General features: G+C 43.9%; 1 protein-coding gene across 1 annotated transcript; it reads left to right on the forward strand.

Annotated features, from left to right (window-relative positions):
* Positions 1-18,517: 18,517 nt before the first annotated feature.
* On the forward strand, positions 18,518-40,561 carry THAP12 (THAP domain containing 12). Its single transcript, XM_034759145.1, has 5 exons — positions 18,518-18,780; positions 33,085-33,205; positions 34,483-34,590; positions 35,910-35,946; positions 37,672-40,561. Exons 1-5 carry the CDS (start codon positions 18,692-18,694, stop codon positions 39,618-39,620), a joined length of 2,304 nt encoding a protein of 767 aa, XP_034615036.1. The 5' UTR covers positions 18,518-18,691; the 3' UTR covers positions 39,621-40,561.
* Positions 40,562-72,089: the final 31,528 nt, after the last annotated feature.

A 72,089-nucleotide genomic window follows, 5' to 3' on the forward strand; every position in this document is an offset into this window, starting at 1 on the left:
ACAGTATAATGCTGTTGCACAAAAAAAAGCAAACATTCTGGGATGTATTAGCAGAAGTGTTATAAGTAAGACTCAAGAAGTATTTCTTCTGCTCTACTCTGCGCTGATTAGGCCTCAACTGGAGTATTGTCACCAGTTCTGAGCACGACATTTCAGGAATGATGTGGACAAATTGGAGAAAATCCAGAGAAGAGCAAGAAAAATGATCAAAGGTTTAGAAAACATGACCTATGAGGGAAGATTGAGAAAAGTGGGTTTGTTTAGTGTGGAGAAGAGAAGACTGAGGGGGCATATGATAATAGTTTTCAAGTACATAAAAGGTTGTTACGAGAAGGAGGGAGAAAAATTGTTCTCTTTAACCTCCGAGTATAGGACAAGAAGCAACAGGCTTAAATTGCAGCAAAGGTGATTTAGGTTGGACATTAGGGAAAACTTCTTGTCAGGGTAGTTAAGCACTGGAATAAATTAGCTAGGGACTTTATGGAATCTCCTTCATTGGAGATTTTTAAGAACAGGCTAGACAAACACCTGTCAGGGATGGTCTAGATCAGGGGTAGGCAACCTATGGCACGCGTGCTGAAGGCAGTACACAAGCTGATTTTCAGTGGCACTCACACTGCCCGGGTCCTGGCCACCGGTCCGGGGGGGCTCTGCATTTTAATTTATTTTAAATGAAGCTTTTAAACATTTTAAAAACCTTATTTACTTGACATACAACAATAGTTTAGTTATATATTATAGATTTATAGAAAGAGACCTTCTAAAAACTTTAAAATGTATGACTGGCACGCAAAACCTTAAATTAGAGTGAATAAATGAAGACTTGGCACATTGCTTCTGAAAGGTTGCTGACCCCTGGTCTAGATAATACTTAGTCCTGCCTTGAGTGCAGGAAACTGTACTAGAAAACCTCTCAAGGCCCTTCCAGTCCTATGATAATATGATTATTAAATACCAGATCCTCACCTGCAATTTCATATTGTTCTCTCCAAGTTATGAACCTCTTGGAGTCTAAAAATCAATCATTTTGGACAACAAAATGCTGTAGGTCTAACAGAAGACTGCCTTTCTGTTTCTTGTTAATGACCACTTCTCAAGAGCCAAAGTGAAGGCAAGTAGAGCCACCTGTTCACATTACCTGAAAGAAGAATTTGGCTTTAAATGTTGCACAAATTCAGTTAGATTCAGCAAAACTAGTGCAGGGAGGTATAAATTGCACTTCCCTTTGCCAACACTACCCTTCCCTGGCAAACTTTGGGCCAGATGTTGCCAATCATCATTTGTGATGTCAGTGAGACAATTTGGCAAGATGAGGCCCAAAACTTCCTATGAAGAATATGGTGGAGGACAACCTTTTGTGGTTCATTCAATGACAGCAAGGATTTTCCATAATGCATTTGTGTAAAAAAATGTATTTGGCACTTTCTCCCCAAAAATTGTTTTATAAAAAAGAAAGATACTGAAATATGTTCTTTCTGAAGCTGCAGCTGCTGTCTTCCTGCTGATGTTGTAAAATGATGTCCAAGAATGTAATGCAGCTGCAAAAAGGGATAAAATCATGGGGTATATTAACAGGAGTGTTGTATGTAAGACACAGGAGGAAATTCTCCCACTCTACTCAGCGCTAGTGAGGCCTCCACTGATGCAATGTCCAATTCTGGGCACCATACTTTATGAAAGATGTGGACAAACTGAAGAGAGTCCAGATGACAGCAACAAAAAACGATAAAGCGTCTAGAAAACCAGACCTCTGATGAAAGGCTATAAAAACTGGGAATGTTTAATCTTAAGAAAAGGAGACTGAAGGGAGGACCTGTGAAGTCTTCAAATACGTTAAGCGCCGGTATAAAGAGGATGGTGATCAATTGTCCTCTATGTCCACGGAAGGTAGGACAAGAAGTAATGGGTTTAATCTGCAGCATGAAAGATCTAGATTAGATATTAGGAAAAAGTTTCCAACTATAAGAGTAGTTAAACTCTGGACTAATCTTCCAAGGGAGGTTGGAGAATCCCCATCACTGCAGGTGTTTAAGAACAGGTTGGATAAACACCTGTCAGGGATGCTCTAGGTTTATTTGGTTCTACCTCAGCGCAGAGGGCAAGACTTGATGACCTCTTGAGGTCCCTTCCAGCGCTACATTTCTATGATTCTATCTATGCAACTAGTTTGGAAGTTTAACTCTCCTCTCCCACGTTTATATATGCCGTATCCTTTTGCTTTCATGGTGTCACCAGAATCACGGTCAACCAACAGAGGTCAGGGTCTGTTGATTTTTGTCTGCCACCACACATTTTAGCACATCTTAAAAGGGATACTGTTCTGGAAGTGCACTCCTTTGCAGTTTAACTTGCTCCCCTTTTTCTCCTTGCACACTGATGAGAATTTCTCCCTTTTATGTGTCGGGAGATAAATAATGATTAGCAATAAAGCTACTAAAAGCTTTCTTATGATTTCCAATTTCCTCTTGCAAATACGCGTTGCATTTTAATAGCAGGAAACCTGCATAATTTATTGTACTTAAACAGTATAATTTTAAAAAAACCAACCAGGCTAGATTTCACTCAAAGATATGAAGGACAGCCAGATCATTTCCCATAAAATGCATTTAAAGTATTATCTTGCAACCATTAGTAAGTGGTAGAGAGATCTTGAAAGTGAAATAATGCTGACCTTAGACATGTTAGAAAACTCAAGAATGGTAACATAATTAAGAATTCCGCACACACAATTTCATTAATAAAAGGTTTTTAAAAAGGATAAAGAGATAGTGTCATATGTACAGTGACATGACCGAAACAGTCCCTACAAAACATAAATGGAATGTGGACACATCTGTAAAAGCCTTTTTGAACAACATATTTTGAGTAAGTCTTATAATGTTAATTGTTAAAATAGAAGAGCAATCATACTAAAAGTACTTAGAGGGTTTATAAAGTTTTTTTTTCTCATTTATTATACAGCATACATATACTATAAATGCCTCATTACTAGAAACAAATATCTTTAATGGGCTATATACATTCTGCACTCTCCCTCTTTTCAAGAAATTCACATCTGAAAGCCATCATACTAATAAATAGTAGAATTTGGCCCAAGCCTGTTACAAAAGATATTTTCATATTTTTTCCAAGTTGTGGTGAAAAGAAATGTTTCTGATCATCTTGACAGATTTTGAAAACAATCAGGACTTTAAAAATTGATCTACCTTTCCATTTAATAGAAAGAGATGCATTAAAAATAACTACAACTTGATGAGCATCCCAATCCTGAAAATATGCATATGTTTAACTTTATGCACATGAATAGTTTGTTTGATTTCAATGGGACTCCTCATACCTAAAGTTAAGCTTGTGCATAAAAAGTGTTGGCACGATCAGAGCCTTAGTGTTCACTTAAGGTCTGTTCCTGCACCACTAAAATCAATGGGAGCTTTGACTTGACTTGAATGGTTGCAGGACCAGAGCCTTAGCCTACGTCTACACTGCATGTGTCTTTCAGTGGGGCATGTACGTGTGTAGTGCCCCGGCACGGGTTTAAGTAGCAGTCTACATGGTGAGGCGCAGCTTACTACAGACATGCCTAATGGGTGTGGGTATATACACAAGCATATACCCTACTCGGCTTTCTACTCACCCAAGCCATGTTTTCCCGTCTGTAATGCTATTTTTAATTGTGGCGTGTCCTGGTGTCTCCCAGCTGATGGAGCCTTTCCCTGCTGCAGCAAAAGGTTCCATCAGCTGGGAGACAGAAAGACACTCCATGGCTCTGACAGCTGGGAAAGGCTCCACCAGCTCCCTGCCGCTGCAGTCCTCCCTGCCATAGATAAGGACTGAGGCAATGGGGAAAGGCTCAGAGTCCCCCCTTTCCAGAGCCTTTCACTGACACTTGCAGCTACACACAGTAACAGTCCATGCTGTCTGGACACAGCTTGCTTTTCACTGCGACATACCCTCTGAGCTGCCACAAGTGGCATGTAGCGTAGATGTAGCCTTAAAAGTAAATGCTATTGTTAGTTACTTTAGTTCTCATCCACAAAAGTATTTGGTGCCTAAGGCCCAGACTTAGGTGCCAGGTCTTGGGTTTAGATGCCTAAGATCATAGTTTTAGCCTCCACTGTGATCCCCAAAACTCCCGCTGAACGCTGTAGGTGCCTAAACTCACTCAGCGTCTAAGTTTTCAGGGTAAAAGTTTCTGCCTCTGGGCATTTGCTCTGCAGCATCACTCTAGGTGTCCAAACCCCTATCTCCCACCTGAGCCCCAGAATGATCCATGAACCAAAGGAAGATAGGCAGCAAATACCTATCTCATGTGCAGGGCCCAAACAGTTAGGCATGCTCAGAGCCCACTACTGGATCAGGTTCCATTCAAAATCCAGCCTGAGGAGGAGGAGAAAGATGTTAGTGCGCACCTTATAACGTTGAGCCCAGTGATTAGCGTATTCACCTAGGATAAAAATTACCATATTGGATCAGACCAATAGTCCATCTAACCCAGTAGCCTGTCTTCCAACAGCAGCCAGTGCCAGATGCTTCAGACGAACGAACAGAACAGGGAAATTTTGACTGATCAATCCTGTAATCCACTCCCAGTTTCTTGCAGTTGAAGGTTTCGGGACACCAAGAGCATAGGTTGTGTCCCTGACCATCTTGGCTAATAGCCATTGATGGACCTATCCTCCATGAACTTATCTCAATCTTTTATCTATACTTTAGGCCTTCACAGTGTCCCCAAGCAACAAGTTCCACAGGTTGACTGTGCGTTCTGTGTGAAGAAGTACTTCCTTACGATTGTTTTAAACCTGCTGCCCATTAATTTCATCGGGTGACCCTAGTTCTTGTGTTTTGTTTGTTTGTGAAAGGGTAAATAACACATCCCTATTCACTTTTTCTATATCATTAATGATTTTATAAATCTCTATTACACCCCACATAAGTTGTCACTTTTCTAAGTAGCACAGTCCATCTTTTTAATCTTTCCTCATATGGAAGCTATTCCATACTCCTAATCATTTTTGTTGCCTTTCTCTGTACCTTTGCTGATTCTAATCTATCTTTTTTTTAAACGGGGCAACCAAAACTGCATGCTGTAAAGGTCCAGGGACTAGAACCCAGGTGTGCAGAGCCTGGAACAGCTAACAGTCTCATAGTGCCACTAGAAGGCAATACAAAGCTTCCCCCAGGAAGCTCTGTAGAGAGTAGGCACCACAGGAAGTCTCACCCAAGAAAACCAGAGTGACAATGCCTTGCGGCCTTCTGATTGGCCAGGCGCCCTATTTAATCTTGGAAAGTTGCCCCAAGAACTTGTTTGGACAACCACACACATTTCAGGCCTTTGGTGGCTCCAGACCATACTATGCCTCATGATCTCCAGTCTCTGATCCCAACCTAACTCTTGCCTCCTAAATCCAGGGTGATACTATCCCTGACTCTGACTCTAATTCTTGCTTATTGAATCCAGCTCTAAAGAGTCCTCTGATTCCCAGGTCTGGGGTCTTAGGCTGGGGAGCTGGGGGTATTTTGGCTTCGCTATTGTGGGTTCATGAGTGGCTGGCCAGAGCATTCATGAACACAGCTGGGTGTGATCCCTGCCTGTGGATGTTGATGTGAATGCAAGCTTGCAGGGCTTTGCAGCTTGTCACAGTGCAAGAGGGACCCCAGACTGGTGAAAAAGGGCTCAACTGTACCTCAGTTCTTGGCGGGACCCATCACCACCATCTTCATGCACAAGGCTTGTCGCCTGTCAAAGAAAACTATTAGGTTGGTTTGACACAACTTGTTCTTGACGTATCCATGCTGACTGTTATTTATCACCTTATTATCTTGTTTGCAAATTGATTGCTTAATTATTTGCTCCATTATCTTTCCAGCTACTGAAGTTAAGATGATTGGTCTGTAATTCCCCAGGTTGTCCTTATTCCCCTTTTCAGTCATTAGAAGAGGGCAAATATAATACCAGTCTTCTGGAATCTCTTCCATGACTTTTTGAAGATAATCACTAATGGCTCAGATACTTCCTCAGTCAGCAACTTGAGTATTCTAGGATGTATTTCATCAGGCCCTGGTGACTTGAAGACATTTAACTCGTCTAAGTAATTTTTAACTTGTTCTTTCCCTGTTTTAGCCTCTGATCCTAACTCATTTTCACTGGCATTCACTACATTAGACATCCAATTGCTATTAACCTTTTGGTGAAAACTGAAACAAAAACATCATTTAGCACTTTTGCCATTTCCACATTTTCTGTTGTTTTCCTCCCCTCATTGAGTAATGGGCCTACCCTGCCCATGATCTTCCTCTTGCTTCTAATGTATTTGTAGAATGTTTTCTTATTACTCTTTGTCTAGTTTAATCTCGTTTTGTGCCTTGGCCTAACTTTTTTCCTACGTACTTGTTATTTGTTTATTTTCATCCTTTGTAATTTGTTTTTTTCACTTTTTGTAGGTTTGTGTGTGTGTGTGTGTGTGTGTGTGTGTTTGACAGTTTTGTGCAGAGCAAGGCAGTTGCCTAATTCCTGCAAAAAGGAGTTTAGATGCATAAGCTGTTGAGGGTATGTCTACCCTATGAAATTAGGTCGAATTTATAGAAGTCGTTTTTTCAGAAATTGTTTTTATACAGTCGATTGTGTGTGTCCCCACAAAAAATGCTCTAAGTGCATTGAGTCGGCAGACTGCATCCATAGTACCGAGGCTAGCATCGACTTCCGTAGCGTTGCACTGTGGGTAGCTATCCCACAGTTCCCGCAGTCTCTGCCGCCCATTGGAATTCCAGGTTGAGATCCCAATGCCTGATGGGGCAAAAACAGTGTCGCGGGTGATTCTGGGTACATGTTGTCAGCCTCCACACACACACCCCCCGCCGCCCTCCGTGAAAGCAACGATAGACAATCTTTTCACACCTTTTTTCCTGGGTTACCTGTGCAGACACCAAACCATGGCAAGCATGGAGCCCGCTCAGCTCACCGTCGCCCTATGTCTCCTGGGTGCTGATATGGGACTGCATTGCTACACAGCAGCAGCTCATTGCCTTTTGGCAGCAGAGGGTGTGTTATGACTGGTAGCTCCCGGGTGCTTTTATCCGACCTCAGTGAGTTCAGTCAGGGGTGCCTGGGCAGACATGGGAGTGACTCAGCCAGTCATTGCCATCTTCTGCCGAGCACCCAGGAGATGATGATGGTTAGCAGTCGTAATGCACTGTTTGCTGCCAGCCTAAAGATGTAAAAGATAGATGGAGTGGATCAAAACAAGAAATAGACCCGATTTGTTTTGTATTCATTTGCTTCCTCCCTCCGTGAAATCAACGGCCTGCTAAACCGAGGGTTTTCAGTTCAATCCTTGAGGGGGCCATTCTGTGTGACAGTTGTTTGTGTTTCTCCTTGATGCAAAGCCACCCCCTTTGTGGATTTTAATTCCCTGTAAGCCATGTCGTCAGTCGCCCCTCCCTCCGTCAGAGCAGACAATCGTTTCGTGCCTTTTTTCAGCCCAGACGCCATAGCACTGGGATCATGGAGCCCACTCAGATCACTGCGGCAATTATGAGCACTGTAAACACCACGCACATTATCCTGGAGTACATGCAGAACCAGAACCTGCCAAAGCAAAACCAGGCAAGGAGGCGACGGCAGCGCGGTGACGAGAGTGATGAGGACATAGACATGGACATAGACTTCTCACAAAGTATGGGCCCCAGCAGTGTGCGCATCATGGTGTTAATGGGGCAGGTTCATGCTGTGGAACTCCGATTCTGGGCCCGGGAAACAAGCACAGACTAGTGGGACCGCATAGCGTTGCAGGTGTGGAATGATTCCCAGAGGCTGCGAAACTTTCACATGCATAAGGGCACTTTCATGGAACTTTGTGACTTGCTTTCCCCTGCCCTGAAGCACCAGAATACCAAGATGAGAGCAGCCCTCACAGTTGAGAAGCGAGTGGCAATAGCTCCGTGGAAGCTTGCAACGCCAGACAGCTACCGGTCAGTCGGGCATCAATTTGGAGTGGGCAAATCTACTGTGGGGGCCGCTGTGATCCAAATAGCCAATGCAATCAAAGAGCTGCTGATGTCAAGGGTAGTGACTCTGGGAAATGTGCAGGTCATAGTGGATGGCTTCGCTGGGATTCTCTAATCGTGGTGGGGCGATAGACGGAACCCATATCCCTATCTTGACACCGGAGCACCAAGCCAGCGAGTACATAAACTGAAAGGGGTACTTTTCAATGCTGTTGCAAGCACTGGTGGATCACAAGGGACATTTCACCAACATCAACATGGGATGGCCGGGAAAGGTACATGACGCTCGTGTCTTCAGGAACTCTGGTCTGTTTCAAAAGCTGCAGGAAGGGACTTTCTTCCTAAACCAGAAAATAACTGTTGGGGATGTTGAAATGCTTATAGTTATCCTTGGGGACCCAGCCTACCCCTTAATGCCCTGGCTCATGAAGCCGTACACAGGCAGCCTGGACAGTAGTCAGGAGCTGTTCAGCTATAGGCTGAGCAAGTGCAGAATGGTGGTAGAATGTGCATTTGGATATTTAAAAGCGCGCTGGCGCAGTTTACTGACTCGGATAGACCTCAGCGAAACCAATATTCCCATTACTACTGCTTGCTGTGCGCTCCACAATATCTGTGAAAGTAAGGAGGAGACATTTATGGTGGGGTGGGAGGTTGAGACAAATCGCCAGGCCGCTGATTATTAGCAGCCAGACACCAGGGCAGTTAGAAGAGTACAGGAGGACGGGGTGCGCATCAGAGAAGCTTTGAAAATCAGTTTCATGACTGGCCAGGCTACAGTGTGAAAGTTCTGTTTGTTTCTCCTTGATGAACCCCCCCCCTCCTTGGTTCACTCTACTTCCCTGTAAGCTAGCCACCCTCCCCGCCCCCCTTTGATCACCGCTTGCAGAGGCAATAAAGTCATTGTTGCTTCACATTCATGCATTCTTTATTAATTCATCTCACAAATAGGGGGATAACTGCCAAGGTAGCCCGGGAGGGGAGGGGGAGGAGGGAAGGACAAGGCCACACTGCACTTTAAAACTTATTGAAGGCCAGCCTTCTGTTGCTTGGGCAATCCTCTGGGGTGGAGTGGCTGGGTGGCCGGAGGCCCCCCCACCGTGTTCTTGGGCGTCTGGGTGAGGAGGCTATGGAACTTGGGGAGGAGGGCTGTTGGTTACACAGGGGCTGTAGCGGTGGTCTGTGCTCCTGCTGCCTTTCCTGCAGCTCAACCATACACTGGAGCATATGAGTTTGATCTTCCAGCAGCCTGAGCATCGATTCTTGTCTTCTGTCAGCAAGCTGATGCTACCTATCATCTTCAGCCCGCCACCTCTCCTCGCGTTCATATTGCTTTCCTGCACTCTGACACTGTCTGCCTCCATGCATTCTGCTGTGCTCTGTCAGTGTGGGAGGACAGCAGGAGCTCAGAGAACATTTCATTCTGAGTGTGTTTTTTTCGCCTTCTGATCTTCACTAGCCTCTGCAAAGGAGAAACATTTGTAGCTGGTGGAGGAAAAGGGAGAGTGGTAGTTAAAAAGACACATTTTAGAGAAAAATGGGTACACTCTTTCACGTTAAACCTTGCTGTTCACATTACACAGCACATGTGCTTTCGTTACAAGGTTGCATTTTTCCTCCTGTATTGGGGGCCTGCTGGTTTGGTGTGAGAGATCATTCACGCTTCACTCCCCTCCTCCCCCCCCATCCCCCACTGCGTGGCTAACAGCGGGGAACATTTCTGTTCAGCCACAGCCAAACAGCCGAGCAGGATCGGGCACCTCTGAATGTCCCCTTAAGAAAAGCACCCTATTTCAACCAGGTGACCATGAATGATATCACTCTCCTGAGGATAACACAGCAAGATAAAGAACGGATGTTGTTTGAATGCCAGCAAACACCAGGACCATATGCTGCCATGCTTTGTTATGCAATGATTCCCGACTATGTGCTACTCGCCTGGCGTGGTAAAGTGTCCTACCATGGCGGACGGAATAAGGCCGCCCTCCCCAGAAACCTTTTGCAAAGACTTTGGGAGTACATCCAGGAGAGCTTTATGGAGATGTTCTTGCAGGATTTCTGTTCCATCCCCATACACATTAACAGACTTTTCCAGTAGTAGTATTGGCTGCGAATGCCAGGGCAAATTAATCATTAAACATTCTTGCTTTTAAACCATGTGTAATATTTACAAAGGTACACTCGCCAGAGGTCCCTTCTCCGCCTTCAGGGTCCGGGAGCACACCTTGGGTGGGTCCGGGAGTTACTGGCTCCAGGTCCAAGGTGAAAAACATATCTTGGCTGTTGGGGAAAACGGTTTCTCCGCTTCCTTGCTGTGAGCTATCATCTTCCTCGTCCTCAAAACCTGCTTTTGTGGTGCGTGATTCTCCATTGATGGAGTCAAAGCACAGAGTTGGGGTAGTGGTGGCTGCACCCCCTAGCATGGCATGCAGCTCATCATCGAAGCGGCATGTTTAGGGCTTTGATCCAGAGCGGCCGTTTGCCTGTCTGTTTTTTTGGTAGGCTTGCCTTAGCTCCTTAATTTTCACACGGCACTGCTTTGCATCCCTGTTATGGCCTCTGTACTTCATGCCCTTTGATACTTTTTCTAATGTTTTGGCATTTCGTTTACTGGAATGGAGTTCAGCTAGCACGGATTCGTCTCCCCATATGGCGAGCAGATCCCATACTTTCCGTTCGGTCCATGCTGGAGCTCTTTTGCAATCCTGGGACTCCATCATGGTCACCTCTGCTGATGAGATCTGCACCCACCTGCACCTTGCCACGCTGGCCAAACAGGAAGTGAGATTCAAAAGTTCGCAGACCTTTTCCTGTCTACTTGGCCAGTGCATCTGAGTTGAGAGCGCTGTCCAGAGTGGTCACAATGGAGCACTCTGGGATAGCTCCTGGACGCCAATACCGTCGAATTGCGTCCACACTACCCCAAATTCGACCCAGCAAGGCCGATTTCAGCGCTAATCCCCTCGTCGGTGGTGGAGTAAAGAAATCGATTTAAAGAGCCCTGTAAATCGAAAAAAAGGGCTTTCGTCGTTGTGACAATGCGGTTCTGGCGGAACCCAACTGAGAGTGCCAACTCAGGACAAATTGCTCAAATAGGGCAGTTACAGCACAAGGCTGGGGTTTTTTCCACCTTTAAGCCAAACCAAACCAGCCAGACTAGGAGGACTTCGGTCTCACCCCCCTGGCTAACCGCAAGTCTCACAAGCAATCTCCTTAGACACTCCAGTTTCCCAGTATTACCACCAGTGCCACTCGTTATGGGGACAAATGGTTATGAAAACCAATACCCCAGTAAAAAAAAAAGGTTCTCCTGATCCCAAAGGACCAAGCCCCAGACCCAGGTCAATATACAAATCAGATCTTACCCACAAATCACGCTGTTGCCAATCCTTTAGAATCTAAAATCTAAAGGTTTATTCATAAAAGGAAAAAGATAGAGATGAGAGTTAGAATTGGTTAAATGGAATCAATTACATACAGTAATGGCAAAGTTCTTGGTTCAGGCTTGCAGCAGCGATGGAATAAACTGCAGGTTCAAGTCAAGTCTCTGGAATACATCCCCCGCTGGGATGGGTCCTCAGTCCTTTGTTCAAAGCTTCAGCTTGTAGCAAAGTTCCTCCAGAGGTATGAAGCAGGATTGAAGACAAGATGGAGATGAGGCACCAGCCTTATATAGTCTTTTCCAGGTGTAAGAACACCTTTGTTCTTACCGTGGAAAATTACAGCAAAATGGAGTCTGGAGTCACATGGGCCAGTCCCTGCATACTTTGCTGAGTTACAAGGCGTATCTGCCTTCTCTCAATGGGTCCATTGTATAGCTGATGGTCCTTAATGGGCCATCAATCAGGCTAGGCAGAGCTAACACCATGTTGTCTGGGATGTCACCCAGCAGCATAGCATAAGTTTGATATACAGATAGTATAGAGCCAATATTCATAACTTCAACTACAAAATTGATACACACATAGACAGCATAATTATAACCAGTAAACCATAACCTTGTCTTAGACACCCCATTTGACCCCTTTTATACAAGATCTGGGTGCCACTACAGGACTTTGGTTGCAACAATGATCTATATGGTCCCAGAGTATATCAATAACGTCACAGTCGTGTGGACGGGTCCAGGCTTTAATCAAGGTAAAGCTGCTAAAGTCGACCTAAAATCGTAGTGTAGACCAGGCCTGACTCAGGAGACAGGCTCCCATTCATGGATCACTTAGCAGAGATAGACACTTCCCTGCATCCCCGAATTAGGTGCCTTGCTTCAGGAGAGGGGTAGGGCTTAGCACACTGTCCTCTCATTGGCAGTCCCATTGGTTAGTTTAGGCGGCTCCCCACCTAACATGCCGGCTTTTGTGAATTGCATTGTAGTGTGCTGGTCTTTCCCTCTTCACTGTACAGAGAACCTAGGCACCTAACTCAGGCTTTGTGGGTTGCAGTTTTGTTCCTTTCTAAGTGCCTAAAAGTTAGGTGCAGTGGCACTGATCATTGCAATGCTTACATCCCATTGGATAACGGCCTTTGAAAGTTCCATATAAACATCTGTTTTCACATATCCACACCTACTGAAAAGTACTTACATCAAACAAGGACAATGTCATTCAGAATTGCCCCATAGGGAAATACACATATTCTTAATTTTCAACAAAAATATATCTACCCAGTTGGAGTTATTGGCCGGGGTGGGGGTGGGGGGAGGTTTAAAGGCTTTTTTTGAATCTATCTAGTAGTTAAAAGTGATAGAACTTCACAAGATTAAAGATTTGGGATGGTTACTCCTCACTGAAACCTAATGTGCAGTAAGAAGCAAAGGTGGCTTTTGCCCCCACAAGTTTGGGCTTCTTCTGCCAGTGATCACTTGACTGTAAGAATGCCAGTCATGCACTGGCAAGGAAGACTGGCACAAGAAGCATTATAGCAGCTTTGCATCACCTGGAAATTGTCCCATGGGTGGAGAATACAGAACGGCCTGATTCACAAGTTTTCTGGCTAATTTGTGCCATCAGTGCAGTACAAACTAGCTAGAGCAGAGCCAAGGCTATGAAGTTATGGCCTCTAGCATTTGAGCCAATTTGTAAAACTAATATTAAATTATAAATAAATCATTGCTAACAAAAAAAAAGTGTTACATATACCCAGTAAAGATTTTCAATAAAATGTGGTTTATAATACAGCATTGGGACTATGAAATAAAATAAATGCATATCAATGTTATGAGGTAGGTGCGAGTTTGAGTTACATAGATGCATGTCTTTTTTTATGATTGTACGAGGGTGGAAGTACATAATGAGCTAGGTAGACAGATTAAAAGATTTAAATATTTTCACTTAAAACAGTATAATTTAATACAAACATTTAGATATCCACAAGTTATGATTTTCACAGTAACCTTAATCCACATTGCACATATGGGGAAAAATCCTGCAGATGCTAGTTGGTCAAAACTTTCATTGACTACACTACACACTGGGTCTGAGGGCTTGTCTTCACTACGGGGGTAAGTCGACCTAAGTTATGCTACTCCAGCTACACGAATAACGTAGCTGGAGTCGACATAGCTTAGGTCAACTTACCCCGGAGTCATCACTGCGCTGTGCCGTTGGGAGATGCTCTCCGGTCGACTGATCTTACTCTTTTCATACCGGGGTCGATGGGAGAGCGCTCTGCCATCGATTTAGCGGGTCTTCAGTAGACCCAATATATCGACCCCTGCTGCATTGAGTGCAGCAGCGACGATCTCCCCATAGTGAAGACCAGCCCTGATTCTCCACTGTCCTGAACTTTATGTAGTCATTTATACATGTGCAATGTGAGTGCAAACTGGATGTAAAATGCTATCATTTTTTTTAGGTATTATTTTATACCCAACATGCATTCACTCTGGGCAAGTGTAAATAAATGCACCAGTTGCAAGGCAGTGGAGAATCAAATCCAGTGGTCGCTTGGTCATGCATAAAATATGTCTGATGTTTTTTCCCCCTTAATTTCTTGACAACATGATGGTTGATTTATAATAGATGATAGCTAGCTAGATGATCCAGAAAACATTCCCCATCAAACTACAGCAATTTTAAAGAGTGAGTACAGTTTTGTGCATAAACAACTCTTCAGCACCCCATTAATTCACTTGTAGGCTCTAGCCTATTAAAATGGAATTTCTTTGCATTCATTATATTAAGATTTATTATAAAATTAATGGAGATGTCCTATCTCCTAGAACTGGAAGTCTTCTGGATAGACGCTAGCATCATATACTATCATTATGCTAAAAGGTGCTATTGGATGCTATCAAATGAGTCTAAGTGTAGACCACGCCTCAAACATTAGATTGACCTAGTTGTGTTGCTCAGGGCTATGAAAAATTTTGCAGAGTGCCATAGTTAGGTTGATCTAACCAAGACTGTAGATGGTAGATTGACCTACATTGATGGAAAAACCTCTTCCATGGATGTAGGAAGCATTAGCTGCAGCACCATGGCTGTGTTGCTGTCCTGGCTGTAGTGTAGACACAGCCTGAACCAAAGACTATCAAAGAGTTGTTAAAAATCAATGTGTGTACCAGGCACTCTTGAAGGGTGTATTTTTACAGTGAGACAATGTGTGTAGCTATTCTCATAGTAAAATTCTAGTGGAGACACGTTACCACAATGAAACTAAGCAAGGTCAAATCCAAATGTGGGATATAGTGTTGACCTCTGCTAGCTACACTGCAGTAAAAATTGCCTGTGCCTTGGCTCCACTAGGATTTTACAGGCAAATAGGTAGTAGGTGTCAGTTATCTCTATAAAAATCTACATTTTTTGGCTGTGAAGACAGCTCCAGACTCTATGGAAGAAGTAACTCCACTAGAGACAGTTATAAATAATGAAGGGACTGCCAAGGCACAGGGCAAGTCAGAGTGGAGCTGTATGGGCTGAGGGCTTTCCCTGACTGCAAACAGAGGGTCTGGGATACTGGTTTTGCAGCCTGTGTGCGCGCTACAGGCAAAAAGCCAGGAGAAGCAGTTGTGAGCAGGATCCTGAGAAAGAGCAGAGAGATAGCTTCTTGGACATTTAGCTTGCTGGTGTGGCAGAAATGAAGATTTCTGAGCAAGAAAACTGCCTGCTATTATTTATGTCTACCACGTTCATGGAAGTGAGACTTTGATGTAATCTTATTTACAAAAATGAACACAAAGACCATAACCTGGCTCATATTGTTGATTTTTTCCCCCTCCTAACAGAAACAGCCCTTCAACGCCCCAGGTATTAGCTGCTTGGTCCAAAGGACAACACTATATTACACATTTTTAGTGTAAAAAAATATAATTTATAACTGAAGCTCATTCTTATATCTATCCTACAACAGTATATACAAGCAAGGCTAGATTTTACATAATACAGTTTTACCTTTCCAAAATACCAGAAAACTAGTTTTGTGGGGATTTTTACTATGAGTCTGACTCTGTGAGCTCAACTCCTTCAACTCCCACTGCAGTCAATGCTTGCAAGATCAGATCATATGTAATTAAGCATCTTATGCTATCTGCAAACTGTACCTCTTAAGTCAAAATTTACTTCCGTTTTCCTAATTTAGCTCTCTAACTTTCCCCTTTTCTCTCTCTCTCTCTCTCACACACACACACGTCCCAAATCCCTTTTTTCCTGTCTTTGTTATTACATTGACTTACCCTCACTATTGGAACTAAACACATATCACACTAGAAAATCCACAACGGAAAGAGGTAGAGGAGGTAATACAATTAAGTTTTGGCCCTGATCTCAGATATCCATAGCAGCATCTTGTAAAAGTGTCTGTTACATGAACACAGTAGTTAATTTTGCAAGTTACCTGGCAATGCATGACCCTTTGTCTCTGAGGCTAAGATCAAATTCTTAGGCAGCAGTAACAACAAAATAATGTAAATCCTTCAGATAGCAATTTCTCTCAGTATAGGAAAGAACACAGCTGCATATCCTGAGTGCAGGGATTGGCCAGAAAGCAAGGCTGAAACAACTGTGATGAACTAAATAATTCCCATGGTCAGCACACTGTAAGAGGCACATTCTCTAAGGCAGGGGTTTTCAACCTTTTTCCTTCTGAGCCCCTCCCCCCCCCCACATGCTGTAAAAACTCCAAGGCCCACCTGTGCCACAACAACTGTTTTGCTGCAAATAAAAGCCAGGGCTGGCGTTAGGGGGTAGCAAGCAGGGCAATTGCCTGGGGCCCAACACCACAGGGGCCCCTGTGAAGCCCTGCTTCGGCCCCCTGAAACCCGCTTGCAGCCCCTGGTTGAGAACCACGGCTCTAAGGAATATGATTTAGAGGGCAGTAGGCCCAGATCCTCAAAGGTATTTAGGCTCTTAACTTCCATCAGATCCCTTAGGCTCCTAAATATCTTTAAGGATCTGGGCCTAGAAGTCAAAGCTTCTTCGTAAGGAATGTTACTATGAAGAAACAACTTTTTGATCCACTCACACTTTGGCTTTTTGGTTGTTTATTAGAAACCAGTATAAAAGAAGCTTAATTAATTCTTTATTTTTAGAGGAAAAACACACTTTAAAATGTTTCAAACAATGAAGCTTTTTTCATACTTCTTGGAAGACTCTTCCACAGACCAACCGATTTCCAAGTCCGGACCTTTGTCTGATGTTCAGTCTAAATAGCTCTTCTTATCTTCAGTTCATTACACCTGCAGCACCCTGAACAATCCGTGTCCTTCATTGGTATTTACACCTGTCAAATGCTATGGTCACCATGCAGAGATGAATATAAGCTCCCAGTTCAATGAGCAATGGGGCACCAACCACCTGCAGCAGCACTTTCCCTCTTGGCACCACAACCCTGATCCCAGCATCGTGCTGAAAGGAGGCCTGGGGAGGAAGGGCTGCAGAGTGAGCCCTCACTGCGCTTACCCCACAGTGGCGGCGCCTGTCCTGCTGGGCTGGGCCTGGCGCTCCCCACTCCAGGCATGGGGACTCTGATGGAAGATCGGTTGGGCCAAACCTGAGTGGTGTTGCAACTGCAGGAACCAGGTTGCAATGCCCAGAGCAGGGAGCCAAGCCCAGCCCAACTGGACAAGAACCACTGCTGCAGGGTTTGCTCTCCAGCATCCCCTTCGGCCCGGGGCCCCCCTCCACACTGGATTTGGGGCTGTGGTGTAGATGGTACCACTGCGGGTGATCAGTGCACCCAGAGCTGGGCCCAGACCCATGGGGTGGGAGTCGCCACTGCAGGATTTCTGTGGGCGCCATTGCATGTTAGCATCCTAACAGAGCTAAAGCCGCCTGTCTACTGACTTCAGATCATTATTTAGCTGAGCTATACATATCATCTCATCCGTCCCCATAATCAAATCTTCCCCCTTGTCTTTTTTGTTACTTTTCTCTAAATTCTCTCCATTTTGTTTCTGACAAGAAGCCCAGATCTGAAATCTGTATTACACATGTAGTCTCAAGAAGAACAGAGGGATTTACCTCTTTGCTGTGTGATGTGATGCCTCTATTTATTAAGTCCAAAATTACACAGCTGTTTGTGCACACTGTATTGCATTGCCTACTCAGACATTAGGCACTGTTAGGGCTACTTGATCTCTTGGGAGTTGATGCATGCAACTACCCACCAAGGCTCAACACTCAGTAATTTGCAGTTCAGGTTATTAAAGATCATTACTGTCTCCTTGAACAGTCTGGAATCCTATTAGCTGAGGACTGTCCCTCTCTCTCACCTCATCACCTTGGTCACTCTTGCAAATAGCCCTACAGTAGAAGTCTCCAGGAACAGCAGCGGTTTTTTCACTACTTTGGAATTCATTCCCTTTAATGAGCTAACAAAATGAGAAGTGAAACTTAAGGCATAGCATAGGAATAATTTTTCTTTTGACTTTTTTTTTTTTTTTTTTTAATTTTAAACAGGAAAAAAAGGCAAAGCCCATTACATTTGATGGTGGCAAATTTATAACACCGGGAGTTACTTTCAAGGGAGAACTCCAAATTTAAACTCAGCGGGTTACTTGTCCAAATCAAGTTCCTAAAACACACAGGTGATACTTGTAACAGTGGGTGGTAGGGCCAAGGGAGAGCGGCGCTTAGACTCCCCAGTGACCCATGGAGAACACAGGTAGCTAAGGCATCAGCTGTGGCAGAGGATACGTAGTTATAGCTCCTCTGCCTCCAGCATGGGCCTCAGCCCCACTCTAGGGCTAGCTGCATTCTCCAGGCTCAGCCCATCTCCTGCCCATATAAACCTGGCCCTCTGGACTAGGCAGCTGCTGCCCGGCTGAGAGGCTGCGCTCCTCTAGCAGCCTGCCTCGGCCACGTCCTAGCATCTTGCTACCCTCCCATCAGTGACTTCTGCGCATGCGCGTCCCTTTCTTCTCGCTGCACCAGGCGCATGCGCACTGCCAGCTGGGTGGCGGGAACCCAGGCGCGCTTTTCCAACGCTTGTTCTCTTTAAAAACAACCCCCCCTCCCCCCAAAAAAAACACGCATGCGCACCCTGCATCTCCTCCGGGTCGCCCGGCCGGCTTGCGGCGCATGCGCGCTACCGCGCTGTCTGGCGTGGTGCACGGTGGGAAGGAGGCGGCTCTGTCCCGGCGGAGGGTGGCGGTGAATCCTCCCGGCCGCTCACAGCAGTGTAGAGCCGCTTCCCCCCCCGCCCGGAGGGAGCGCGGATTTAAAGGGGCAGAGACCCCGGCACGGGGACCATGCCGAACTTCTGCGCGGCTCCCAACTGCACCCGCAAGAGCACCCAGTCCGACCTGGCCTTCTTCCGCTTCCCGCGGGACCCGGTCAGGTGAGAGCCACGGGCAGCCCCGCTCCGGCCCGGCCGCGGCCCCCGCGTGCGGGTCCGGCCCGGCCGGGAGGAGACCCCGGGAGCGCCCGGCCTGAGCGGCCTCCCTCCCGCTCTGGGGCCGCTCCTCACCTGGGGCCGGGCCGGGCCTCCCCGCCGGGGGCTGAGTGGGGCGGGCCGGGCTGGCGCCTTCCCCGCCCGCAGAGGCGACCCGCTCGCCTGAGGACTCAGGCGGCCTCGCGCGCTGCTCCCGCGGGGCGGGGCTCCCGGCCACCCTCGGCCGGCCTGTGGCTGGGGGCGGCCGGGCGGCTGCGCAGACACGGCCCAGGGCCGTGGGGGCGGGGCGGGGGGTGTCGCTGGGTGAGTGACGGGCGCGGGGGGAGAGCGCGGGTCGGCAAGAGCCTGGGCTGGGGGGTGGGGGGGCAGAGCCAGGGATCTGGGAGGAGGGAGGGGGCATGAGAGTGAGACAGGAGGGGGAAGGTGACAGTCATGAGCTCCCAGGTGAAACAGGTAGACACCGGCTCATTGGTGAAACCCAGATACAGGCTCCACAAAAAGCATTTAACTCCCTAGTAGTGTATGTTGGTACCAGTGAGCTGTGCATGTCAAAGGCCGATGTTCATTTTCTCTAGTCTAACAAGTAATGGTGGCCAATATTTTCACGGATTTGGGTTGTCTCTCGTCTTGGTTGTTTGCTTGGGCCTTATTTTCAGAGCAGTTGCAACTCTAGATGATTTCAGTGGGAATGATGGATGCTCAGCACTTCTGAAAATCGGTCCCAGACTGTCCCAAGCTGAGCACTTCATAACTCAAGTACTTGATGGCAATGGCTGCTTTTGAAAATGTGGTTGTAAGAGAGGTTGTCAAGCTTGCCCAGTTGAATATGATGCCGTCTACTTAAACTCGGGTGGTCAAAGTGAGTTCCACTCGCTGTATACGGTCTGCAGAATTCTGTAATGCAGTCTGTGGCAAATCTATCCTTTACTATACTGGAAGAGTTGGCTCCTTGAATCAACAGTCCTCTGCCTACTGAGGGCGCACCATCTCTACAGTCTGCCTCTTGAATCAAGATGGAATAGTGCTTGCTGAGACCCATCATCTCTGTGGACTACACTTTCCTACAAAATTACGAAGTTGGCTGCAATTTCTGCAAAATGGAAGAGATTTGGTGCTGTCTGTTGAGTTGCACTGTTAATTTGCCAGGAGCCATTGTTGCAAGGTCTGGATGATGACAGGTTGAAAAAGCACATGTGCAATACAGATAGATAGATATGTATCTTCCCCAAATTCACTAAATCATACACACATTTTTTGACTGCTGGCTGTTGAGTGGCAGTTTAATATAGATGCTCTCTGTGTTGGCAGTATAGATGTTTTTGAAAAACATACAGTTTACCGTGGATAGTATGCCTGTTAGAAAGTAGTATATATTAATGTGTTCGAATATATTTCAAATTAACAACACTACCATTTGCAAAAACAACGAGGAGTCCTTGTGGCACCTTAGAGACTAACAAATTTATTTGGGCATAATCTTTCGTGGGCTAGAACCCACTTCATCAGATGCATGGAGTGGAAAAGGCAGTAGCAGGTGTGTATATATACATAGTACAAGAAAAGATTACCATGTATATGTACCTGCTACTGCATTTTCCACTCCATGCATCTGATGAAGTGGATTCTAGCCCACGAAAGCTTATGCCCAAATAAATTTGTTAGTCTCTAAGGTGCCACAAGGACTCCTCGTTGTTTTTGCTGATACAGACCAACGCGGCTACCACTCTGAAACTACCCTTTGCAGTTTTTCATTCCACGTGAAAGTTATCAGTTGTTTGAAGACCCTTAGAAAAATACAGGTCTTTTGCATCTTACGCACATTTAACATGCGCGATTTCAGCTTTACGCAGTCAGCAAAAACAAAAAAAGAGAAAAATAACAATTTTAATACTGTACCTGTAGGGCGGGCAATTCCGCTGGCCATTACACTCAATGTAATTTTGACTATACGCGATTTTCGCTTTACGCGCTGACTGCGGAACATAACCCCTGCGTAAGATGCGACAGACCTGTAAACAATATTGTATCTCAACTGTCATGTATCCCAATATCTGCTCCTGAAAGCAGACACTTGTATAAAAATTAAATGCATTAGTTTGCTTTTAAGTTGAATGCGTTGTTATGTATATCTTGGTTGCTGCACTTACAGCCTTTTTGTACTCAGGTGTAGTGTAATCATTATACATATGAACGTAACTGCATGTATTTTTGCACATTCTGTCTTTAGTGCCATAAACTCACTACTAACTACATTTTATTGCAAATCTGTTTATTCCAAAATAGCTGATCTTCATGATTTATGCCTGTTCATCTTGAGTTGTTGTACTGTGCCTAGCCTAGCCTGGGCATGAACAGTTTTTGGTAAATTTTCCATGTCTTCAGTCTCTTAATCTTTATTAGCATAAGTATTTAATATACCTGAAGAAAGAAGAATGAGGACAGCTGTCCTCCCATTGTGCACAATTATAAGAAAAGGGGCTAAATATTATAGTGATGGGGGGGTGGAGTGGGGTGGGGCAGGAAAGCATTTCCTTAGAGAACTGTGATCTTTGGAAATAAATGTAGAAATATAGGCCCCAAATCTGCAAAAACTCAGGCATGTGCTTAACTTGACACACTGTATAATCCCACTGAGGTCAAGAAGACTACTTGCTTTGTGTAAAATTAAGCAAATATATACGTTTTTTGCATCATCAGGATTATAATTATTTGCACTGAGTCTTGATAGTTTTACTGAAAATTGGTAGGAAGAGGCTGGAAAAGAATTTTAATCTAATACATTAAAATGACATGGAGTTACTTTACCATATTTTTAATGGAGTGTCTATAATTATCCCCTTCATAAGAATATTTGTTTCGTGCTTAAAATTTTCCTCTTATCTTCCACTCAATACTTTAGCACTTATGAAAAGCGTACAACAATTATGTGACCCACTCAGAAAACTGGGAGGTAGATAGCATGTCATGCAAGTATTACACAGAGGAAGCTCTCAACAGTTTTTATTTTTTCTGAAACCTATACAGTTCTGCTTTGGTCACATTTTTCATTTTAATTATATTTAACATTTATATAGTGCTTCCAAGTCATGAAATCATAGAAATGTAGGGATGGAAGGGACCTAGAGAGGTCATCTATAGCCCTCTTTCTGAGGCAGGACCAAGTATACCCAGACCGTTCCTCCCTTGGAAGTCCTTTTTATAATTATCAAGTAATTAGAATAAATTCATTTTGTTTTATCACTCTCTCTTTTATTGCTAAAGCAACTTTGTTCAGAGGTTCCCAGATTGAAAACCACTGCTCTAAAGACCAAACTTTTTGGGGGGAGACCCAGTTGAAGAAAACTGTTGATGTTTGCGACCCAACGGAGCTGGGGATGAGGGGTGTGGGAGGGGCAGAGGGTTGGGGTGTGGGGGTGAGGACTGTGGGGTGGGGCTGGGAATGAGGGGTTCAGGGTGTGGGAGGGAGCTCTGGGTTGGGGCAGCCATTTGAGATGCGGGAGGGAGTCAGGATTCTGGGCTGGGAGTACAGGGTCTGGGGTGAGGCTGGGGATGAGGGGTTGGGGTCAAGGAAAAGGTTCTGGGTTTGGGGGCTCAGCCGGGGATTGGGGCACCTACTTACCTGCAGCGACTCCCAGTCAGTGGCGCAGCTGGGGTGCAGAGGCAGGCCCTGGAAGTGGCCAGCAGCAGGTCCGACGATGAGGCAGAGGCATGTGACTCTTGCCCGCAGGCACCGCCCTCACCAGCTCCCATTGGCCGGTGCTAAGGGTGGGGGCAGTGTACGGAGTCCTGTGGCCCCTCCCGCCTAGGAGCTGGACTTGCTGCTGGCCACTTCCAGGGTGCAGCACAGTGTCGGAACAGGTAGGCACTAGCCTGCCTTAGCTTTTAACGTCCCGGTTGGCAATGCTGACCAGAGCCACTAGGGTCCCTGGGTGCTGAGGAAGGCAACCCAGTGTCTTACATGCTGTGACCCAGTACTGGGTCGCAACCCAAACTTTGAAAAACACTGCTTTAGAGCACTTACTGGCCTCTGGCAGGGTGGTTAAAAATCAATGATTTTTTTTTTTTTTAAAGAAAAAGGTTTTTTGATTATTTAAATTTATAATTTATTCCTTTAAACCTGTTCAAAATGAAATTTGAATTTAATACAAAATATGTTAAGGCCTAGACTTGTATTCTCTCAAAACATTTAAATAAAAAATAAATCGGTTGAATCCATGAACCTCTATCCAAAAACTTTGAGTTAACAGGTGCTTTTCTATATAAAGAAAGAACGGGGAAAAACATTTAACTTTTGAGGTTGAGCTTTATAAATGCATTCTATTAAGGGCTTGTTTTGTTTTAATAAAAATCTGATATGCTATTTTGTGTTTATTTAAATTTCAGTTACCATCCTAATGCAGCTTGACACAAATTATGAGTCATGCTACGCGTTTGTCATGGATTTCGTGCCCTCTGTGACTTCTGCAGCGGCCAGTGCGATTGGTTTCAGGGCTGCCCAAGCAGCTCTGGCAGCTGCATTACTGTCGCACTGGCCGCTGCTGGGGCAGTCTCCGGCCACTACCTTCCCTCCTCCCCCCTTCCGCCCCCCCTTCCCCCCCAACAGCAGCAGGAGGAGTTTGGGTGTGGGAGGAGACTGGTACCAGGTGATTTAAGCAAATATGTATAACTTAAACCATATCCATTAAATAAAAATAGTGTTTAATAGATTATGGTAAATTAAGTCATAAACAGGTTATTACAATTTTAAATTTAAATCAGTTTTAAAAGAAAATTGTTTTAAATCTGATTTTTTTTATCATTGATTTTTATCCACCCTGTAGAGAAGTAATTTATACTTCAGCCGTCAATAGAATGTTTCCTAAATAAAGTGGTCTTTCACCCTTTTATGAGATGTCATCAGATGTTTAAAAACAATCCTTTTAAACATCCATGATTGAAGAAGAGGCTTTCAAATCCTAGAGCTAAAAAGAGTGGTAATCAAAACAGCAGTGTAAACTCTTGTGGTAAGACTGGTCTTGTTCTGTGCCAATGAAGCACTTACAAAACAAATGCTGCATGATTACAGATGTACCAGTGACCATCTGTATTTATTTGCTGCATGAACTGTCTGGTACCACTTGGTTTAACAGATTTCTGTACTAAGGCCTGGTCTACACTACGGGGTTAGGTCAAATTTAGCCGCGTTAGGTTGATTTAAAAATGACTGCGTCCACACAACCAACCCGTTCCGTCGACCTAAAGGGCTCTTAAAATCGACTTCTGTACTCCTCCCCGACGAGGGGAGTAGTGCTAAAATTGACCGTGCTGGGTCGAATTTGGGGTAGTGTGGACGCAAATCAACAGTATTGGCCTCCGGGAGCTATCCCAGAGTGCTCCATTGTGACCGCTCTGGACAGCACTTTGAACTCCGATGCACTAGCCAGGTACACAGGAAAAGCCCCGGGAACTTTTGAATTTCATTTCCTGTTTGGTCAGCATGGTGAGCTCAGCAGCGCTCAGCAGCACAGGTGATCGCATATGCAGTCCCCCCACAATCGCAAACGAGCTCCAGCATGGACCGAAAGGGAGACACTGGATCTGATTGCTGTATGGGGAGAAGCATCTGTGCAGGCCAAACTCCAATCAAAAAGAAGAAATGCAAATATATTTGCCAAAATCTCACAGGGCATGTTGGACAGAGGACACACAGCAGTGCCGCATGAAAGTTAAGGAGCTCAGGCAAGCCTACCAAAAGACAAAGGAGTCAAACAGTCGCTCCGGGTCAGAGCCCCATACGTGCCGCTTCTATGATCAGCTGCATGGCATTCTGGGGGGGACCCTATAACTCTCCCACCACTGTCCGTGGACACCTGCAAGGGGGGAGTCACGCAACAAGGAGGAAGATTTTGTGGAGGAGGAGAATGTGCAGCAGACAAGCAGAGAATCCGTTCTCCCCGGCAGCCAGGACCTTTTCATCACCCTGGAGCCAATACTCTCCCAAGGCGGGATCCCCGACCCTGAAGCCAGAAAAGGCAGCTCTGGTGAGTGCACATTTGTAACTACACTGCAGGGGTTAAAAGCCGTAGTGTTTAATGTTTGATTTGCCCGGAAGAATTTGGATGCATTCACAGCTACAGGAAAAGTCTGTTAATGTGTCTGGGGATGGAGTGGGAATCCTCCGGGGACATGTCCATGAAGCTCTCCTGGAGGTACTCAGAAACTGTCTGCAAAGGCTTTCAGGGGAGGGCTGCCTTATTTTGTCCCCCACGGTAGGACACTTTACCATGCCAAGCCAGTAGCAAGTAGTCTGGAATCATTGCAGCACAAAGCATGGCAGCGAATGGTCCTGGGTTTTGGTCGCATTCAAGCAACATTCAATCTATATCTTTCTGTGTTAGCCTTAGTAGAGTGATATCATTCATGGTCACCTGGTTGAAATAGGGGAATTTTTGTAAGGGAACAATAAAAGGACTCTGTTCATGTTGGGCTGTTTGCACTTGGCTAAAAGGGATCATCCCAGAGAATTGCCACGCGGTGGGGTGGGGGTAGGTGTGTGCTGCACATCTACCCAAAAACCGCAGCCCCTCCTTTTAAATGTGAAACCCAACTCATTGCTTGCTCTGGGAAAGGAGGGTGCTGCAGTTTGAAAACATTCCCACATGTTATGAAGTCGTAAGAAGCCAACCCCGCGTTCCAAAAGGCTTACCATGGCTGCCTGGAAACCGAATTCTGTTGCCTAGCCGTGTCTGATGTGTCACCATACTGGCAGGCGCTCAATATAAAAGGCGAAATGCGACCTTGTACCTAAAGCACATGTGCTGTCTGCTGTGAATTGCTTGATTCCCTTTTGTTCTCAGAAATGTATCATCTTAAATTTTACTCTCCCTTTTTATCTCCCCCCAGGTGCAAATGTTTCTATGCTCCCCCTATCATCTCCGTCCCTGAGGTTATCGCAGATTAGAAGGCGAAAAAACGCACTTGCGATGATATGTTTTCCAAGCTCATGCAGTCCTCCCGCACTGATAGGGCACAGCTTAATGCATGGAGGCATTCAGTGGCAGAGGCCAGGAAAGAATTAAGTGAACGCAAAGAGCGGAGGCAGGACACGATGCTGAGGCTAATGGGGGAGCAAACGGATGTGATGAAGCGTCTGTTGGAGCTGCAGGAAAGCCAACGAGCACAGACCCCCGCTGCATCCATTGTATAACCGCATGCCCTCCTCCCCAAGTTCCATATCCACCTCACCCCGATGCCCAAGAACACATGGGGGGAGGGCTCCAGGCACCCAGCCACTCCACTCAGGAGGATGGCCCAAGCAGCAGAAGACTGTCATTCAAACAGTTTGTTTATTGTAGCCACACTAAAAATCAATGTGGCCTTGTCCTTCCCTCCTCCCCCACCCCACCCGGGCTACCTTGTCCGTTATCTCTTTTTTTGTTTTGTTTTTTAATTAATAAAGAAAGAATGCATGGTTTCAAAACGATAGTTACTTTATTTCGAAGGTGGGAGGGTGGTTGGCTTACAGGGAATTAAAATCAACAAATGGGGCGGGTTTGCATCAAGGAGAAATACACACAACTGTTGCACCGAAGCCTGGCCAGTCATGAAACTGGTTTTCAAAGTTTCTCTGATGCGCAGCGCGCCTTGCTGTGCTCTTCTAATCGCTCTGGTGTCTGGGTGCTCAAAATCGGATGCTAGGCGATTTGCCTCAACCTCCCACCCTGCCATAAACGTCTCCTCCTTACTCTCACAGATATTATGGAGCACACAGCAAGCAGCAATAACAATGGGAAAGTTGGTTGCGCTGAGCTCTGACCTAGTCAGCAAACCGCACCAACAAGCTTTTAAACGTCCAAAGGCACATTCTACCACCTTTCTGCACTTGCGCAGCCTATAGTTGAACTGCTCCTTACTACTGTCCAGGTTGCCTGTGTAAGGCTTCATGAGCCATGGGAGCAAGGGATAGGCTGGGTCCCCAAGGATAACTATTGGCATTTCAACATCCCCAACAGTAATTTTCTCGTCTGGAAAGTAAATCCCTGTTTGCAGCTGTTCGAACTGCCTGGAGTTCCTAAAGATGTGAGCGTCATGCACCTTTCCCAGCCATCCTATGTTGATGTCGGTGAAACATCCCTTGTGATCCACCAGTGCTTGCAGCACCATTGAGAAGTATCCCTTGTGGCTCACGTACTGGTTGGCAAGGTGGTCCAGTGCCAAGATGGGGATATGCGTTCTGTCTATCGCCCCACCACTGTTAGGGAACCCCATTGCAGCAAAGCCATACAATATGACCTGCACATTTCCCAGAGTCACTACCCTTGATAACAGAACGTCAATGATTGCATTGGCTACTTGGATCACAGCAGCCCCCACAGTAGACTTGCCCACTCCAAATTGATTCCCGAGTGACCAGTAGCAGTCAGGCTTTGCAAGCTTCCCCAAGGCTATCGCCACTCGCTTCTCAACAGTCAGGGCAACTCTCATATTGGTAGTCCTGCGCTTCAGGGTGGAGGAAAGCAACTCACAGAGTTCCAGGAAAGTGGCCTTATGCATGTGAAAGTTTCGCAGCCACTGTGAATCATCCTATTGCTGCAACCCTATGCGGTCCCACCAGTCTGTGCTTGTTTGCCGGGCCCAGAATCGGTGTTCCACTGTATCAACCAACCCCACTGCCACCGTGATGTCCCAGTTGCCACAGCCCGTGCTTTCAGGAACATCTGTGTCCATGTCCTCATCAAAATCCTCCTCGTGCTGGCGTCTCTTAGCCCGATTCTGCATATACTCCAGGATAATGCGCGAGGTGTTTACAGTGCTCACAACAGCTGAGCGGGCTCCATGCTTGCCGTGGTATGGCGTCTGCACGGGTAACCCAGGAAAAAAGGCGCAAAACGATTGTCTGCCGTTGCTTTCACGGAGGGAGGGGCGACTGACGACATGTACCCCAAACCACCTGTGACAATGTTTTTCCCCATCATGCATTGGGGGCTTAACCCAGAATTCCAATGGGCAACGGAGACTGTGGGATAGCTACCCACAGTGCACCGCTTTGTAAGTCGATGCTAGCCGCGGTAGTGAGGATGCACTCCACCGACTTAATATGCTTAGTTGGGACATACGCAATCGACTGTATAAAATCGATTTCTAAAAATCGACTTCTAAAAAATCTGCCTAATTTCATAGTGTAGACATCCCCTTAGTTACTGATTGCTTTCTTTTGAACTTGAAAGAAAGTTTTGCATTTTCTGGTATTACCAAAAATGTTTGGTTTTGCCATGTTTCCACTGTGGTATATAAATGAGCTACTTACTGAAAGTATCAGTATAAAATTTCTCCATTCTTCTAAAATAAGCATATTTTTAATTAATTGGTGTTTGGAAGATACACTGTCATAGGTCTGTTGTGTAGTTACTGGGTGTTTGAGTTCTAGGCTCCTGCTGCTGTATTTTTCCTGCTTTGGTCCCTCAGAGTTAGCCTATATCATTCTTCTGACTGAATACAGGACTGGAACAGGATACATTATTGCTGAAGTGAAAGTAGGCAGTGACTGCAGGATCTGCCAATCTGCCAATTCTGCTTCTCTTCGCCCCCATACCTCCTGCAAGTCAGTTTATTAAAAGTAGTGTATAACCCCATAGATTGCACATAACATTCCTTTCACATTCTTTACACCTTCCACTGGTATGTCACCAGTCTATTGCACCTACAGCATGTATGAAACTTGAAACTGCTACAGACGTTGTGGTCCAAAAAGAGTGCAAGCCTAGTTGTCTTTCTCATTCAGCCTAATACACCTAAGTCTTTTGGGCTCAGTGACTGAAACTTCACATTTCACGTGCACCAAACAGCCAAACTTTTGGGACTCTCATTCTGTAGTTTATAAAGTAGAGTGAGGGTGGAAGGATGAATTGATTGAAGCTGGGAGGGTCCTGTGGATAAGAGAAGTCAGCAGAGATAAGGATATTTTTCATTGCACTTTGAACTAGCGATCCTTAGCTTGTGCCGTATGTCATTTTCTTTATTAGTTATCTTCATTTATTTGCACGTTTGTTAATATTTTCCCCTCCTTTCCCCCAATTTTGCAAAAAGTACACTTTTCTTAACAAGGACTCTGTATTTACTTTTTGAAATTGTCAATTGTAAGTGCAAAACAAGGATCTGAGGGGATTTTGTTTTGTTTTTAAAGTGGACTGAAGATTTTTTTTTTTTTAATAGCTGAATGGATTTCAATAGTGAATAGACTGAGGTAGGATGTAATGAATTTTAGTAAAATGGTACACCTCTACCTCAATATAACACTGTCCTTGGGAGCCAAAAAATCTTACCGCGTTATAGGTGAAACCGCGTTACATTGAACTTGCTTTGATCCACCGGAGTGCGCAGCCCCAGCCCCCCGGAGCACTGCTTTGCCACGTTATATTCAAATTAGTTCTATATCGGGTCGCGTTATATCGAAGTAGAGGTGTATATATTTTGTTTGTAAATCTCTCCATACCTTTCCTATAACTTTTTGGAGAAGGGAATGTGTCTTCTATGTTTGTAGGAGGGGCAGTCCCATGACCACTGGGAGCCCTACCAGAATATAAACAATAACTTTTAAAAAGAGCTCTAGACTAAGTGTGAAAAATTTGAGCTCCGCTTAGAACTTTTGGGGAGTGGCCAGAAGTTGGATCAGTTGAAGTAAAATTGTCACTGAAAATGGGAGTTATAATGAGAGTTCCTTCTGAGTTACTGCTATAGTGTCCATCATAATGCTGTAATTCTATATAGGCATCTGTGGTCCTCTTTGACTTTGTTTAGGTTGGGGCATATGTCAAGGAGGAGCTGGTGGATATAGAACAGCTAATTATATGATTATGATAGTGACCCAGTCATTACTCTTGTATGGGAGTTGTGTAGGTTTTCAGTCATCATATTGTATCTCAAAGTCTGAAGATAAGAATGGCCATACTGGGTCAGACGAGTGGTCCATTTAGCCCAGTATCCTGTCTTCCGATAGTGGCCATTGCCAGGTGCTTCAGAGGGAATAAACAGGTAATCATCAAGTGATCCATTCCCAGCTTCTGGCAAACAGAGGCCAGGTAACTTCAGAGCAGGGGTGGCTAACCTGAGCCTGAGAAGGAGCTAGAATTTACCAGTGTACATTGCCAAAGAGCCACAGTAATACATTAGCAGCCTGCCATCACCTCCCCTTCCTGCCCCCAGCACCTCCCACCCACCAGCAGCCCCGCCGATCAGCACCTCGCCTCCCTCCCCGCGCCTCCTACCCACTATGATCAGCTGTTTCATGGCATGCAGGAGGCTGTGGGGGGGAAAAGGGGGAAGAACTAGGACCTGACAGACTCGGGGAAGGGGCAGGGGCCTTGGGGAAGGGGTGGAATGGAGATAGGGCCTGGGGCAGAGACAGGGGTTGAGCAGTGAGCACCCTCCAGCACATTGGAAAGTTGGCACCTATAGCCCAGCCCCGGAGTTGGCGCCTATACAAGGAGCCACATATTAACTTCCTAAGAGCCACAGGTTGGCCACCCCTGCTTCAGAGAATGGTTTTGCATGCCTGACTAAACTGGCTAATAGCCACTGATGGACCTATTCTCCAGGAACTTACTTAGTTCTTTTTTGAACCCTGTTATAGTCTTAACCTATACATCATACTCTGGCAAAGAGTTCCACAGGTTGGCTGTGCGTTGTGTGAAAAAATACTTCCTTTTGTTCATTTTAAATATGGTGCCTATTAATTTCATTTGGTGACCCCTAGTTCTTGTGTTATGAGAAGGAGTAAATAACACTTCCTTATTTACTTTCTCCCTACCAGTCATGATTTTATAGACCTATCATCTCCGCCCTTAGTCGTTTCTTTTCCAAGCCGAAAAGTCCGAGTCTTCTTAATCTCTCCTGATATGAAAGCTGTTCCATACCCCTAATAATATTTGTTGCCCTTCTCTGTACTTTTTCCAGTACATCTTTTTTGAGATGGGGTGACCAAATCTGCACGCAGTATTCAAGATGTGGGCGTACCATGGATTTATATAGAGCAGTAGTTCTCAACTACTAGGTCTGGTGCCCCCTAGGGGGCCTCAAGCAGGTTTCAGGAGGGCCTCCAAGCAGGGCCAGTATTAGACTTGCTGGGGCCCAGGGCAGAAAGCTGAAGTCCCTTTGCATGGGGCTGAAGCTCAGGTCCCTGAGTCCCCCACCTCTTCAGGTTGAAGCAGAAGCCTGAGCAGTGTAGCTTCATGGGGGCTACTGTGGTGTGGGGCCCCAGGCAATTGCCCGGCTTGCTACCCCCTAATGCCGCCCTGGCTTTTATATGCAGAAAACCAGTTGTTGGGGCACAGGTAGGCCATGGAGTTTTTATGGCATGTTGGGGTAGCCTTAGAAAGCAAAACGTTGAGAACCCCTGATATAGAGGCAATACAATAGTTGCTGTCATCTTATCTGTCCCTTTCCTAATGATTTCCAACATTCTGTTAGATTTTTTGACTGCTGCTGCATATTGAGTGCATGTTTTTAGAGATCTATCCACAATGACTCCAAGATCTCTTTCTTGAGTGGTAACAGCTAATTTAGACGCCCATCATTTTATATGTATAGTTGGGATTATTTTTTGTTTAATGCATTCAATGCATTTATTAACATTGAATTTAATTTGCCATTTTGTTGTCTAGTCACCCAGTTTTGTGAGATCCCTTTATATCTTCGCCATCTGCTTTGGACTTTAATTATGTTGAGTGGTTTTGTATCATCTGCAAATTTTCCCACCTCACTGTTTACCCCTTTTTCCATTTCACTTGTGAATATGTTGAACAGTACTGATCCCAGTACAGACCCCTGGGGGACACCACTATTTACCTCTCTCCATTCTGAAAACTGACCATTTATTCCTATCCTTTGTTTCCTATATTTTAAGCAGTTACTGATCCATGAGCAGACCTTCCCTCTTATCCCATGACATCTTATTTTGCTGAAGAGCCTTTGGTGAGGGACCTTGTCAACGGCCTTCTGAAAATCTAAGTACACTATATCCACTGGATGACCCGTGTCCCCCTCAAAGAATTCTAGTAGATTGACAAGGCATGATTTCCCTTTACAAAAACCATGTTGACTCTTCCCCAACAAATTATGTTCATCTATGCGCCTGACCATTCTGTTCTTTACTATAGTTTCAACCAATTTGCCTGGTAGTGATAATTGGCTTCTGTGGTGTCATGTAGTGAAGACTTCATAATACCAATTATCATATATCTACAGATAATACTCCTTCCAGAGAATTCTATTTGTTGGTAGAGTCAATTTTTTGGAAAATAATAAGATATTATAATAGCTGCCAGAAACTTACAGATTAATGACATTTTTCTGAGGGACATGCACAAATGAAATAGCAGATCAGCTTCATTATAGTAATTTTGCATCAGTCTTGTGCATGTGCTGGCTCAAAATGTCCTTGGCAAAGACTTGATTAAATATATCCATTGGATAAATGGAAAGCCAACTAATAAGTTTATATCATTTGCTCTTTAACATGTCTTATGCACAAGAGAAAATACTTCCAGATTTAAAAGGGGTCTTATTAAGATCAAGACTTCTTTCAAGCCCTATGGTATCTGACACAAAAGTAAGCAAGGTTCTTGAGATGGCACAAAACCAAACGTTTTATAATATATATAGTGTATGTCTATTGAAGATTTATTTCAAACTGAGATGATTTCTCTGGATTGCCTGTCTTCTACTTGACATTTTTTTACTTTAGTGTTCAAAGATCCATTGTAAATGTATAGCTTTGCCCTTGGAAATCACCAACAAGAAAAATACTCAAAATTGTATTTTGTGTCAAAAAATCTACTCTTTTAAAACTTGTCAGATTTATTAAGGGAGGAGGGAAATGGTTTTTCTTCAGGAATAAAATGTTAGCATGTCTTCACTCACGAACAACTGCACAACAAACCATTGTGCTTCTGAGGTGTAGTTAGAAAAATGTTGCTTAGAGGAAAAGTTTGAAATATTTAAGCATCTGAGGTTGCGTTAAACTGAGTAAAAAGAGAAAAGCAAAAATTTTAAATGGTTCAAACAGGAACATGTTTGGGTGTGTCCCTCCCGCCCCTTTTTCCTTGTAATTTGACTATAAGCTCCCAACCCCCCACCTGAAAATGAATAAAAAGGCTTATTTCAAACATTAATGTAAAAAAATGTTGTTTATGGTGACTGTCTTAGAAATTATAGCGGGCTTTTTTGTTTAAACTTAAACTATTAAAGTAACTAAAGTTTGTGTTTTACATGCAGATGTCAGAGGTGGGTGGAGAACTGTCGAAGGGCAGATTTAGAAGATAAAACTCCAGATCAGCTGAACAAGCACTACAGATTATGTGCCAAACACTTTGAGACCTCTATGATATGTAGAAGCGTAAGTAAAGGCAACTAAACATCTATTTCACATTGTGTAAAATGTACCTAAGTTCATTTTCCTGCTTAAAACATTAACCTTAGGATCAAGAAGTCTTTTACTACTTTTTTAAAATAGAGATGTCTTATCAAAGAGAAATTTTTAAAGTGAAGGTAACTGTTTCACTCCTATTTTTATGTAGTATCTTTAGCTAATGGAGTGACATCTTAACTGTTCCCATGACAGTGGGAAATAGGATCGTGGGTTTTACAGCAAACTTAAATTTGTGGGCAGAATCCTATTTCTTGATTTTTATGTGCATAACTCCTATGTTTTAAATGGTCTTTCAACCACATAATGTTACTTAATATAAAAATATGCAGGACAGCGTTTTAGCTCTGGGAGTCAGAAAAAAAACTATTTTAGGGACTAATATGTAATCAAAATTGGAATTTTATGAAGTTTAGTTTGGCTTGAGATGATTTTTTTAAGCAATAATTCATATTTGAGAATGATCAGCTGAATCCTGTTGCTAGCAGAATATAATCAGCTTTGCTGGCTTATGTTTTCGCTATATAGAAAACAGTACTTAAAGAGCATCTGGTGCCTTATGCAAAACTATGAAATATATTCTATATAGGAAATGTGAGCATAAAGTTTTTCTTAGCAGAGACATTTGTATGAAAACACTATGTAGAAGGCTTCTGCTACTGCTTATTCTGCCATTAAAATCATAATTATCCATCTGATATTTTAAAGTAGTTATGTCACAAGTGGACACTCTGACTTGAGATGCAGGAGTAGATGAACTTTTACATGGAGAGAGAATATTTGTTTAATTGTCCCTAGTGAAAATAAGTAATGAAGAAGGAAACATGATAGAAGCAGAATTTCCTCTTCATAAAATGGTTTCTTAATGATGCATGGTGGGGTCTTTCTTTCAGAATAATTGGTTTTAAATGTGCAATGGTTAAAGTAAAAGCATTGTATTGGGGGAAGATGATGTGATCTAAAGATAAAAAATAGATTTAAGAGACCTTTATATAATAAGTGGTCATTATGGGTGCCACTTTTTTGTTAAAATATTCCACTACAGCATCAAACAATCAAAGTGAAACTATCTGGAAACAGACCAGCCTAGCTTTAATACCCATGTAAAGTTCAAAATGACAGACTTCCAAATATAAATGGTAAAATGTAAGCCTAAGCTTTGAAATTGTTATGTTTAATAATTTCTGTACTGAGACACAGAACGTTTTTAAAGGAAATTTCTGATCTAGACATCTTTCTCTTTACAGAGTCCTTACAGAACAGTTTTACGAGATAATGCTGTGCCAACTATATTTGACCTTACAAGTCACTTGAACAATCCACACAGCAGGCACAGAAAGAGAATAAAAGAGTTGGTATGTTTAAATTTAATCTTCTTGTACTAAGGCAGTAAAAGCAAGCAAATAGAATTTGTGTAGAGATGCCCAGATAACCGTAATACCTTGCACTTGTGTATCCTTCTGAGTGTCATTGTGAAGAAAATATCATAGTAGGCATTATTGGAAAATTTAAATATTAAAATCTTAAACTAATAGAATTGGGGAATATCTAAGGCTACATCTACATTACAGGGGGGAGTCGATTTAAGATACGCAAATTCAGTTACGTGAATAGCGTAGCTGAATTCAACGTATCGCAGCCGACTTACCCCGCTGTGAGGACGGCGGCAAAATCGACCTCTGCGGCTTCCTGTCGACGGCGCTTACTCCCACCTCCGCTGGTGGAGTAAGAGCGTCGATTCGGGGATTGATTGTCGCGTCCCGACAGGACGCGATAAATCGATCCCCAAGAGGTCGATTTCTACCCGCCGATTCAGGCGGGTAGTGTAGACCTAGCCTCAGGAAATGAAAATGATAAAACAAAGAAGTGTTGCTCAGAGCTGGTTTAGAAGAGACTTGATACAGATTATGGATGCACTTCATAGATTTTCCACTGAAAATCTTGCTGTATGTGGATTTTCATGATCACCGTTTTACTAGGCAGAATTCCAGAGTTGGTTTGTTTTGTTTTTAGTTCATTGTTGAATGATAGTGACCACCTTTTAAAATGTTTGTAATCAGAAGTAAGCAGCTTCTGCTGAAATAGCAGATTGCCAGTGGCTCCATTGTATGTTTCACAGAGACCCTGCCTGCAGGTTTTGTATGGTCTTTAAATGTTTATGTATGACGGAAATTAGGGGCTATAACATTTCATAATTATAGTGGCATTTGCAAAACATTACAGATTTCTAAAAACTTCTTTATAGTTTTGATAAGCCTACGTAATGATGATCAAATCCTAGCAATTAGAATTGAAAAAATTCTGCTAGTTTACTTAGTACATCTCCCTGCCAGAACAAAATTCTTCCATAAAATTAATTATCTAGTGCTTTCAAAATTAAAACTGTACAATGTTCTTAATGACAGGGCTCCCTCCCACTTACTTTAGGGTACTGTTCCACTATGTGATAGATCAATACATCTTCAGATAGACTTGACATTATTGCTGTACCCTCACTGAGATCTATCTGAAAACATTCAGATTCTTCTGAATGCATAGCACCTGTCTAATAAGTATTAGGACTCCAAAAACAGCTTTATTTAGAATTTTAATAGCTAGTCTTGAAGTTCTTCAGCAATTTGAGACCACATGCCATATGCCAGACAGTATCATAACTTTTTTTTTCTTCCCCAAGAGTGAAGATGAAATAAGAACATTGAAGCAGCAAAAGAGTAAGTGGCCAATAAATTTAAGTTTGAGTTTGTAGTGATGAATAGATTTTTAGGTATAGCACTAGTTTAGGCAAATAAGGTAGTATATACTCGATCATAAGCCGGTGTCTTTCTAAGCCGACCCCCTTAAGATGGATAAGTAAAAATGGAAATTTTTTATAACCCGTTCATAAGGTGACCCTATAATTCAGGGGTCAGCAAACTTTGGTTCCCGGGCCGTCAGGATGAGCCGCTGGTGATCCAAGATGGTTTGTTTACCTCGAGCGTCCGCAGGCATGGAGGTAAACCTAAGTAAACAAAGTGTCCCGGCACGCCAGCTGCTTACCCTGACGGGCCGGGTCAGCAAGTGGTGGGGAAATTTTTTTGCGGGGAGAAGCTGGGAGTCAGGGGAGTAACCCCTGTGACAACCCCCACATGACCCCACCCCTAGCCTGGGACCCCCAAACTCTCCCCATCCCATCCCTTCCCACCTTATCTGGGGAGGGCCAGGGGAGGATGTTTGTGGCCTGGTTGGAGCTGCTCCGGCAGGCTGGGCAGCGCGGCCGCAGCCTGCTCCAGCGGGCCAGACCGGGCGGGGTGGCCGCAGTATGTTCCAACGGGCTGGGCCGGGCGACACGGCCGCAGCGTGCTCCGGTGGGCTGGGCGGCACAGCCACAGTCTGCCCCAGAGCTGCAGCTGCTTCGGAGGCTGGGGGGAGAGCAGCGTGGCTAGAAGCAGAGAGACTCTGGCCCCATCTCTTCCCTTCTGACTCTGCTGCCTGTGCTGCCTCTCCTTGCTCCCTCTGTTGGGGGGAGGGGCTGTGTCTCACCTCTCCCTCTCTATACCCATTCATAAGCCAACCCCCTTCTCTGGTGCTTTCCTTTTTTACCAAAAAAATTTGGCTTATGAACGAGTATATACGGTACATTATTGTTAATTTGTACAGTAAGGTTAGGTAGAGCAATGCCCCTCTGCCACGTACATTGGCCAAACCGGACAGTCTCTACGCAAAAGAATGAATGGACACAAATCTGACATCAGGAGTCATAACATTCAAAAACCAGTAGGAGAACACTTTAACCTGTCTGGTCATTCAATGACAGACCTGCAGGTGGCAATTTTGCAACAAAAAAGCTTCAAAAACAGACTCCAATGAGAAACTGCTGAGCTTGAATTGATATGCAAATTAGATACAATCAATTTAGGCTTAAATAGAGACTGGGAATGGCTGAGCCATTACAAACATTGAATCTATCTCCCCATGTAAGTACTCTCACACTTCTTATCAAACTGTCTGTACTGGGCTATCTTGGTTATCACTTCAAAAGTTTTTTTTTCCTCTTACTTAATTGGCCTCTCAGAGTTGGTAAGACAATTCCCACCTTTTCATGCTCTCTGAATGTGTATATATATCTCCTCAATATATGTTCCATTCTATGCATCCGAAGAAGTGGGCTGTAGCCCACGAAAGCTTATGCTCAAATAAATTTGTTAGTCTCTAAGGTGCCACAAATACTCCCATTCTTTTTGCGGATACAGACTAACACGGCTGCTACCCTGAAACCACTTTAATTCTGTCCAATAATATTACAAATAGTTCCCCACACTGACACTGTTTAATTAAATTGTAAATACTATGGATTTTCCAGTTGGCAATTGTATAAATATAGTTGTAGTGGGGGAAGTAAATGCAGCAAACTTTCTATATGAAGAAGTCTTAGGCTTGTGATGTCTTTTATTTTGTAGTTGATGAAGCCTTTGAACGGGAACAGGCAAATCAAGAGTTGAATGAGAGCAGTGCTCAGAACACTGTTTCAGAAGAAGGAGGAGAAGAGCAAGAAGAGGAAGTTGTTCCTTTAACGCTGGAAGAGAGGGAAAACAAAGATTACCTTAAATCTTTATTTGAAATTTTGATCCTCATGGGCAAACAAAATATTCCTTTGGACGGCCATAATGCTAATGAACTTCCAGAAGGTATCTTCACCCCAGATAATTTTCAAGCTTTGTTGGAATGCAGAATAAATGCTGGAGATGAGGTTCTGAGAAAACGATTTGAGATGGCTGCAGTAAACCTGGAGTATTGTTCTAAAACGCAACAGAAACAGATGCTTGAGATCTGTGAGAGCTGTGTAAGAGAAGAGACGCTCAGGGAAGTAAGAGACTCCCACTTCTTTTCCATTGTCACTGATGAGGTAGTAGATATAGCAGGTGAGGAGCACTTACCAGTGTTGGTCAGGTTTGTTGATGAGTCCCACAATCTGAGAGAAGAATTTGTAGGGTTTTTGCCTTATGAGGCAGATGCTGAAATTTTAGCTGTTAAGTTCCATACAACTATTATTGAAAAATGGGGTCTAAACATGGAGTACTGTCGAGGTCAAGCCTATATTGTCTCCAGTGGATTTGCTTCAAAAATGAAAATTGTAGCTACAAGACTCTTGGAAAAGTATCCACAAGCTGTGTACACGCTCTGTTCCTCTTGTGCTCTAAATGTATGGCTGGCAAAATCCGTCCCTGTTGTTGGCGTTTCTATCGCTCTAGGGACGATAGAAGAAGTTTGTTCATTTTTTAATCAGTCACCACAGTTATTAGTAGAACTGGACAACATAATCTCTGTTCTTTTTCAGAACAGTGAGGAAAAGAGTAATGAACTGAAAGAGATTTGCCATTCTCAGTGGACAGGTAGACATGATACTTTTGAGATTTTAGTGGACCTAATGCAAGCACTGGTACTGTGCTTGGATGGTATAAGCAGTGATGTGTCTGTCAGATGGAGTAACTTCGTTGTTGGACGAGCATTTGTACTTTCAAGTGCATTAACAGATTTTGACTTCATCGTCACTGTTGTAGTTCTGAAAAACGTTCTGTCTTTTACAAGAGCCTTTGGAAAAAATCTCCAAGGCCAAACATCAGATGTGTTCTTTGCAGCCAGCAGCTTAACAGCAGTGTTGCATTCGCTGAATGAAGTGATGGAGAATATTGAAGTTTATCATGAATTTTGGTTTGAAGAAGCAACAAATTTGGCCACAAAGCTAGATGTACAAATTAAACTCCCTGGAAAATTTCGCAGGGCACAGCAAGGTAGTTTGGACTCTGATGTAACATCAGAAAATTACTACAAAGAAGCACTTAGTGTTCCAACTGTAGAGCACATTATTCAGGAATTAAAAGATATATTCTCAGAACAACACCTAAGAGCTCTTAAATGTTTATCTTTAGTGCCCTCAGTCATGGGACAACTAAAATTTAATACGTCTGAGGAACATCATGCTGATATGTACAAAAATGACCTACCTAATCCAGATACACTCTGTGCAGAACTTCATTGTTGGAGAATCAAATGGAAGCATAGAGGAAAAGATATTGAGCTTCCAGCTACCATTTATGAAGCACTTCATTTGCCTGACATCAAGTTTTTCCCTAATGTGTATGCATTGCTTAAAGTTCTGTGCATCCTTCCAGTGATGAAAGTGGAGAATGAGAAATATGAAGTAGGACGAAAGCGCTTGAAGGCGTACCTGAAAAACACCTTGACGGAACAGAGGTCAAGTAACTTAGCTTTGCTTAATATAAACTTTGATATAAAACATGACTTGGATTTAATGGTGGACACCTACATCAAACTCTATCCAGACAAAGTAGAATTTCAAGAAGACTTTCTTCCCTCAAACAATTCAGAAGTAACTGAAGATGCTTAGAAAAAAATCTTTAATCAGTTTGTTGAAACAGTTTTTCTATTCAGACTTTAACATCAAGAGGAAAACTATAAAATGTATGTAATCTACTTAATCATTACAATTGTATTTCCATTTTAGACCTCAGATTGAAGAAGCAGTGGCCAGTAACACAAGTTATGTTCTGTTGATCCACATTAAATTACTATTATGTGAACAAAAACACCTTTGAAAATAAACAAGTGTGCTTCACAAAGACAGTTCTCAAACGCTTCATCTGATTGACATGACTAGGTGCTCATTTTTGTTGTGTCATTTTGGAAAAGTAATTTATGATCACTGTGGATCCTATGGCATTGTTTCATACTTATGTATAAAAAAATGCAGGAAAACAAGGTAGAATGAAATCCATTGCTTACCAGTTACTACTAGGATTTGTGGTTTATTTGGAAACTGTTTAAAAAATAAGGAAATGGTATATTTGAATAACTGAGTGGAGAGTGAATTCTTCTATCACAGTCATCACACTGTGGACTGTGTTCTCCACATCAAGTGAATATCAGTGAGTGTGAAGGTACGTTAAGGTTTCAATGGAAGAGCTAGCCTTTCTCAATCACCTGATTGTATTGTTTACATTCCTTTGTGTGAGCCGCACAACTATTTTTTCTTTTTAAGCTTTTAACAGGTATGAATTGAATATTAAATCTAAAATCCTGAAAGATACTGACTGTAAAATTTATTCCATAAGCATCTAAAATCATTTGGTTTTGTCTTTACTGTTACACTAAAGTGTATCTATTGCCTCCCATCTTTATTTGTAAACATACCCTGGAAAAATTAGAAATAAGTTTGTTGTTTGTCCAGAAGTGACTTGGAAAATATTGCTGTTATTTTTGGCACAAAGTAAACAATTTTGTATAGTTTTATTTCAATCTAAAATAAAATGTGAATTTGCTTTTCTTTTTTTTTAAGTAGTACTGATATTTATTAGTAAAGCAATGCTTCCTGAGGGGGGAGAGTGTTTTTTATGAAGTGATTTTTGGCTTATATTGTTCATACAGTTCCATCCAGTGGCATTACATTAAAATGTTAGATGGGAGTAAATTTCCATTTCTCGTTAGTTTGGGAATGATACATGTAAGATCACCTTTCATGTATATGGTATACTTACATTGTGTAAGAGTTTTTAAAAATTTCTTGTAGCATAGCTTTAAATACAACATTCTTCAAGATAAAAATACTTTATTTGAATGGGACGTAGTCATCTTTAAACATTTATTAAAATGTATCTTTAGTTACTACACCTGAGTTCCCCTGGCCAGTTTTTGTAGGTTTTTTTTACTTACGGTCACACTTAATTTCTTTTTAAAAAGAAATAAAAATGTTTCTCTCCCAAATTGCAGTGGGAAAGATTCCCACAAACAGGGAAAACTAACTATACATGAGAAAGTGTGACACAATGTACATAGTGCTGTAAAATATACAAAGTGAAAAACATGGAGAAAGTAGCATTTTTCCCATCTTAATCATTGTTCTAGGAATCTTAAATCTCTCAAATCAATGCCAATACCGTTGTTCCCAGTTTTGGCGGGCATTGCACCTGCCAACATCAGGTGAGACACTGCTGTGATCTGGGAGTACAAGATCCTGGCTGCTCCGGACCTGCTGATACGCCAAGACCTCAATTCACTGCCACTCTCCCATCTCAAATCCAGAAAGCCTTTCTGGCTTCATGTGTCAATGCAACAGGTCAACGTATAGGATGTTAGCACTTGCTGGCTTGAATCATGGGCTGCTTGTGATGTCCCAAACAAAGACTTGATTGAAGATCCAACGAAAAGTCCCAGGATTCTGCCTTCCTCATAGGCAGTGGACTACACTCAACTGCATTCAGACAGCATATGGAAGGTATCTCTTCCACAAATGGAAAATCAGAGAATCACTAAATTGTGACTGTGGTGGGGTACAAACCATGTGACACATCATGGACAGCTGCCCCCGTTCACACTTACAGTGGTGGCACAGGTGCCTTTTTGGTTGGTTGTTTTGTTTGTGTATTTTGCCACTGATACTACTTATGAATTGGAATTTGCACAGAAAATCATGACACATTTTTGAAAACCTGTTGAACTTGGACTATCCCTGGTCTGACCTTCCTCCTTTTTATTGATATGGGAAGGCCAAAATGGTGATGTCCCACAGGATGAACACCCCAAACTGACTTCTCTTAATTTCCTTTAGCGAGCATTCCCAATTTTGGTTATTTGGTAAAAACTTATGAGCATTGTTTCATTTATTTTTCAATGTAGAAATGTAGCTATCTAACAAACTGAAGTGCAATTCTGGTGACATTTATTGAATTCCCTGATGCACAACATCAGGCAAAGTTGTTTTGGTGGGATATTTTTTAATGCACTGTGTGTATATATTCATGTTAATAGAATGCTGCTAACACCACATAATTTATGACCAATAGTGAGCTGGAGACAGCAACTTACAGGCCCCTTAAAAAAGAATTTTAGGAGGAAAACTGAGACGAAGGATTAGTGAGCAGAAGGGGGAAATAAGTGACCTGCTCCCTCTGAGCCACTGAAAGAGTTTATATAAAGTAATGGCAAAAGACAAGAGGTAGAGGAATGAGGAAATGGCAAATTGCTGTGGTAGGCCTCCTAACTTGGAAGACTTGGGTGGAAATCTACATGTAACTTAATGGAAGTAGGAATAACTTCCAAATTCACCTCTATGGCTTCTGGAAAAAGGGAGTTAAGATGCAACTGCAGTGAGATTGGCCAGTGATATCATAGCTTCAAAGAGAGCTTTACTGCCACCATAAGGCCAATAGTAGTAGAGGGGAAAGTAATTGACAAGGTTTGTGCCCTCCTTTTCTCATGGATCCTTGGGATCCATGCAGTTTGCAATTCTGCAGACTTCCCCTTCTTCAGGGGAGTTTGCATTTCCAAAGTGAATCTGAATTTGTTTTTGTTTTTTTTTGTTTTTCTGCATAATCAAATGACCTGCCCATTTAAATCAATTTAAATATAAATACTTTAATAGTCTGCTTTCACTGAAATATAGAGGATGAATGTCCTAACTTCGCTAGTTCTAGCTGGTTGACTTCTGTTAATGACAATAATTCTTGTCTTAAGAATATGCTGCTTTTATTTCCTTTTTCTATACCCATATCAAATACTTCACCACAGCAGAGAACTCCCATTACAATTCACTGTTCTTTAAAAAATAGCATGGAGATTTTTATCTCCTGGAACACACTTTCTAACACTGACTGTAGAAAACCTTTCACTTCTTGTTTGGCTGCCAAAGCACGGCTGCAAAGGAACAGAGAACCAGAACTACTTAATGATTCTGGATGCAGCTGCCCTGTTCACATTGCACTCAAAAGTTGCTGTGAATACCAGACCAGAGTTGCCAGAAACAGCCAAATTACTTCAATAGAGATGAAAATAAATCTCTTTACTGGATCAGTTTCAAAAAGCAATTACTAACTTAAAAATAACAATAAGTGTGATCCCCAAGTAGGCTTTACATTAGATAATTTCCAGACCTTTAATACTCCCTCCTTCCCCCCAAGGAAAGAGGTCTTACAGTATGCACATTATAAGTCCATATGTCTTCCCTGTGAAAGTAGCAAAACATCAGAAAGAATTAGAGTTAGTAGATATATTTATAATTTTTTAAAATTATTTTAAAGTATTTGATACAACTTTTTTAAAAGTTTCTAGATACTTGCAGTATTTAAGAGAACATACATATTGCATGGTTAAGCACTCACTACAATAAATGCAACCTGAATGTTGTCCTGTTTTGTATATTCATTACAACAGTCTTTTTAATTACATGATTACATTATTATCAAGTAGAAAAATTTGTATAATACTTTATCATATATACACACATATCCTAATGAAATATTTTTGTTTTTACACTGTGTTAATTGTATTGCCGTAAGGGTCCAGTATATCTTTGAATTAGACTTTTTGGGGTAAGTTCTCTTCTCTAAGGTCAGTGTCACGTTTCCCCTTTTTCTTCAACGAGCAGCACAGTTGTCTTAAAATGTAATGTAAGGGACAAGACCGGTAACTGTAGAACTCATTAGCGAGACTGAGGAGGAGGAAAGCCATGGAGATGCTTATTTTTTCTGTCCCCAGTATTAGCAGCAGCCATTGGAGGATAGGAGTGGGAGTGCTGGACCCCATGCTTCACCCTGTTAGGATTTGCTGTGCAGATGTATGCAACTTTTGGGGGGTACTTTTTGAGCTGTGGGGAAAAAATTCTACTTTATACTTACTATGAGATTTTCAATGGCAAATACTTTGGACAAATTGAGCCAGTTTATTTCAGAACAGTGAAAGGCATTGCTTCTTAGTAAAGGGTCAGGACTATTTTTTCTATGCTGTATTTCACCTTCCACACTTTAGCCATTTTGTCCATGTAGGGCTCGTCCTAAAAATAAAGTAAATGGGAAGCGTTGGGTTTCTTCTGCCTTCTCCTTCCCCTCCCCCACTGTCTTAGAACTCCATAATTGCGATACCATTTTTGTTCAGACTCCCCCTCATTTTGATATAGAAATTCACGTTGGGGCAGAGGTCAAGCCTGGAAAAATTTAGCTCAATAGTTGAAAAGTTTTAGAAAGTTATGAATGACTGAGCACAGGAGGCTAGAAGATAAATTGTTATGCAACCTTAACTACAGGGGTTAAGGCAAATGAATAAGGGCCAGAAATTGTCATAATTAAATCAGAAATGTCTGAAGCTATTTCATAAATGTCTTCTGAATGGTTGCTGTTGGATTTCTTCCAAATGTAATAATATTTTCATTTTAATGAGCTGTTTTATTCTGAGCACCTCTTCTGACTTGTACAAGTGGTTGTATTGATATAGCAGTATGGGTAAAAAACGAACAATCCCGCCTATCTTCCCAAATTTGAACCTTCCCACTGGATTCACCATAACATAAGAAATGGCAACTTAATATAGCATTTATCTAATTTGGGTAATTTTAGGCCAAATCAATGGGATTTTCATTAATCTGACAGAATGGAAGATATTGGTGGTTTAATGGAGCATATTGTTTGTTAATACAACTTTATTATAGTAGCACCTAACTAGGATTGGGGCCTCGTCATGTTAGACGCTATACAAACATGCTAAAGGACAGTCCATATCCTGACGAGCATCTTCCTGGTGTATATATTGTAAATACTTTTACTGTAGATTAGTACCCCTTCCCCTATCATTAAGGGGCTCCCTTCGCCCGTGGGGCCAGGCATGTCCCAGTCCCTGGGCTTCAAATCTTGTGCCTCCTGTGGCAAGTCTATGCCCATGAACGACCCACACTCTAGTTGTCTGAAGTGTCTGGGAGAATCTTACATGAAAGACTGCTACCAAATTTGTTGGGACTTTGAACTTTGCACAAAGGACAAAGTAGTCAGACTTAAGGCTATCTTAATGGGAGCTGCTCTTAGACTGGCTTCGGAACCAGCCACTCGGCTTCAACACAGAGCATTTAAGCCTCAGTGTGAAGCATATCTCTGGTGCCGAAAGAGAAATACAAAAAGGGAAGGCAGTGGAGTGCAACCTGCATTGGGTCACTCCTCCACCCCGGTCCCATGGCGACACCATCGACCACTGAGATCGTTGAGTCCAGTGTGGGACCTAACATTGGAAAATCATGGTGGCACCAGTGGAATTGTGATGCCTTTAACCTCAGAGGCCTTTGCAATGGCCAGACACTTGTTGTCACTCCCAGTCCCACTGACCCTGATAGGTCAGCCACCGGCTTCGTCATCCTTGAGCAGGAGAGAGCATGGTGCCCTGAGCTCCTTCCTGTTACCAGGCCTACCAGCTCCTTCTAGTGGCAAGCCGACTCTTCTGTCCTCTGTGAGGTCGTCCCTGGCCCGCTATCCGTCACAGGACCCTCAGCAATGATCAGAGGCAGCGAGAGGTACCGCTCTTCTGTGGTCACCTAGGGAGGATTCTTCATCTGAGTCTGACGTGGAGCCCTGTGTTCAACCTAAGGGTCACTGGTACCCATCCTACATGCCGCTGGACCTTGGTGTGGATCCCCCCGCTGGTACCTGGCCAGGAGGACAGTGGCCTTTGCAGTAGCCATTCTGGAACCCTTGGGGGTTTCCCCCTGGAACCAGGTCCACCCTCCCACTGTTCATACTTGGTTGCTTCCAAGAGGCAGGCTCCCGCTCTGCCACAATCAGCACCGGACCCTAACTCCAGTACCGACCCTGCTACTGATTTACAGGACATGGCACTGTAGTGAGTCGGTGTGGCTCCCCTCCTGTCCAGAAGAGGGAGCCCACGTGCCGGCACCAGAGTGGGTGGGACCACCACCCCCTGTCCCCGCCCCCCGGAAGTCAAGGGGCGGGACAGGAAGTATAAAGGCCGGCCGCCAGAGCTCAGTCGGCGGCCAGCCACCACAGGGAGCAGACGTGCGGCCGGGAGCTCCCGGCCAGGAGACCGTCGAAGACCCTAGCTGGCCTGAGCTACCCCGGGCCCGCTACGAGGAGGGGCCGCCGGAGCCCGTTCACGCCCGCTACTGGGAGAATCCCTGGGAGCCTCACCCCACCAACCCCGAGGGTGAGACTGTACCCGAACCCCTCCGCCCCTGCTGCTACCCAGAGGAGCCGCCTGAGGACCGTTGGCCTGACTTCCCGGCAGAGCTACCGGACCTGCCACCGAGCCCCGGCCCAGAGGAGCCCATGCAGGTGGACTGGCCTGAGCCCGGCGCGACGAGCGAGGTAGGATCTGAGGGGGATCACGGAACTGGCCCGGGGATAGCCGACCCCGGTCCGGCTGCAACTGAATGTGAGCCTATGTCAGTGTGTTGCGGTCTGGATACCCCACTGACCAGCAGCGGCAGCAACCGCTGTTAGGGCCCCGGGCTGGAACGCAGTGGAGTGGGTGGGCCTGCGTTCCCCCCTGCCACCCCCACTCACGGGTGGCAGGCATCCCCCTCACCCGACACTCGGCTACAGCAAGCCTAGGCGTGCCTTGCGTGGGCTTTGAACTATTTGCTCGCTCAGCCCCTGTAAACAAGGGCCTGAGCTTACCTGTGTTGGCCCGCCCTGATCCAGGGCCTGGCCTCTGAACTAGTTGCTCGCTCAACCCCTGCAAACAAGGGCCTGAGCTTACCTGTGTTGGCCCGCCCTGATCCAGGGCCTGGCCTCTGAACTAGTTGCTCGCTCAGCCCCTGCAAACAAGGGCCTGAGCTTAACTGTGTTGGCCCCGCCCTGATCCAGGGCCGGGGCTTTGAACTGTTTCCTCGCTCAGCCCCTGCAAACCCGGGCCTGAGCCAACCGTGTTTGCCCCGCCCTGATCCAGGGCCTGGGCTTTGAACTCTTTGCTCGCTCAGCCCCTGCAGTCAAGGGCCTGAGCTTTAACTGTGGCTGCTCCGACTCTGCACTAAAGAGCCGGAGTTCCGGGACTAACTGACTACTTGTTCCCACAGCAGTGAGTCGGTGTGGCTCCCCTCCTGTCCAGAAGGGTCGAGCCCCGGCTAGGACCTACTACAGGCACCTATAAAGGTTATTGAGGCTGAAGAAGAAGAAGAAGCTCCTCCTCCTCTTCAGACTGTCTCGGAGCCGAGCAGCTTGTTTCCCCAAGATGACTTTAGGGCTCATCGAGAGATACAGCAGATACAGCTAACCTGGGGCTTGAGATTGAGGAGCTCAAAGAATCATTTCACAGCCCCACTGACATTCTGGCTGCAACAGCTCCATCTAAAGTGGCATGACCCATTAATGAGGCAGTAATGGGTCTGATCAGAGCCCTGGCTGACCCCATCTTCTTTGCCTCCTACTTTGAAGAGGGCAGAGAAGAAATATGTGCAAACCAGTGGGTATGAGTATCTGTACTTTCACCATCCTCTGGGGTCCCTCGTGTATCGGTGGCTAATGAAAGGGACAGAGTGTCAGTCAAGCACCCCCAAACAGAAGGATGCAAAGAAACTTGTTCTGTTTGGGAAGCAAGTTTATTTGACAGTGGTCTACAGCTACTTATCTCAAACCAGCAAGCCTTACTGGGGAGCTACAACTACTGTTTGTGGGACTCCTTGTCCAAATTGAAGGACTCCAGGCCCCAAGACTTAAGGCAGGAATTCTCAGCCCTCTTAGTAGCAGGAAAGAATGTTGCCAGAGATTCTCTACAGGCAGCACTGGACTCAACAGACATGGTGGCCTCTACTGTCACCATGAGATGATGCTGTTAGCTGCAGTCCTTGGGATTCCCTCAGGAGGTCCAGCAGTCTATCCAGGACCTCCCTTTCGAAGGCTCCTCGCTATTTTCAGAGCAGACGGACATGAGACTACACAGCCTTAAGGACTCAAGGGTTACTCTCAGGTCCCTGGGCCTCTATGCTCCGTCCACTTCGAGGAAGCACTTCAGGCCCCAATAGCCGCCACGCTTCTCCGCTCTGCCTCCAAGCCAGGACCCGTATAAGAGAAAAGGGAGGGGTTACAAGAGCCATCAACCGCTTCTGTCCACCTCAACCTCCCAGCCGTGGTCACATAGGTGCTACGGTGGGCCCAAGCAGACCTTTTGAAGGTGCACCTGAGGGTACTATACTTGCTTCAAATCCTGCCTCCCCTTTTATTTTTGCACCGACTATCCCACTTCAGCCTGGCATGGTCTTGCATAACATTGGACCGCTGGGTGCTAAATACTGTGGCGAAAAATTATACCCTGCAGTTTTCATCCACACCTCCCTCCCACCCTTGTCCCTCTTCAGGGACCCTTCTCGTGAGTAACTCCTTGCTCAGGAGGTGCAGACTCCCCTACGGTTGGGGGTTGTGGAGGAGGTACCTTGAAACTTGAGAAGGAAGGGGTTTTACTCTCGTTATTTCCTAATCCCAAAGGCCAAAGGGTGCCTTTGTCCCCTCCTGGACCTGTGTCACCTCAACAGATATCTCAAGAAACTGAGGTGCCACATGGTCTCCCTGTCTTCTATCATTCCCTCCCTGGATTCAGGGGACTAGTATGCCACCCTCAATTTGAAGGATGCTTACTTTCACATTTCTATCTTCCATGGCTGCAGAAGATTTCTCAGGTTTATTGTAAACCAGGCTCATTACCAATTCACTGATCTTCCCTTCGGCCTGTCTGCAGCCCCCAGGGTTTTCATGAAGCGCATGGTGGTGGTAGCTGCCTTCCTCTGAGGGTGAGGCATTCAGGTCTACCCGTACCTTGACGATTGGCTGATCAAGGGTCGTTCAGAGGCTCAAGTAAAGAACAGCATTAACCTGGCCCAAGCCGCCTTTCAAGCACTGGGCCTATTGATAAATGAGCAAAAGTCGACTCTTACTCCAATTCAGAGAATAGAGTTTATCGGGGCAGTGCTCGATTCAATCCAAGCCAGAGCCATCCTTTCTTCCGGAGGCCCAGTTCCAGACTGTGTCGGATTTGATATCCAAGGTCATGGTGCACTCAATCACAACAGCCCAGGTTTGCCTCAAGCTACTGGGACACATGACCACGTGCACGTACGTGGTCCAGCACGCAAGGCTATACCTCAGGCCTCTGCAGACCTGGCTAGCTTCAGTTTACTCTCTGAACAGACACCACTTGGACTCTGTGCTTACTGTTCCAATCCTGGTCCTCACCTCCCTCGACTGGTGGAAGGACCCATGGTCGATGATGACCCCTTTGTTGCTGCCCCTCCTCACCCCCCTCCCCAGCCATCAGTGTCCCTAGTCTCAGATGCATTGGACCTGGGTTGGGGAGCGCACCTTGACAGCCTCAGGACTCAAGGCCTGTGGTCCCAGGAAAAAAACACCCTGCATACAAACATCAGGGAGCTCAGAGTGTTCTGCTTGGCTTGCCAAGTGTTCCTTCCCCGGATGACAAGCAAGGTCGTGCAAGTTCTGATGGACAATAATGCAACCATCTTCTATATCAACAAGCAGGGAGGTGCTTGTTCCTCCGTCCTTTGTCAGGAAGCTGTCCATCTATGGGACTTGTGCATGAAGCACTCCATCCACCTTGAGGCTTCATACCTTCCGGGAGCCCAGAATGCATTGGCAGATCACCTCAGCAGATTCTTCTTCTCATCATGAGTGGTCCCTTTGTTACCCCTCTTTGCTTAATATGGGGATGGAAGGGGTTAATCAGGTCTCAGACCTACACCTTCACCCAGAGGTCACCAAGGTTATCTTCCAAAGGTGGGAGTCTCCCCAGGTGGACCTGTTCGCAGAACAGGAAATGCCATCAGTTTTGCTCACTGAGAAGGCACAGCCCGGCCTTCCTCTCCGATGCCTTCCTGCTTCCTTAGATAGAACTCCTATTGTATGCATTGCCCCCAGTTCTTCTGGTTCACAAGGTCCTCCTGAAAATCAAACGCAACAAGGCGAGAGTTATTCGTAGAGTCCCGGCGTGGCCGCACCAACACTGGTTTGGCACACTGCTAGATCTATCAGTAGCAACCCCACTTCCACTCCTGCTCCATCCAGATTTGATCTCTCAAGACCACAGTCGGTTACTCCACCCAAACCTCGGCTCCCTTCACCTAACTGCATGGATGTTATATGGCTGAACCCGGAGGAGCAACCTTGTTTGGAACAAGTTTGACGGGTCTTGCTGGGTAGTAGGTAGCCCTAGTGGATGGCTTCCTACTTCGCCAAATGGAAGCGTTTTTTGATATAGGCATCCCAACGAGACCTCTCTCTGACTCGGTCTTCCCTTCAATCTATCATGGACTACTTGCTCCATCTTAAGCAACAAGGTCTGGCCCTTGCATCTATCAAGGTGCATTTAGCAGCAATTTCAGCTTTTCACCCACAGGTGAACGGCAGGTCAGTGTTCTCTGACGAAATTACAGTCTGCTTTCTTAAAGTCCTGGAGAAATTTTATCCTCAGGTCGGCGAGCGATTCATCCCCCCCCCCCCCCCATGGAAATGTGTTGAGGTTCACGGGTCCTCCCTTTGAGCCGTTGGCATCGTGCACTCTACTGCTTCTCTCTTGGAAGGCCGCCTTCCCGGTAGCAATCACCTCAGCTAGAAGGGTCTCTGAAATCAAGGCACTTACACCAGAGTCACCGTACCCAGTGTACTTCAAGGACAAGGTCCAACTGCGGCTCCACCAGGCCTTCCTACTAAAGGTGGTTTCGCAGTTCCATAGCAACCAGGCCATTTTCCTGCCAGTCTTCTTCCCGAAGCCTCACAAGAATTCAGAAGAGTGGTGACTTCACTCATTGGATGCAAGGTACGCCCTTGCCCTCTACATCGTGAGAACTAAACCCTTTCGCAGATCTACAGAACTCTTTGTGGCAGTAGCAGAAAGGATGTCAGCACAGAGAATCTCATCCTGGATAACGTCCTATGTTCAGGCATGCTATGAGCAGGTGAATGTCCCACCTTTAGCTATTGTGATGGCTCACTGTACGTTCCTCGCCCAGGTTCTGATCCAAGACATCTGCAGGGCCGCAGCCTGGTCGTCAGTGCATAACCTGTCGTCCCGCTATGCCATCACCCAACAGGCTTGAGACTGATGCCAGGTTTGGGAGAGCTGGGTTTCATTCCCCACGTTCATGAACTCTGAGCCCACCTCTGGGTACTGCTTGAGAGTCACTTAACATGGAAAAAATCGTTGCTAACCTTTCCGTAACTGTTGTTCTTTGAGATGTGTTCCTCATGTCTGTTCCATGACCCACTCTCCTACCCTTCTGTGGGAGTTGACTGGCAAGAAGGAACTGAGAGGGTGTGGGGCCAGTGGCGCCCTTTGTACCAGCACATAAGCGCACGGCACCATAGGACGCTAGAGGCAGCCCAATGAATACTACTGGTAGAAAAATCTCCGGCAACAGTGCATGCGGTGCACACAGACACCTAATGTGGAATGAACATGAGCAACCCATCTCAAAGAACAACAGTTTAGGAAAGGTTAGTAATCATTTTATTTAAAGAAGTTACATATTTTGCTTGCAGATGTCAACTTTGGTTAGTGACTCTTTAATTAAAAAGGAGTAGGTTTATGTGGAATATACACAGCTTGTTCCTAAGAAATTTAAAGCATACTATGCAGGCCCTTCTGTACCCCTTTACTGAAGATCTGAGATCTCAGCATTGTTATGCTAGCACAACACATCAGTAGAAAACATGGCATTTATTAGATTGTTTCTGCTTCATAGTACTGAAAGATGGTGTAAGTATGCAGTCGAGCATTGCTTTTAAGACTTTCACCAAGTACATGATATAGAACTATGGATCCCACATCAGTGTCATACATAATACGGGGTACCCTGGTCAGTTTCAGAAATGATTGTGGAAAGCTTGAAAGAATTACTTCTTAGCAGGTGAGCAGAGTTCTCCCCATTTAGTTGTTGTAAATTTTAATCCCGTAAGTATATCAGCTTTATAGAAGAGATATTTACTGAGAAATCTGTGGTTAGAGTAGAGACCTTGGCATATGATAAAGTGCCATTTCCTGTTACTGTAAAAGCTTGGTTTGGCAAGTACTTGGTATGTGTACAATTTAACTTAATATATTCTAGTCTTTCCATAGTATTTCACATCTCATACTAACAAAATGGCTGTTGGGTCAGATTCTCCAGTATGATCCAACCTCTACACCTCTCAGGCAGCAAGAAGAAGCCAGAGTCTGGATGTAACTGGCTGGCTGCGATTTCCCCCACCCTTGGGGATCTCTCAGCAGGAATAAAGCCTGCAGAGCCAGCTCTGGCTCTCCGTTGGGGTGTTTGGATGTTGATACTCAGCTGTCATGTGGTCCCTGAAGGCTGACCATAGCTCCATCGAGCTTGGTAGCGTGTTTCCCAACAGTGCCCTGTATCTTCAAAGAAGGTGAATTTTCCTCAATGTATTGGGCCCATTTTGTAGGACTGGGTGGAACTTTCCTGACCCTCGTTGATTTCTGCCTACAGTAATGTTCTGAAGGTCAAGATTTTGAAAAGTGGTTAATAATGATTTTGGGGTGCCTGACTTGAGACTCCATAAAGGGGCCTGACTTTCAAAAAGTGCTGAGCACCCTCCCTTAAAGATATGTCAAACTGGCCATCCAAAATCAGAGACACTGAAATCACTAATCACTTTCTCAAATCTTGGCCTAAACTGTTAATTCAGCTAGTGAAGTTGTAAATGTTTTGCCTATTCATTTAAAACATTAAATATTTTTAGCACCCAATCTTGCAAAGGTCAACATGTGCCTAACTTTACTTTGACAAATGGGACTACTCACAGTAAGTAAAGCTAAATGTGTGTAAATCTTTGCAGGATCAGGGCCGTATTTTGCTTAACTACCTGAATATTATTTGAATTGCACAGGTTAGTTATAGCATGTATTTTGATGATGAAACCTCTTTAATCTTTTTTTAAACTTGCTGCCTTGAATGTCAAATGTCTCCTCTTAGTCTCTTTTTATGTAAGAACATATCTTCTCTTCCCTCCCTCATAATACTCTAATTCAGGGGTTCTGAAACTGGGGATCTGGACCTCTCAGGGGGTTGAGAGGTTATTACATGGGGGTTGCAAGCTGTCAGCCTCCTCCCCAAATCCCGCTTTGCCTCCAGCATGTATAATGGTATTAATTATTTTAAAAAGTGTTTTTAATTTATAAGGAGGGGGGGTCACATTCAGAGGCTTGCTATGTGAAAGGGGTCACCAGTTCAAAAGTTTGAGAACCACTGCTCTAATCTTTCCTGTTAGCCTTCACTGAAGCTTTCCTATTTTGATTGACCAGTCTGAGAGACGGTGACCACTGTAGCAACTGTAGGAAGTATGCTAGGGCATGAATTCTATAATACAATTATAATTGTTTCTGCATAGATAGCCTTTGTTTTCTTAGCATAACAGTCTTATTTCTGGCTGCTTAAAAGCAGATGCTACATAAGCCTGAAGAAATTCTCATGGGATCAGTGGCTAATAGGAAGACAGGTGTAGTAACCCACCTCCTGGCACTTGTGCCTGCTGCAGCAGGGATGCAGCAGCACACAATGCTGTCCTGGGGAGACAAATGGCCAATGAGAAGGGAGCTTGAGCTGGGGCCAGGGGCTTGGAATCCGCCTGAAGGAGCAGTTGGAAAAAGCTGTTAGAGGAGGTGAAGAATTGAGATACTGAGCTAGCGGATGAACCAGAGCCTGGGTAGGAGGTGAGGGGATACAATAAAAGAACAGGAGGATAAAAGTAAGGGACTGGGAAGTGAGAAGGAGGAAAGAAGGAAAATAGGAAAGATTTCACGTCAGGATAAGCCAAAAGAAAAAAAAATAGACCTGGATACATGAGCAGACACTGTTAGAGAAGAAGAGGGAAATAAAATCTTAAAACTTACCAGAGAGGGAGCCTCAAGGGAAAAAACTGAAAGGAAACAAAATTGGTGAAAAAGGTAATTGATCAAAAATTTGGGTTAGATGCAAACATCCTGGAAGCAATAATGAGAACCTCCCCTCCCCCACAAAGTACCTAAAGTACACGAACAGAGAGAATTACTGAACATCTGTTGATGGAATACAGTTCAAAGGTGACTAATGGACAAGTGAGAACTCAATAGGTGAAGAAACCCATTTGTGGATAAACTCAGTGAAAAGAGGTACAGCCACAGGAACACTGAATCTAAGGAGTTCTTCAAGCTGAATAGAAGCAAAGGACAGGATAGCAAGAGTGGAGTTGGACTTACAGCAAAGGCGAGGAAAAGTTGGTTCTTTGAAGTGACATTGTAGAGTAATCTCTTTTGTTCTTGTTACTAACAATGCATTTGGTACTAACTGCCCACCATGTAAAAGCTCATAAAGATTAATGAGTTGGTAAACTATAGTTTATTACTATAAATAGTAAGTCTTTTGGTAATGTTCTATATTATTTATGCTTCTGGTACAATTTTGGGGTTTTCCTGTATAAAGTTCTAAAAATTTAAAATGATCCCTTTGTCTTGGTTTGCCCCTTTGCACAGTTAGCCTAGCCTAGCCAGGTCACCACAAATTGACAAACAACCCTACAACCCCTAGTCCTCCCATCAAAAAAATAGTAACATTTTAAAAAAAGAAGAAACTCTGCAAGACCTTCAAGATGTGTACATTACTAACAAAAGCAACAATAAGACCTTATCAATGTAATCCTCATAGTTTATTTCCCCATAACTGCTCTTTGCTTTTCATGGTTAAGCCTTAATATAGAATGTGAGCTCTTTAGGGTGGAAATTATGTCTTCTGTTTCTCAAGTGTCATGCACCTTTGTGGTACTAGGTTTCACTATACAGTATTTGTCCTTTTGAACTGTGCTTTATAAAATATTGCAACCTCCCCAGAGGAGAGACTGCTACATTTCAGAATTAATTTCCCCTGCTTTTTAAGTTTGCAGTGGGTGCACCTGGTGTCTTACCAGGGTGCATGAATAAACTCTGACCTTTATGCTCAGACTTAACACCTATTGAAAACAGGGGGGAGGGATAGCTCAGTGGTTTGAGCATTGGCCTGCTAAACCCAGAGTTGTGAGTTCAATCTTTGAGGGGGCCACTTGGGAATCTGGGGCAAAGTCAGTACTTGGTCCTGCTAGTGAAGGCAGGGGGCTGGACTCAATGACCTTTCAAGGTCCCTTCCAGTTCTAGGATATGGGATATCTCCATTTAAAAAAAAAAAAAAGAAAAGAAAAGAAATTGTCCATACTGTCTAAGTTGGATGTTTTCTGTAACATTCCTTTTAGCAACTGCAATTGTAGAAGATCATAGAATACTCCACAGACTCAACTCTTCAAAGTTTCTTCAAGAACCATCATCAGAGGTGAGGCAACTTTTCACTGTAATGGACTTCAGGTCTTACATAATGAAGCAAATTCTGTTGGAGGGCACTCCTACACAACGAAACATAAAACTCCCCTGACCATCAGCCTTTTTCCTGATCCTAGGTGCATTTACAATAACGAACAAAAGTTAGAATCCATAAAAAATTCCCAGGCTTGACATTGGATTGTCCCTTAAGTAAATCCTCTGCCGCAAGTACAGGAAACAGTCCATAGTATGCAATTATATACTAAGTACTCAACAATCCTATGTAGCACTTCTCCCAAAGGACACTGTTCGCCAAGTATATGAACCCGCACCATTAGGATTACGTTGGAACAGCTCATTCTTTTCCTTACTCAGATTGCTTTTCTCGGTTGATTGGCCTGTTGTTTCCATAGAAATGCATTGCCTATTATTTAAATTAAATACATGGAAAATCATCCTGAATGGCTGAAAAGTAATTGTTTCTACTTGTTATCTCCACAGCAGTCAACAATATGAGGCTTGGGACAGTATCAACCACTGAGGTCATATAGGCAATCAACTGCAGCGTGAGTTCAGGGAAAAGTATTACAGTGATGTGGAGCTGGGTCAGGTATTTTGTCATTCAAACTCAAATTTCATTCATGAGATCTACTTCACCGCCTCTCCACATCCCCCAAATTTCTAACCTATTCTCCCTCTTTAAAATGTTGATTTTTTTATTAGCACTCTTTAACCACTTATACTCCTGCATAAACTTATAAGCGTTGTCATGCATTATCTGTCTATGACCTATATGACTATAGTATCTGAGCGCATCACAATCTTTGATGTATTTATTCTCACAACACCCCTGTGGTGTACGGTAGTGTTTTTATCCCCAATGTACAAATGGCAAAGTGAGGCACAGAGAGGCTAAGGCCCAGGTCAACAAAGGTATTTCAGCTCCTAACTTCCATTGGTTTCAGTAGAAGTTAGGAGCCCAAGGACATTTTGAGGACTTGAGCCTTAAAGTGACTTGTCCAGACACACAGGAAATCAGTGATGGAGCAGGGAATAGAATTCTAGTCCCAGGCCAGCACCCTAACTACTGGACCATTTGTATTATTGTAACAATACAGTTGCTCTAAACATCAGGTTTCTGTGGTTCCCCTTGCCCCAATAATTCTTTAATAACATAAGAACGGCCATACTGGTACATCTAGCCCAGTATCCTGTCTTCCGACAGTGGAAAATGCCAGGTGACCCAGAGGGAATGAACAGAACAGGTAATCATCAAGTGATCCATTCCCTGTTTTCCATTCCCAACTTCTGGCAAACAGAGGCTAGGGATACCATTCATGCCCATCCTGGCTAATAGCCATTGATGGACCTATCCTCCATGAATTTATCTAGTTCTTTTTTGAATCCTCTTATAGTCTTGGCCTTCACAACATCCTCTGGCAAAGAGTTCCACAGATTGACTGTGCATTGTGTGGAAAAAAATACTTCCTTTTGTTTGTTTTAAACCTGCTGCCTATTTGGTGACTCCTAGTTCTTGTGTTATGAGAAGGTGTAAATAACACTTCCTTATTTACTTTACACCAGTCATGATTTTATAGACCTCTATCATATCCCCCTTAGTCATCTCTTTTCCAAGCTGAAAAGTCCTAGTCTTATTAATCTCTCATACGGAAGCCGTTCCATACCCATAATCATTTTTGTTACCCTTCACTGAACCTTTTCCAATTCCAATATATTTTTTTTTGAGATGGGGCAACCGCATCTGCACGCAGTATTCAAGATGTGGGCATACCATGGATTTATATAGCTGCAATATGATATTTTATATCTGTAGTAAGACGAGGCCCTGAAACAAACTCTTGTGTCAGAGGCCCAGTCTGAGGCCTGAAGCCTGAACCAAAGTACTTCCAGGCATTGCTAAGCAAAAGTTGGGCTGTGAGCCAGAGGCAGGCATCACTCACAGAAGTTGGCGAGAAGAGGGTTGTTAGAAGCGGGTGCATTCACATATAAGTGCTAATAAGAGGAACTTGTGCCAAGATGGCACCTGGACACCCGATACAAGGACACTCCACAGACATAACAAGGAACAGGCAGGTGCATCTTAAAGACAGGGTCAAAAGGACAGCATGATGGATAGATCTGTTTGTTTGAAACAACATGATCAAAGCGGGAGACAGCACCCTAATGAGCCATGGGGCTGTACCTCAATATGTCAGTAGGGATGAGTAATCTGCCCTGTAACTGTATAAAAGTAGGTCCTGAAGTGCGCATCTTTGTCCAGCCTAGGGGGCAGTGGAAAGTCCCGCCACTGACTGAGCTGTGTCCATTGCCGGGGGCACATATTCGTAATATGTTCTGTAGAGTCTATAGGAAACTGTTACTGTGCTTCGTTTGACAATAAACCTGGCTCGGGTTCCTTCGTACCTTATTAGAGTCTGTGGTCATTGGGGGTTCTCTCGGGGTCTGCTGTGCCAGCGATCTGCGCAGAGCCGGGGCAGCACACAGAGGGAACACGCACGCTGCCGACTGTTATCATCATCGAATGAGAGCAGAGCACCACACCGGTAGCTACTTACAACAATATCTTATTATCTATCCCGTTCTTAATAATTCCTTACATTCTGTTTGCTTTTTTGACTGCCGCTGCACATTGAGTGGATATTTTTGGAGAACTCTCCACAATGACTCCAAGATCTCTTTCTTGAGTGATAACAGCTAATTTAGACCCTATTATTTTATATGTATAGTTAGGATTATGTTTTCCAATGTGCACTACTTTGCATTTATCAACATGGAATTTCATCTGCCATTTTGTTACCCAGTCATTCAGTTTTGTAGCTCTTGGCAGTCTGCCTGGGATTTAATTATCTTGAGTAGTTTTGTATCATCGGCCAATTTTGCCACCTCACTGTTTACCCCTTTTTCCAGATCATTTATGAATATGTTGAATAGGACCAGTCCCAGTACAGACCCCTGGGAGACACCACTATTTACCTCTCTTCATTCTGAAAACTGACCATTTATTCCTACCCTTTGTTTCCTATCTTTTAACCAGTTACCAATCCATGAGAGAACCTTCCCTCTTATCCCATGACAGCTTACTTTGCTTAAAAGCCTTTGGCGAGGGACCTTGTCAAAGGCTTTCTGAAAACTTAAGTACACTCTATTCACTGGATCCCCCTCAAAGAATTCTAGTAGATTGGTGAGGCAGGATTTCCCTTTACAAAAACCATGTTGACTCTTCCCCAACAAGATATGTTAATCTATGTGTTTGACAATTTTGTTCTTTACTATAGTTTCAACCAGTTTGCCCGGTACTGAAATCAAGCTTACTGGCCTGTAATTGCTGGGATCACCTCTAGAGCCCTTTTTAAAAATTGGCATCACATTAGCTATCCTCCAGTTATTTGGTACAGAAGTTGATTTAAATGATATGTTACAGACTACAATTAGTAGTTCTGTAGTTTCACATTTAAGTTCCTTCAGAACTCTTGGGTGAATGCCATCTGGTCCTGGGGACTTGTTACTGTTTAGTTTATCAAATTGTTCCAAAACCTCCTCTAATGACACTTCAATCTGGGACAGTTCCTCAGATTTGTCACCTAAAAAGAATGGCTCAGGTTTGGGAATCTCCCTCACATCTTCAACCATGAAGACCGATGCAAAGAATTCATTTAGTTTCTCTGCAATGGCCTTATCATCCTTGAGTGCTCCTTGAGCATCTTGATTGTCCAGTGGCCTCACTGGTTGTTTAGCAGGCTTCCTGCTTCTGATGCACTTAAATAAAATTTTGCTATTACTTTTTGAGTCTTTGGCTAGCTGTTCTTCTTCAAATTCTTTTTTGGCCTTCCTAATTATCTTTTTACACTTCATTTGCCAGAGTTTAAACTCCTTTCTATTTTCCTCACTAGGATTTAACTTCCACTTTTTAAAGGATGCCTTTTTGCCTCTCATTGCTTCTTTTACTTCGTTGCTTAGCCATGGTGGCTCTTTTTTGGTTTTCTTACTATGTTTTTTTAATTTGGGGTATACATTTAAGTTGAGCCTCTATTACGGTGTCTTTAAAAAGTTTCCATGCAGCTTGCAGGGATTTTACTTTTGGTGCTGTACTTTGTAATTTCTGTTTAACTAACCTAATTTTTGTGCAGTTCCCTTTTCCTGAAATTAAATGCTACAGTGTTGGGCCTTTGTGGTGGTTTCCCTGCCACAGGGATGTTAAATTTAATTATATTATTGTCACTATTACCAAGTGGTCCAGCTATATTCACCTCTTGGACCTGATCCTATGCTCGATTTAGGACTAAATCAAGAATTGCCTCTCCTCTTGTGGGTTCCCAGTCTAGCTGCTCCAAGAAGCAGTCATTTAAGAAACTTTATCTCTGCAGTCCATCCTGAGGTGACATATACCCAGTTAATATGGGGATTGTTGAAATCTCCCATTATTATTGAGTTTTTTTTATTTTAATAGCCTCTCTAATCTGCTTGAGCATTTCACAGTCACCATCACCATCCTGGTCAGGTGGTCTTACCCAGCGGCCTAAATTTGGCCTCCAGGACCTCTCTCCTATCCTTCCCTATGTCAATGGTACCTACATGTAGCACAACCACCGGCTCCTCCCCAGCAGCAGCACTACACAGAAGTCTATCTAGATGTCTCGAGAGATCCGCAACCTTTGCACCAGGCAGGCAAGTCACCATGCAGTTCTCTCGGTCATTGCAAACCCAGTTATCTATGTTTCTAATGATCAAATCACCCATTGCTAATACCTGTCTCTTCCTAATAACTGGAGTTCCCTCCCCCGGAGAGGTACCCTCAGTGCGAGAGGATACCACATCATCATCTGGAAGGAAGGCCCTAACTATGGGATCATTTCCCTCTGCTCCAGTTGGATGTTCTCCTTCCCTGAGACTTTCATCCTCCTCAACAGCATAGAGGCTGTCAGACAGGGGGTGGGACCATTCTACTGTGTCCCGGAAAGTCTTGTCTATGTACCTCTCTGTCTCCCTTAGCTCCTTCAGTTCAGCCACTCTGGTCTCCAAAGCCCGTACACGGTCTCGGAGGGCCAGGAGCTCCTTGCACCGAATGCACACGTATGCCACCTGCCCATAGGGTGCCATGCTGCATTAGGTGCAATAAACTGGGTAGCCCCCACTCTGTTGCTGGACTTCTACATGCATTATCTTTTTACTCCTACAGCTCGTTCCTTTGTTGATGTTTTGTTTTTATCAGGGTGTGGGTTTTGGCTTTAAGTTTAAAGAAGTTTAAGGAATGTTAAGTATGTAACACCTCTCCCCTCCCCCCACACACACACTTCTCCTGGAGAACTCCCTTGCAAAACTCCCCTGTTACCCGTTCCTGTTGGCTAGCTCCTCTGGGCAGTTAGGAGCGGGCTTTTTAAGGCCCTGGTCTTCCTGAGTAGCCCCGCCCACTGGTTAAGGGTTGATGGGTGCTAAAGAGTTTAGGGATTAAAGCCTTATTAAGAAGCTCTCAGCCTTGCCTAGCAGGTCACTAGGCTCAGCACCCACATGGTTCCCCAAACAAACAGACCACACGGTATATTTCAGTGCAGCAGCAAGCACACCATTCTTTAATATCTGGAGTGCAGACGGATGCCATGAAAAGGTGGTCTGCTCTTCATATGAGGACTGTAATAATTTACATTCAAGAGATTCACATGCCTAAAGCTGCATAACTGCACGATGGCATTCCGTAACCCTTGTTCTTTTTCCTCCATTCTCTCTCCTCTTGTGTCTCTTTGCTTTTTACTGTCACTCATTGTGTCATATTTGGAAGCTGTTTCGGCCAGCAACCTGGTCTTCCTATTTGTTATATAAAGTTTGGCCCTCTTCTGGGTGCCATAGAAGTAACATAATACTTGTTTAAATTAGTTGTGTATGGCATGCTGATTTATATTAGCGAGCCCAAGAATCAGACATATCATATGCTTGCCACATATGCGAGAGTCTGTTCCATCAGCTCCCATGGCTCCTGATGCATCAATATCTAATGTTCAGAGCCTCTTCTCAAGCTGAAACAATTCAAACAATACATAACATTACCTGGGTATTCCCTAGTGATCTACATTGATTCAGGGCAGATTTGATTGGCACTTTCTGTAATAGTTGGCATCACTGTTATCCCTTGCATTTAATTTAATCTTGGCCAGTCCTCTTTCACTAACGTTGATCTGCTTACAAACATTTTGAACAGTGTATTTTTGTCCTTGGAACTCTCTTGAAAGGAACTGATTTGCTGGGTTGTACTTCCTCTGATTCCTGTTTCTAGCCTAGCAACTTAAACACTTCTATGAGCATGTTATGAATTATCTGATATTGTCTAGTCTGGATATAGAATACTGGCTTAGATGGTGTGATCTGATATGGTAATTTCAGAGTTCACCAGGATGCTACTGGGTTCTGTTCAGTGTGGCTTAATCAGCTTCCCAGCACCTTGGTTTTTCTGTTCTTTAGTCATCTGCCTACACAGACTTCCCTCCTCTTGCAGTTATCAGGATTACTGCTTCAGTTCACTAATTATTCCAGTTTTTACATTCAACCTTTTGCCTCTGCCATCCTAAGACTGAGTAAGATCCACTAGTACAGTGGTACTCGAGCTTTTTCCATTTGCAGACCCTTAGAATATTTTGAATGGAGGTGCAGCCCCTTTTGGAAATCTCAAATGGAGGTGTGGACCCTTTTGGAAATCTGTTGTCTATGTATATAGTTGAATTCTGTTCAGTCAGTTTTCAGTCTGTCTTTCACAGACCCCTTAGACATAGTCTGTGGATCCCCGAGGGTTTGCAGACCACAGGTTGTGAACCACTGCACTACTGCATTCATAGATTTGCTTGTTTAGTCTGCTTGGTCATCCCCACTAAATCATGAAAGAGAATCTGATTTATTCATATGTCATCAGCAACTAGCATGAGCAGGTCCCAAGGCTTCCAGCTACAAGACATTGTGAAGTCACCAGCATGGACTGGGAGCAGGAAGTGGATTGTGTTGAAGAGGCAGTGAGAATCCCATAAGAACATAAGAACGGCCCTATTGGGTCAGACCAAAGGTCCATCTAGCCCAGTATCCTGTCTACCGACAGTGGCCAATGCCATGTACCACAGAGGGAATGAACAGAACAGGGAAACATCAAGTGATCCATCCCCTGTCACTTATTCCCAGCTTCTGGCAAACAGAGCCTAGGGACACCATTCCTGCCCATCCTGGCTAATAGCCATTGATGGACCTATCCTCCATGAATTTATCTAGTTCTTTTTTGAAACCTGTTATGGTCTTGGGGGTCTTAAAAGCTGGCAGCTCAGAGTGGGTATGGTAACTATACAGGAAGGAAGGGCTGTCTTGTTTAGGAAAGGATGGCTGCATCCAGGACAGCACTGTGATTTGATACCATCAGCAAAATATAGGTGCCTGTGACTCGAAAGCTGTGAATGAGCCTCTGGGGAGGTAGGAGCAGGAGCGCTGGGAAACAATGTGTGCAGATGTCGTCGCCCCATCTCAAAAAAGATATTGGAATTGGAAAAGATTCAGAAAAGGGCAACAAAAATTATTAGGGTTATGAAACGGCTTCTGTATGAGGAGAGATTAATAAGACTGGAACTTTTCAGCTTGAAAAGAGATGACTAAAGGGGATATGATAGAGGTCTATAAAATCATAACTGGTGTGAAGAAAGTAAATAAGGAAGTATTATTTACACCTTCTCATAACACAAGAACTAGGGGTCACCAAATAGGCAGCAGGTTTAAAACAAACAAAAGGAAGTATTTTTTCACACAACGCACAGTCAACCTGTGGAACTCTTTGCCAGAGGATGTTGTGAAGGCCAAGACTATAAGAGGATTCAAAAAAGAACTAGATAAATTCATGGAGGATAGGTCCATGAATGGCTATTAGCCAGAATGGGCAGGGATGGTTTGCCAGAAGCTGGGAATGGGCAACAGGGAATGGATCATTTGATGATTACCTGTTCTGTTCATTCCCTCTGGGGCACCTGGCACTGGCCACTGTTGGAAGACAGGATACTGGGCTAGATGGACCTTTGGTCTGACCCAGTATGGCCGTTCTTATGTTCTAATTTAAGTTGGTAACATTAATTTAGGATATTAAATCTTGACCACTAAATCAGAAACCCATCGTCCTATGTTTATCCAGTTACAAACATTAATACAGTCACTTCATAATTTTCAACAAATCAGTGTTTCCTGCAGGATCATGACATTTTCCCTGAGCTAAGCATAACTCCACTAGCATTTTAATTTACAGACATTCTTAAAACCAAACTGGTAATATCTTATTACACATAAGGATTGTCCTAGCTTAGATAAAAATGTGTCTTGGATTTTTCTAGCTATGCTCAGAGATTTTACACAGTAGATACACTGAATATGCCAGCGTGTCAAAGAACTGTAAGGAAACTAGCATTAAAAAGCAGCTTACTTCATTTTTTAAAGATATCTGATTATAACGCAAGTAATGATATAGTAACAGCAAGTAGCCACTCCTAGGGCTTTCTGGCAGAGCACACGGGAATTGTTCGACTGCTCAAAGCTAACAAAATCCAACCTGTTTCCTTCAGCTATTTTTTATCTTATTACAGTGTTGTTTGTGTGTAATGAGTAAGTTTGTTGGGCTCAGAATTTTTATTTGCTTGACACAATGTTTACAAGAATGTGTGTTGCTCAGGTGGAAGGAAATGTTTAGTGTTTCTTTTAACTCTGGGAGAGAGAGCTTTGTGGTGAAGCAGGGAAGGATCAGCATGGACTTTCTTTCTTTTCTTTCTGAAGAGGCTGCATCAGTTCCATAGAAATGAATGTGGAAGCAGCATTCCTCTCACCAGTAATGTAATGCAGGTGGATAGTTCTGTTTCCAGCTCAGGTGAAGCCTCTCTTGCAAGATCTTGAAATACATTTGAGGAATACTTTCTGATTATCTGTGTGTGCAAATTTCCTGGCATTTCTGAGCTCAATTCTGTAAAGGACTCTCCAGATGCTATAGTTGGACCCTGAGGAACTGTAACTGTAAGGTTATCCTATATTTAAGATTCTGAATGGAATGCAACACAGGCAGACCTAATTAAGGAATATCAGGCTTCTATAAACCCATCAGTAATTTATTTTCCAAGCTTCCATCAAACAAATGTTGAAATGCAGCTCACTATAGTTGTGCATAATATGTACATTTGATATTAATCTGTTGGATTACTTCATTATCATTTACTAATTCACTTCACTTAAGTCATTCGGCGCATATTTAGCTAATTACATGTCTGAATATGTAGATTCATGTGATGTTGGTCAGCTATTTAAATGAAAGCCTCAGTGTGTTAGAAAATAAAATCTAATGGCCAAGAAGAGTAAATCACTAATTGTTTTTGAAGGGTCTTACCCTTATTTTGCAGCAGTGCCCAAAATGTGCCAGACACAACACAGTACAAACATATGGCAACAGAAAGGCAAAGTGACCAGCGTTACGCTAGGCACACGTCTTTTTAGTTCCCATTTGGTTTTGAAGAATTTTCTTGTGGTTTTGTTGCTTTTATGTATAAACTATCTCCAATTATGTATGAGATAATGCCCCTGAACCCAATCATAGCTAACATGTGTGAGCTATCCTGCGGTAAAAACACAGAGAAGACAAAGCATTTTAGTTTCATGAGGTAAACTTGCCAAGATAAACTCCAGGTGGGAGAATAGGACTGACCGTGGTGAGTTCACCTCATGGTAAAACGAAAGCGCCTTGTCTTCACTTACCCCGAGGTAAAAACTGCTTTTTTAGCAGTGAAGACAAGCCCTTTCTGGGATGTGTCTCTCTGCAGAGATTGGTTCTCACTACCTGGGCCAGCAGAGGATTGTGAAGTGTTTCATGTTCTCAAGCTATCTCCATCCCTGTCCAGCACTTGGGGCAACACTCACAAGTTTCAAAGGGAACAACAATTCTTCCTAGACAAATGAGAGAATTGGTCTGAAATCAACAAGATGAAATTCAATAAAGTGTAAGCGACACTTAGGAAGGAAAAATCAAATGCACAACTACAAAATGGGGAATAATTGGCTAGGCAATAGTACTGCTGAAAAGGATCTCAGGGTTATAGTGGATTACAAATTGAATATGAGCCAACAGTGTGATGTAGTTGTGAAAAAAGCTAATATTCTGGGGCCCATTAGTAGGACTGTTGTATGTCAAAGGTAGGTATGGGAGGTAATTGTCCTGCTCCACTCTGCACTGGTGAGGCCTCAGCTGGAGCATTGTGTCCAGTTTTGGAAGCCAGGCTTTAAGAAAGATGACAAATTGGAGAGAGTCCAGACTAGAGCAACAAAAATGATAAAAAGTTTACAAAACCTGACCTATGAAGAAAGAATCTGGGCATGCTTAGCCTTTATAAAAGAAGACTGAGTAGAGTCTTGATAAGTCTTCAAATATGTTAAGGCTGTTATAAAAAGGCTGGTGATTGTTCTCTAGGTGTCCACTGAAGGGAGGAAAAGAAGTAATGGGCTTAATTTGCAGCAAGGGAGATTTAGATAGATATTAGGAATAACTTCCATAGTTAAACACTAGAATAGGCTTCCAGGGAGGTTGTGGAATCCCTTTCATTGGAGGTTTTTCAGAATAGGTTAGACAAACACCTGTCACAGATGATCCAAGTTTACCTGGTCCTGCCTTAGTGCAGGAGGCTGGACTAGATGACCTCTCAAGGTTCCTTCCAGCCCTACATTTCTATGATTCTAACAACCAGTTCTAATTTAGTAAGGAGAGGATTGCTAAAGATGTGTAAGTGGGTGGGAGGGAGCAGGAGACAAGGAAGCGAAAGAAATTAAGGGTTATTCCAAAGGGGGCACAGATTCTCCCTCGCTGGAGGCATGCGTCTAGACATGGAGACAGTTCATTATTCACTAAGCATTGTCACAGAAGACTCTTTAGTTCCCTGAGTCCCCTTAGTCCTGGTAGCATGGTCCTTAGATCCCTACTTCTCTTCCACCATTCTTCCACCTTTTCCTTCCCAAAGGTAATGTAAGGCAAGCACCTAGTAAATGCAGAAGCTTAAAACTGCCCATTGCAATGTTAGCTGCCATGGAAAATTCCATCAGACACTTTGCTAGTGTGGAGGGAGATGTTGCTGTATACAATAGCTATTGTCAATCTCCACCAAGTTCACACTGAAAACTTCTGGAGTTCTAACTGTGGGGTTTTGTCAGGATCCAAGGAAGGGAGAAGAGGAAAGAGAACGATGCCTTTAGGACCATTTTTCTCCCCTCACATGTTTGTCTGTTATCCTTTCTATGCAAAAAGCTGGGGAGGAGATATGTGGCTAGATCCTCAACTGCTGTAAATAAGCCTAGTTCCACTGACGTAAATAGCAGCAGCTCTGTTGAAACCAGTTGAGGGTCTGGCCCATGGTCATTAAGCGTCCCTCCTATATACCATAATCCATACATGCAAGTAGCCCATAAAATTAGCTCAGCTGTGGAAAAGCCATTGTGGTGAAGCCACAGGTAAAAGTCTACCTATGAAACCTGGAATAGTTTCACTGTGAAAACTTTTTTCCAAATCACAGCTTGCTTGAAGCGTCGTTTGGTAAGAAAGAGTGTGTCCTCTACAGTAAAAGAATTAGTAAACCACTTTATAGCTTGTCATATTTATTGAGTTTGAGCAAACATACTTACACCCTGCCTACTGGGCTTCTTAAAGCCTTGGTTTAAAAGGAGAGAGGGAAGGTGTTCCCTCACATAGGTCTTTGCACATAGCTGGGGAAAGCTTGAGAGGGCTTGATATTTTCAGTGGTACCCGTAACTACCATTTTGAAATGCCTGGCTGTAGGGATATTGAAAGGCGAGCTAATGGGAATGTTCATGCCAGATGTCTTGGTGTAGGAGAAATGTAGCCCTCAAAATCCAGTCATAGAGTAGCAGTTTAAAATAAAAAAGAAAATATCTAGAATGGAGCTATTTGAGAACATGGGGTAATACCCCTCCTTGCTTAATCAGAGAAGAAAATCAATTGCAGTGCCTGACTCCAGCAAAGAGGAGAACTGAAAAATTTGCATCTGAACATAAAAGAACCATTTTGATGAGTATACGAAGCATCTAACGCTGTTTCTGGATTGCAACCTAGTTTTATGGTAACACTACTGGGTTTTATGGTAACAATACTGTGTTGCATAGAACTATATATAAACTGTGTGACAGACCCAGACCAGTGGGGTACAGGAGTCTGGTAGAGGGCAAATATACAGGTCACTGGATGAGTAGTTTTCTGTTCCCTGAGTGACCAGAGCAGGGGCTGCACTAGAGTAATCAGGAACCTGCTAGAACCAGTTAAGGCAGGCAGACTAATTAGGACACCTGGAGCCAATTAAGAAGAAGCTGCTAGAATCAATTAAGGCAGGCTAATCAGGGCACCTGGGTTTTAAAAGGAGCTCACTTCAGTTTGTGGTGGGAGTGTGAGGAGCTGGGAGCAAGAGGCACAAGGAGCTGAGAGTGAGAGGGTGTGCTGCTGGAGGACTGAGGAGCACAAGCGTTATCAGACACCAGGAAGAAGGTCCTGTGGTGAGAATAAGGAAGGTGTTTGGAGGAGGCCATGGGGAAGTAGCCCAGGGAGTTGTAGCTGTCGTGCAGCTGTTACAGGAGGCACTATAGACAGCTGCAGTCCACAGGGCACTGGGCTGAAACCTGGAGTAGAGGGCGGGCCTGGGTTCCCCCCAAACCTCCCAATTGACCTGGACTGTGCATTCTTCCAGAGGGGAAGGTCTCTGGGCTGTTCCCCAACCCACATGGTGAATCTCTGAGGCAAGAAAATCCGCCAATAAGTGCAGAACCCACCAAGATAGAGGAGGAACTTTGTCACAATTGGTATATGAATATTCTTTTCATTTTTAAATGCAATACCCATAATGGCATTGGAAAACCCAGTAGGAGCTATTTGTAAACTTGATTATTCCCAGTAGGCCGCTCAAAGTGAATGAGTACATCTGGTCTAAAGGACTCAGACTTACAATCAAGTTGTGCAGGAGTCTCTTCAGCATGATTGAATTATTCTGGCATATTGGTGTTTGTCTCTCTCTGATTGCTTCAGATTCATCCTTGACAACAATATTCCAAAAAGTCTCAGAATGCTGACAGTGCTTATCAACCCCAGCTGCTGAAGAAGAACATTGAGTGTAGCCAGCCTACAGTATGTCATGGAGAAAACATTTCCTTATTCTGTGCTTTCCAAGTCACTGATGCTGCTTCCATAAAAAACAGACAATGGTTACTTCATGTTTGGCAGCCTCAGACGTGACAAAAGAGTACTCTGTAAATCAGCTTTATAAGGTTGTTACCCTTCTCTAAATATATTACCCTTCCTTTCCTTTATACAGTTAATCTCAAACACTACAGAAATGAGGTTTCTTTTCTCTTAAATCAGTCAAGAAGCAATGCTTTGATCACAGATTAATTTGCCTCAGTTTAAACACCAAGATTTTCAAAAGTGACTAGTGATTATGGGTCCTCCATTTTTGACTGCTAAATTTGATTCCTGAAAGGAGCCTGATTTTCAGCAGTTGAGTGCTTAGCTCTTCCTGAAAATGGGTCCCCTTTAAAGTGTCTCATTTTGGACACTCAAAAATGTAGGCATCCACATCACTGGTCACTTTTGAAAATATCACTAAAGCAAGAATCCACTTAGCCAAAGGTGCCTTAAAATTTTTATAGTGAGGTGCCTTTGATCAATTAATAAACAAAACAAAGAAGCATACTAATAATAAACACCCTGCATCACATTTAGGTGCCTAAGGTTATGCACTTAAATTCATATTTAAGCACCTAAATAAGTGACCTGGTTTTTGGAGGTGCTGAGAAAATTAGGGGCCTATGGATTAAGATGCACAACTTTAGGCACTCAAGTGTGAAACTCTGGGCCTAAATCAATAAGTGGCTTAATGGCCTGTGTCTTTTTTCCTTAACATATATCTCAAATTCCCTGAGTTTAAAAAAACACTGGGAAATGTATCGTTGTTTTAGCTCAATATTGTAGTTTATTATTTGTATTTTGGTAGAGGTCCCAATCAGGGAGTAGGGCTCCATTGTTCTAGGTGCTGCATGCAAACATAGCAAAATGTTGATCCTTGTCCCAAACAGCTTACAATCTATGTATATGAAGAGATGCATCAAATGGAGGCAGTAGAGAGTAACAGCAAGATGATTATTATTGGCATAATAAGAAACAGTCATTGTGATTAAGTGGGCTTGTGCTGAAGGTCTTTTACTTTCTCTTTACTTATGAAGAGGGGGCCTGCATGGATTGATGGTTTTCGTACAGAACAGCACTCCAGATGGGGCTTGAACACTGTGAACCTCAGAAACAGTCCACCTGTCTAGCTTCTTTACTGAGTTTTCAGAATGACATACTTTATTATAAAAATAATGCTAATAAATTGAAAGAATAGGTTCAAAGACAACCTCGTAAACCTGGGAGGCTCCCACACTTTAGCCAAGAGTTTCCCAACATCTCATGGATCTAAGCCACAAGCGCATGTGCAATAACATGTGGGAGAAGGGCAGGAGGGCAGGGCCAGCTCTAGCTTTTTTGCTGCTCCAGACTGGCGGCCGGACTGCCGAAGCAAAAAAAAAAAAAAAAAAAAAAAAAAAAAAGCAGCTGCAGGGAGCGTGTGGAGGGTGGTCAAGGTGGCTCGCAGGCGGGTGAAGGGCGGCACCCGCCCGTGGGCAGCCAGGTGCTGCAGCCTGCTCGCAGCCGGGCGAGAGGGGCTTCCCCCTCCGGCCTTGGGGTGGCTCTCCCAGCCGGGCAGGCGGAGCCCTTGGGGGCTGCAGGAGGTGCTGGCTCAGCCACTCCTTTAAAGGCGGCTCGGCCGGGCTCAAAGCAGCGCGGGTGGCGGAGGCCGGTGCAGGCGGCGGGGAGTGGTGTGTCCCGGGGGGCACGGTGAGCGTCGGGGATTGCTAGTTCCTGCCCCCTCGGGCCGGGGTCCGTGCCCCTGCAGGGCCCCAAGATTGGCCGGAATGTCGCCCCTTACAATGTGCCGCCCCAGGCACGTGCTTTCTCATCTGGTGCCTGGAGCCGGCCCTGGAGAAGGGAGAGGAGGATTCTGGGAACAGTAGCTGGGGCTGTCCATTGAACACCTTTATTTAGGGCCCGATCCTGTGAGACATTGAGATCTCTGACCTCCTACTGACGTAATGATTTTAATGACAAGCACTGCATTTGCTGGGAGTTGATGATGCTCAGTAACTCACTAAATCAGGCCCTTAACGCACATTATGCAAAGACAGTTCTGAAAAAGTATAATCTGCACTCTTCTCTCCAGACTGATGGTTACAATTAGAAATAGACTTGAACCAAAAGCCCAGATTTGAGCATATCGTACTCTGGGGGAGTCTGGATCAAGACCTTAACTTGGTGGCTGGTCTTTCTCCCTATAATGGGCCCAAACAAAACCCTGCCCGTGGACATCCTGATTTTTTTAAGTTCAGTTCCACACTTTGCATCTCAGGTCCATCTCTGTTTCAAGGCTTTAGTTGCCTCGTTCCTTCTTAGCTTTCCTGCTCTTCCCTCCTCTTTTCTACATGCCATGCTAGCTGTCAAGCAGTTGCAAGGTGAAATATATTGGGAGCAGAGGGAAATCTCCCTTAGGATTTTCTTAGCCGAAGGTTCCCACCTCCAGTGTTTTGAAGCTAAAATACTTGACAGGTGGGAGAGGAATATTTTGCTATATAGAGACTGCATTCAGAAAGCACAAAGCCAGTCTTAGCTCTGAACAAAGGGTCTCTAGCTCATACTTGTTTTATCTGAGTAAGGCTGCAGGATTTCTCCCTTTATTTGGGATTCCCCTCAATATCCCTACCAAAGGCATGTATGTAGCTGGGGCATCCATCCAAATCCTGTCACTGCACAAAGGACAGAAAACTGCAGTGTGGAGACAATATTAAGGTGTGCTCGAAGTGTGACCTCCTTGATGCTGGAAGTGTTGATGGTGGCTTTGCATTACCATGACTCCCCTTCCCTGAAGGCATTTAAACATACTTATAGACAATTATTACCTCATCCATGGAAGAAGTATTAAAAGCCTAGTTAATCTATAAAATACAATACAGCTTTAAGGCCCAGTCCCGTAAGCCATAACTGACTAGTCCTTACTCATGTGAGTAGTCTTACTGAAGTCATTCCTCATGAAAGTCAGAGCTATAAGCAAGGGCTCTCAGAACTGGGCCCATATTTAATGCAAACCCCCCTGTAACTAGGAACTCTCCTTTCACTGAGAGAGGTGCTAATTTTGTATCTTTGAGGGCAAACCTGATCTATCTGCATAGCATATGTCACCTGTAGCTGTGCTCAGCCTGCTGCAGGTAAATGGCTCTTCAGCCTGACTCCACCTTTTCCTGTCTTGCCTGACACTCCTCTAGATTTTATTTTGTGGAGGGAAATTAAATCTTTGGGTCAAGCCCACTTTTGCTTTCTCTTGGATTCTATTCTCCATACAGAATCCACTCAACCACTTTCCTCTTGGGTATCTGGCAGTGGTGCCTGGCACAGCACTGTTGTATGACACTTTGTACTGTGATTTATTTGTTCTTTTCTAATCACTTCTGAGCATAATTTCATCCAATATCCTTTGTTAGGTACATTTCGGTTAAATTCAAGGCTTTGCTGTGTAGGTCACGTGTCTTGTCTAGGCTGGTCATTGAAAGCTTGGGTGATGAAGAAAAATAGGTAAAGCAAAAATAGGTAAGGGAACATTGTAGAAATCAGCAGGCCTGG

The sequence above is a fragment of the Trachemys scripta genome, chromosome 1 (genome assembly GCF_013100865.1).
Source record: "Trachemys scripta elegans isolate TJP31775 chromosome 1, CAS_Tse_1.0, whole genome shotgun sequence".
Lineage (NCBI taxonomy): Eukaryota > Metazoa > Chordata > Testudines > Emydidae > Trachemys > Trachemys scripta.

Coding starts and splice junctions, on each gene's coding strand:
- THAP12 (XM_034759145.1), top strand. CDS start 18,692: ATGCCGAACTTCTGCGCGGCTCCCAACTGCACCCGCAAGAGCACCCAG. Junction 18,781..33,084: donor TTCCCGCGGGACCCGGTCAG/GTGAGAGCCACG, acceptor TTTTACATGCAG/ATGTCAGAGGTGGGTGGAGA. Junction 35,947..37,671: donor AACATTGAAGCAGCAAAAGA/GTAAGTGGCCAA, acceptor TTTATTTTGTAG/TTGATGAAGCCTTTGAACGG.